The following is a 60,948-nucleotide window of genomic DNA, read 5'->3' as shown; positions in this document are numbered from 1 at the left end:
AAAGGGAACACTGAGCGGGGCGGTGGGTTTGAACCGTGGCAGCTGCCTCTGGAGAACTGATGGACGTTCCCTCGCGAGCAGCCGTGTCAGAAAGCAGCGGAGGAAGGAGCCTTGCAGCGCGGCCGAAGCTGCCGGGGCCGGGCCGGGCGTTGCGGGCACACAGACATGGAGCCGGGCAGGGCTGGGGAAGCGGGGGGCAGCCTGAAGAGGCTCAGGAGGGACCGTATCGCTCTCCACAGCTCCCCGACAGGAGCGTGTAGCCTGGTGGGGGTCGGGCTCTTCTCCCGAGTAGCCAGCGACAAGACAGGAAACAGCCTGAAGCTGCGCCAGACGAGGCTCAGGCGGAACATTCGGGGGAATTTCTTTAAAGAAAGGGTGACTGGAATGGGCCGCGCAGGGAGGTTGTGGAGACGCCCTCCCGGAAGATGTCTAGGAAAGACTGGACGCGGCACTTAGTGCCATGGTCTAGTTGATCGGGTGATGTTCGGTCAAAGGCTGGACTCGATGACCTCGGAAGCCTTTTCCAGCCCAGCTGACCCTGTGTTTCCCTGAGTTTTGAACACGATCCCCTGTCCCGAGCGGATTTCCTAGGAGGCCTTCCCTCACCCCGCCCTCAGCGGAGCCGCGCGCGGGAAAGGGCAGGGGCGGTGACCGAGCTCTCGCGAGACGAGACGGGTGTTCCGCGGCGCGCGCTCAACGTCGGCCGCGGGAGGATTCGAAAAGTGGCGGGTGAGGGAGGGACCGGACTGGCGCCGTCCCGGAGTGTCCCCGAGTGTCCTCAGGTACCCCGAGCTGTCCACCGGTGTCCCCTGCGAGAGGCTCCCGGGGCCGGTGCCTCCTCCGGTGGTGCTGCCGTGTGCCGTGGGCTCTTCTACGCGCGTGTCCACCGGCTTCGTTCCGCTCCGCTGAGGCGGCGCCGCGGCGTTGGAAGCGCGTCCCGCGGGTCCATGAGGCCCATGAGGATTCAGCCGTTCTGAGGGAGCCCGAGGTAAGCGGCCCGTCCGGCTCCCCGCTGCCTGCTCTGCCGAGGCCTGGCGGAGCCCCCGGGCGGCTCAGGACGGGGCCCAGGAGCGACCCACGCCCCGTTCTGTGATGTGGCTTCGCACACACTAAATGCCGTGTAAGTCGCTTTCCCACCTGGAAAAGCACGTCAGGAGACACCTAGGATGGAGGGAATATTTACGTAAGCAAATAAGGCTCTTGGTGGCCTTGCCCATTTCCCATGGTTTTCATTTGATAGCCGAGAAAATAGACCATTTTACTACCCTTCGGTGCTTCTGATACAAATAAATAGTCTTGTTGGGAATTCTGACTAGCTTAAAGAGTGGGTGTGTGCTGGAGAATGCATTGTGCTTTTTAAAAATCAAAGTATCCGTTAACAACTTATTCTGCTTTAAGGCTTCCGTACTAAATTAAAAAAAAACAAAAAAAAAAAACCAAACCAACAAACCCCCAAAAACGCAAACAAAAAACACCCCAAAAACAAACAAAAAACCAAACCAAACAAAACAACAACCGAAAAAGAAAGCAAGCCCTGCAGCCCAGTGATGTTGTGAATCTAAATGCTGAATCAGATAACTAAAATTTATTGGAGGGGAAAACTACTTCAACTACGTAGTACATGTATAACTACTGTAATATATAGCATATATATGTATATATAAATGCTAAGTATGTAACTGATATATGATTGCAACAGACCAAAATGACAAAATGATCTTGTTTTCCTCTCTAATGTTATGTCTTGCTTATAAAGTAGGGAAGACCAATTCCAGGATGAAACGGGAAGCATTTTTGCAAGTTGTGTCTAAAGAGTCAATTGAAGACTTCCTGCGTTACACTCAGAATCCTGTAAGTGAGCCAATGTATATATTTATCACTTTTGGAGTCCTAATTCTGTTACAGGTGCAGAAATCATGTGACAAAGAGGCAGAAACTATTTGTGGGAATAATTGCTGTAGAAAAGAAGTTCAAATGGCACTTAAAGGAATATAGGCTAAAAAAGTTGTGGAATCTGAACTATGAATGTTTATAAGCCAGTTAAATTTTGATATTTGGTTGTTCCACATGCCATTTTTAAAAAATAAATTATTAGTATTTGTGTAATTATAAACAAATGCTAATTTCATATTGCTTAAGTATTACATTGTTAAGTTTCAACCCATGAAAGAGTTCATTACGATATAATGAATAAGAGTTAATGTACAAACATAGCAGAATTGTGTTTCACTAGTATTTGTTCATTGATTTGATAGTTTGGACTGTCCACTTGTTCTTTAGTCCATTGTTAATTTTACTTGATTGTGCTTTCTATCACTGAATGCTCTAGAGAAGGGATAGATTGCTCTCTCTAAATGAAGTGTGGAGAGAACAAGGAGGAACAACAAAACAAATCCCCTGAAATCTACTGTTAAAAGCTCACTTTGTGTATATATTGCTTAATAATGAGAAATAGTAATTTGCATTGAGGTGTTTTCCACTCACCTTCAATCTATCTGGTGTTAAGATATATCTGAGCTTTTCTAAGCATCTTTTGCTTACTGCCATAAATGATATTGTGAAGTTTGTTTCTTAAGCTTTCTTTTGGGTATTTTCCTGGTAGTACCTGTGGCAGGGTAAAGTGGATCAGTTGACCTCCATGTGCACAGAGGCATGAAGTGATTTAATGTAGCAACTATATTAAACCCAGGATCATGTTCTGTATAATAAGTCTACAAAGTTTGTCTCCCAAACATCCTTGAATCTTTCCCCAAGGAATTTACTATTTCTTTCATTTGTGTGCCTGTATGTAGTTATGGATGATAAATTTATTACCAGATTGCCTTTGCCTAAAGTCTCCTTCCCATTTTTCTCTAAATCTAAACACTTTAGTGAAAAACTATTCACTTGCAGTGTTTCCTTTTCAATTGGTTTGGTTGTATTGATTCTACCATCTGCATTCAGTAATTTATTTTAATGAGCCATAGGCTATTTGGATTTAAAATGGTTTATTTTTTATCACCAATTCACAGGGGTTCTCTTGCATCAGTGTTCAGCTGTTGCCAATACCTCTGGAAACTTTATGTCACTAGCTGCAATGAGTATATTGATTGAAATTGTCTTCATGCCTTTGTAGCATAAGGGAACATGAATATCCACATGCCTTTTTGACTGTCCAAAGTACTCAAATTATTTTAATAATTTCCCTTTGAAACCTGCAGTAATGGAGGATGTGTGACCATGTCTTGTCTTAGTATGAGGATCCTCCTTTTTTGATCTCCCTTGAAAAGTTCTTGATTGCTTTTCTGGAGGAGGCTGTGGTTAAATAAATCATCACTAAAGCTTCACTTCTTTCCTTAGTTTTTGTATTATATTTGCTACTTAGTTGGTGCTCTAGCCTTAGAATTTGCCTTTTAAACCCTCTTCAAAGTTCAGTTTTTAGCATCACTTCTTCTTTCAGTGTCTGTTTTCTACACACACCCCAAACTCTCTTTCACTTCCCCCTTGAATTTTTATTTTCCACACTTTCAATGTTTAGACTCATCTGTGTCTTCTAAAATTCCAGGGCTTTGCTAGTTTTCCTTCAAGTTTTTTTGTGGGCTTTTCATTTTTTCTTTGTAATATTTTAAAAATGTCATATTGTGGTGCTGTTCATTGAGATCTTCAGCAGGTGCTGTTGGTTTTTTCCACTAAATCCCATTCCAATTCAAGAAAATACATAATTTCTTAGACAGAAACATAGGAATTACAGATAGGATTATCATTTACTGTCACCATTTCTCCTCATAGATTTTGGAATAATTCTGTCTCATATCATCCCAAAGAAAAATCTAAAAGCTTTGATCTTATTGTGAGTTTATTCTTTCTGTTCAAAACGGTACAATCTTAATATCCTGTCTTTTGGGTTTGTTTGAAGCACAGGGCTGCAGAACTCCCTATGAGGCCTTCGGTTTATTGTATTTGTTTTCAGTTGTAGAATAGAATAGAAATTCTCTTATAAATATGTAACAGGATCTTTCTTCTCATACCCTTCTGGGAACTTTGTAATACTTACTGCTGCTTCTTTCATTCTTTTCAGTTTTTACCTTCGACTTTCTCTTTTTGATGCCTTTCAGTGTATCTGCAAACTAAAAATAGATTTATTTCAAGATCATAGAAATTCTCCTTCTTTCCTCTGAAGCGTTTTTGATCCAGTAAACCTTCACTTCCGTATTGCCAATTACATCTCAGAAATTATCTGTTCTTTCTCTTGGCTGGGCCTGGTCTTCTTTCTTATCTTCTCTCTGAATATTGCCTTTCCTAGCAGGTTGCCTACCCTTCTTTGATGCCACGTTCCTTGTGTCTCTGAGGTAAATTCTTCTAGCAAATTTCTTTCTAGGAAACAGTTCAGATCAGCCTCATGATGCAGTCTCTACTGGAGACTGATGATGGCTTCCCTGTCAGCAGGGTTTCAGAAGGAGCTGTGGGCTCATTGGGCTCAGGAGCTGGGTTTGATGAGGGGCTTTAAAACAGTGCAGTGTGCAGAGCTCTGATGTGTGCAGATCATATCCCAAATCAGTGCTGTCCCTATGGCTCTACTGACTGCTATGTTTCCAGTCCTTGCCTAAAGATTTTCTTTAAACAGCCATCATCCATTGATATTTAAGAGAGCAAAGACATAATCAGGGACTTAAATTCTGTGCAGTTTTGAGCTTCTTAGCCAAGGGTATGGAATTGTCTTCATTGCGATTAAGGGCTAAAGACTTCTGTCTTAACGGCAGCACTCTTGCTTCATGATAAAGAGTTAACTATCAGGAGTTTCTTACACTGTTTTAAAAAATATAACTTCTAGAAAGTATTTTATCTCTAACTGCAGAGGAATATAAGTTAATCATTAATGTAAAAACCCAAATTAAATGTCGAAAATATGACGATGAAGTATAAGCCACTTTGCTGATGTGGGATTGTGTGGTATCTTCTGACCATTTATAGAAAAATACATGTGATCATTTTGACTTGAATGAGCTACTTCAAGAGTTGTCAAGAAAGCAAAAAGAAGTGCTATGGCAGAGACTGACACAGCTATTGACAGAGAGCTTGATGGAGAACCCTGTGGAAACATGGCACAGGACTGGAGATGATAAGAGTGATGATGACATGGAAGCTGAGATAGTTCCAGAAATGGTAAGAATCTTGTAAAATGAAAACATGTTGAATGTTTTGTGTTTTTTGGGAAATAAAATGGAATATTCCATAACATCTGAAAACATGCAAGGGTTATGAAATAAGACCAGTTCCAAATATAACCTTTCTGCCCATTTTTTAAATTACTTAATTTATGCTTGATTTAAGCTGAACTTATGATTGAAATTATGCTCTAAAAGACTAGCTCTGCTGAGAATTTTAATTATGAAAGATGTGACTTACTTTTCTCAGTAGAGTTGAATGGGCTTTTTCTGTGTTTTATATTAGTAAACAAATGTTATTGTTGCACACGTTAAGTTTAAGTAGCTGGCATATAATATAAGAAATTCACTACCTGATTTTTTTTCACTACCTCATTTTATTTGATGAACATCATGAAATCTAGATTTGACTGTGCCTTCCACAAGTTTAGAATGTATAGAATCTTTCTGACTCAGACCCTTATATACTGTCTTCTGTGCTGTAGTCTATATAGCCTTGATAATACTGGGGGAAAAGGTTATTTAATTTTGGGGGGAAGAAAAGAAATGCAGTGGGGAAATAATTAGAGAAACCTAGAGGCTTGTAGAAAAATCGGACATCTGTTCGGAGGCCTGTAGAATCACACACTTGGAGTTAAATTCACCAGATGTACACATCTCTGAGTTACACATGACCCTGCTAGTTAGGGGCTTCTCAGCTCTGAAATGGATGTGTGTTTGAGTGGGTGTGTTGCAGATGCGGAATGGGTACACATGCACAGTCACAAAGTTATCTACTAGCTGGAGCTGAAAACCCTTTTCAAACTTTTTGAAAAGATGTACTTTAAAATCTATTATTTTACTTCCTTTTTGAAAGGTTTTGGGTGCCCGTATGCTCGTTCTTCAGAAAGGAAACATAATAACAATTCAGCTTTGCTCTCTGTTGCTAAGGTTCATTTCTTGTTTGAGTTATTTTCTGAGTCCAAAACAAACTGCAGAAGTGTTTCCTCAGCATTGCTTTCTTTCAGAAACAAACTGTAGCAGTGATCCAAGGAGTGGCAGCTGTCGTTATTGCTTCCATACCTGCAGTGGATGAAAATGTAAACTACAAAGCTCTTGTAGAATGTGTGTTTATCCTAAACGGTGAGTGCTTCTCTGTGCAGAATGCAGCATTCTACAGAGGCTGTTTGATCTGAAATCCAGCTGGCCTGTGAAACAAAATTCACAGGAGAAAAGTTGGTACTGGTTTGAGTTCATATTTGAGACAAAATTAAGGGAATGTTTACCTAGAAATCAGCTGTGCAATTTAGAAGTTGGAATGTAGATAGTTTTCTTTCTCCCAGCTGTTCACCCAGTGGAAGGTAATTTTGATTATCCTGTGATTTTTGTTACTTCTTAGGGAAACGCAATATTCTGTTGTTACTGATCCAAAAACTTGGGCCAGACCTTAGAGTTGCCTAAATACTGCAGTGAGCATAAGCCATGAAAGTGTGTAAGTGTGGCAGGAGCTAGCTGACACTGTGAGGTGTAGTTAGTGTGCTAACAGACTGCTGTTTTACAGGAATGACTTGGTTCATTGCAGTAAATAATTATGCCTACTACTCTTGTAGGTATCCTTCCTGCATTATCTACATCTGAAAAAATCCTACAGGACGCTATCCAACGTGTGTGTGAAATGTGGTGGGAGAAGGGACTGGAGGGGAAGGAGCAGCTGGGGAAGACTCTGTTTGTCATTCTGCTGAGAAAAAGCCTGAATAAAGCTGCTATGGTAGGCTGAGACTATGTTGACTTTCAGGTTATTATTGAATATTTCAAGAAAGATAATCCCTCTGTAAAACACCGCCTTCTCTAGAACAAATGTTAAGGGTTTTTGGCATCAGTTTCACAAGTGAACTGGATTTTAAATTTTTTTTTGCACTCCTTTTAATCTTTTCACTCTTTTGTCCAGTCCAATGGCCAAGGCTTTTATTGTAATTAACTTTTTTTCAACTCAGATATTAAGTACTGTGTTCAGCTAAGCATAGAAACAGCTTTTGTGGGAAGCTTAATTTTCTCTTGCTTTTTATCTTTCTACAAATAATTTTTCTTTCATTTTTCAAAATGTTCAAGTTACTTTGGAATGTTGTGATACACATCTTTTGCATTAACCCAATGGATGTATCCTTATTTCTTTCTCCTGCTTTCCCCTGTTAACTACATATATTGTTTGAAGTTTAAAAAGTGCAATGATGTGGTTTTAACATAATTTGCATGGAATGGCAACTTTTTTTTCTTGAGCATTTCTTGAGCATATCTTCATTTGTTGGAAGTCAGAATTTCTGCAGTTACTTTTTTTTTCCCAATAATGTGATGAAATGAATATTCATAATTTCAGGATCTGTAACAATGCATTTCAAGTTCATTATTTAAAATCCTTTCAGTGCAGCTTTGCATTAAATCAAAGCTTTTTGCATTAAAGCAAAGCTTCTCCACTCTAATGTGGGCTTCTTCTTTCCTGTCAGGGTGCAGATATAGTTCGTTTATGGAATGTACATCAGACATTACTTTGTTTTGATTATGATTCAGATGAGAGTAATGAAGTCAAAGATTTGTTGCTTCAGTGTTTTATGAATGTAAAACACATTAAGAAAGAAGAGGTAAGCCAACTTTTATGTTACTGTGGTTTTGTGCCAGTGAGCTTTGGTTGCTTTTAATAGTTTTGCAGTTTGTCTTTTTTAACAGCACAGTAGGTAGCAACATGAGAGAAATCAGCTCTGACTGTGAGCTATAAATAGTTGATACTGTTTCATTTGGAAAACTTGTTTCTATTCCAGACTAAAGTGTGAGAGTTTATGTCTAAATCTTCAGTCCAGTTCTTTTATCCTGAGGCAATAAGAATCAAGTGCTTTGCTTCCAGTGCATTTCCCTCGATACTTAAAATCATTCCCTGGTGTAATTCTTTTCTTTTATAGCAGTTTTTCTCTTATTCAAGACAACTAACTGTAGCAAAATAATTTTCCTTCTAAATGACTTCATCTAGAAGATTGTGTTGCCATATTCTGTTTTAAAAGTAGCATTAAAAGAACCAAACTTTACAGAAAAATAAGAATTACTTTATTTAACTACATACATTTCTCCCAGTGAACAGTTGCTGTTTTGTTGTTTGGATTGTGCCTATGCACCAGAATTGTGGCATCCAAGCCTTTTTTCTGGTTAGGTGACCAGACCACATGACTTTGTCTCTGAAGTTCACACTCTTCCCTGTATATGTAAAATTGATATATTCCTTTTCCTGTGGAATACGTGAACTTCTGTCATAAAATGAGCTCTGAGATTGCTGCATGGTTGTGGTGTATGTCATATTAAAAATGGAGATAGCAAAGGAATTAGGTGAAATGTTTGAAAGAGCAGGGTTTGGATACCTGCCACAAAGTTGGTGGGGTTTTTGTTACTTATATATCATATTTTAAGCTGTTTTAGTTTTGACTAAAATTATGATGTACCAAGGCAATATGAGAGGTGGAAATGGAAGAAGAGAAAATGTGGGTCGAAGGAGGAAAAACAAGTAAGGCTTTATTGACAGGGTTTACAATTAATTGTGTATCCTTGGTGTCCTTAATTTTAAGCCATTTTTTGTCATCTGGAAAAAGTGTGTACTTGAGTGTGTTCTTTGCCACAGTACTTGAAATGCATTATCTATATTTGATTCTGTTTCTTTTTTCTTCTGTTATATTTGAATCCATTGTGTTATTTTAATATTTCATCTTCATATAAGCACAGTAGATGGTTGGTAATTATATATGTAAAATACATCTGCTATCTAGGCTTCAGAAGCAAATTCTTGTAGTTCTTTTTTTCTTCCACATTGTGAGAGACTTTTAGTATAATGTGTTAATTATTACACAGGTTTTCTGAAGGAAGTTTGCACCTTGAATCTTTGAGTGAAAGAGTATACAAGTTGAGGTTTTGTTGTTTTGTTTTTTTTTTTTTTTTTAATATGAGGGGAAAAAGCAGTGGTAATCAGACTCAGTCATGAATATTTTTCCTGGCAAATCAAAACACATCCACTTTGCTCCACAAGAATGTGCAAATTTGGCCACACTTTGCACATTTCGCTTCCCTGCACAAGATTTTTCTCTTTGCTCTCCCAGGGATTTCTGGTTCTGGATGTTTTGTCACCTTTGCATCTTCATAGGCCCGTCTCTTTCTAGGTAGATATAGAGATCACCTTACTGCACTCTCTGCTCTGTCTGATCATTAGTGGTTTAAATCCTTAATTCTGGATTCTTTACTTTCTGGCTGGAAGCATTGACTGAAAGCAAAGCAAAGGGCTCAGCCTTGGCCAGCGGCGGGTGTGCCTTGGAGCCTGCTGGCATTGCCTCTATCAGCATGGGGAAAGCTTCTGGCAGCTTCTCACAGAAACCACCAAAACCTTGCCATGCCAGCCCAGTTCAAGATAAAAGGAGAACCATAACCCATTCTGGAAAGATCCCAGAACAGGGTTCTGTTAAATTAAGTGTCTGAAATAAATTTAGACATCTGTGCAGGAGCATAATCAGTACAGGTCCTGGGAAGGATTTGATTGCTTAAGTGAATGACCCATGCTACATTAAATGACCTAAGTTGCCCCGTACATCTGTGTGGGGCTGGCATGTAAAACACTGTGATAGATCTCTGCCTTCTGGAAAACCATCTGGGCATGTAAAAATTGCTCTGTGTTTAGGGTGTGCCGTATTAACCCTAGTCAGCAGAGTCAACAGAACAACTCAGCTCCGTAAAACAGTAACTAAACAGCTGATCACATAAGACACTCTTCAGACAATTAACTTTTCAGGGACTTGAACATCCAAATTCACATGTCTCAGTTTGTGAGCAGAACTTCACTATCTGAACTTCCAGTACTTATCCAGAATGGTAACTGACTTGGAGTTTCCTACCTCTGCAGACAGGAGATTCAAAGCATTTTCCTGTTGCTATGAGGCCATTGTATGTCAGTTCCAAGTCCTTTTGTTTGGTATTTGTGTGCTGTGGGAGTTCAGTTGTAGTGGTAACACACCTCATGTATGTTCTCTATTTTCCCTTCCTGGTTCATTTCACCAATGTAAGATTTCTTGTAGCAACAAGAAACCAACCAACACTCCCCGCAGGATCTCTGCTGGACCTTTTTTTTTATATCCTGTATTGCTTCTAAAATGCTTGTAGTAATACTAAGTATCAACATGATGTATGAATTGCTTTGAGTTGAATGTGAGCTTTTGTATATCAGGCCTAATACTCCCTTCAATGCCTGCAGACTTGTTCTACAGTTCCTAAGAAAAGTAATCCTAGATTTTCAGAGTTCATATCCCAGACACAGCACCATAGTAGCTTAAGCTGCTATAACTCCAGGTTGCAATGATCCTGTGTTGCCATGGACTAGCATTCCTCTTTTTGTTTTCACAGTGTAATGTTCAAGCGGCAATATTGTGGGTTGATTGAAGGAGGTAGCTGTTTTCTTCTAGTAAGATCATTTTTCAGACAGATTAACTGTCTGGAATGGTTCATCATATGCAAGACTGAAGAAAGGGAAGGGTCAGGAATGCAGTGTATCTGTTCTAAATCAGATTAAACCAATAGAGAACTGCACATTTATTACACCTCATAGCAAGATCAGGGAGTTCAGTGTTTCTGCCCTCCCAGGCTGTGCTGTTCAACACACAGTAATATTTCTCAGAGGCTTATCATCAGGCTGCATTAGTGGAGTGATCCTCTGAATTTATCTCTGTGATTTATGAAAACATTCTTGTTCAGATGGGTTTTCCAGTCAAACAGCTGCAGAGCATGTTCCTGTGTTTTAGAGGTGGGTCCGTTGTGCTTTTTCCTTGCTCACCTTCTCTCTGTGTAGAACAAAGTCATGTGCTGCTCTGTGTCCACAAGCACAGCAGTACCAAACACCCAGCACTGATACTGCATTACTCCCAAAGATGACAAGTTCACAGTCTCATTCACCTGTCACCAGATTATCTCTCACAATAATGAGAATGTTGTTACCAATAATTATTGCAGATCCATTAATCACAAGCAGCAGATTAAGCTAGAGGCACTTATCATTTTCAGGAGCAGGCTGAAACCTAAGGCTAAAAAGAATTGGTGGAAAGCTATTTTTAGGCTTTTTATCATCTGTCTTGCTGCTGGAGTTGTAGAAGATGAGATGAGTTTGAGTTTGTCCTCATCCTTGCCTTGTTGAGGAAAGAACTGTAGGGCAAAACTCCCTTGACCTTTTGTTTTGTCAGGGTTGTTGATGTCTGACATGCCAAGTGGGATTCCTCTGTTTATATTAGGCCACCAAAGTTGGAGACAGAGACAACTCTTGTTGACAACAGGAAGGATTCCATCAGACCTGAAGCCAAAAATCTTGACATTGTATTAGCATTTAGGTCTTGATTTTTATGAGCTTCTGAGTTATTTCTTCACCCAAAGGCATTTCAGCTATCAATTCACTACAGTGCAGTTTCTGACTATGTGCTTCCATCTCCCTCCCCTACTCTGTGAGATTCCAGCTCCAGGTGTGTTTGTCATTGAATTTTCTGTGTTTGGTGTTAGTGTGAACACAACTCTTGTGTTGTGTTCACACTAACACCAAACACAGAAAATTCAATGCCAAACACACGTGGCATTGAATTTCCTCCTCCTTCCAGCCCTCAATGGAAGTGCCTCTGAACCTTTGCTGTTTATTCAGTGGCCCTTTTGCACGTCTGCCAATGTGCTCTTTACTATTACACTTCCTTTATTAATATTCCTAATTGATTTTTGGCTAGAAAGCTGAGAGATATAAAGGACCCTTACAAGTGGCTGACTCACCCTTATGTGTGATCAGACATTTTACCTTCACCTGTGAGCTAAGTTAGAGTGAAGCTGCCTGTACAGATGCTGAATAAGGCTTCAATTCCTTGGACAGATCTTGCTGATTCTGGGAGAGCATTGGCCTATTTCCTTCATCCACAGCCTTCCACTGCCTTCTGTTACAAAATTCTATTGCTCATCTGATTTATCATCATTGTTTCTGACTTGTTAAAATGGAAGAAAACTAATTTGGGAAAAATAGTTTCTGTTTTCATGAATGAAAGTGGCTTCAGGAAGTTCACATTACCGTTCATGGGGCAAGAGGAAAGGAATTGTCCTTGCTGATCAGGACATTTAATTTCCTCGGTGGCCCAGCTATTCTCTGTGGCTTTATTAAAAATGTTTCTGCATCTGCTGGTAGAGTTGTGGTGTTTTATTTATGCCTTCACCATCATTCCAGTGTCATCCTGGGGTGATACTGCACTTGGCAGAGCTCGGTGCTCCAGCCTCGATGAGGGTGCGGATTGCACAGTGTGCTGGCCTTTTGGGATGCTGCTTGAAGGCACACCAAAACAGAAAGGACATGGAAAGAGTGGAGGCAGATATGTGATCCACATGTTCATTTGTTCTGTTTTTTCTACAGTATGAATAAAAGTAGTGCTTGAATTCTGTTTAATAATTAAGAATCTTAAATAGTTTTTTCCATTTTGCCTATTCATTTTAAAATTAAATATGTTATTTCCTTTGTATTTGCTGATTTTTAAGGTAGCTCTTAAATTGGATATTCGTCTGACCTTTGAGTTCCCTTTGTTTTTTCCTCTTTTCCTCTCCCCACAGGGAAGAAGACTCTTGAGTTTTTTGTTCAGCTGGAATGTAAACTTCATTAAAATGATACATGGAACTGTTAAAAACCAATTACAGTTCTTTCCAAGGTATGCATCCCAGTAAGAGCACTTAATTAGTAAGAGCTTGTCTAAAATCTTGTTTGTCTCACTCTAAAAATACCTAGTGTATAGAAAAAATATATCAATATCCAGAAACCCACAAATCTTCTGAATATTACTGCTATATTGTTTCAGCAACTTCATTTAATAGTAGCTCTGACATGCCTGGGTGTACAGTTATAGGAGCAGTAAATGTTTATTTGCCATTAGCTAAGGCAAATGACTTTGGATAGAAATTGGACTGCATTGTTTGCAGTTCTTCTGTGAGGGTTGCAGGTCTGTTTCTCCTTTTGTAGGATGTTCCTATTTCTTCCTACAAGCAATCCCTAATTTAATTTTCTAGGTTTCTATATAAGGCATTCTAATAAGAAGTGACTTGCAGGATAAATCATAGCCTGAGAACTTAGCTGATGGATGAAAAATATGGAGATTTTTTTTCTTTGATTATTCAGTGAAGTATTGCTGAAGTAATTCTGTGTATTAAAATCAAAGGCTTTCTAATGCTTTCATGTAGAATGATATATTTCTGTACATGTCCATAAAGAATTTCAGGCATTCTTCATGACATAACTGTTAAAGTATCTTGCTGAATGTTTTGACTCTCCCACCATAGGAGATATTTCAAGTATCGTGTAATAGAGCTTGTGTTCATTAATTAAGAGTTAACTTGATAGTTATGGGTGTAGACTTGAAAAAGATAATTTCCTCTAAAAACCAATTTGGTGCACAGAATTAAAAACAATATTGATTATTATGCAAAACTTCATGTTTCACCTTGATGAATTGTAGATTGATATGGTTAGTATGCTTTCTTGACAGTGTTTCCTATATGTTAATACAGATCCTTGGTGGAATGCGTTTCAGAAATTTACTTCAGGGCCTGGAAGAAGGTGTCAGGAGAATTCGTAGAGGTAACACTATGCTTGAAATTTCATCTGGATAGTTTTGAATTTCAAGGTGGGAAAGACTCATGACTTTCCACCACAGAGGGGTTTTTTAACAAGTCTTAAAGAATTATTTCCCTAAGGAAAGGGCCTCTTCAGCATTGTAAGGAGTAACTATATGTCATGCTTTGAATGTTTTCCCTCTGAGATCAGCTTGGCTGCAGTTTAACACCTTTAATTCTGCTGCTGAAATACTGGTTCACACAAATATGCATATGCACAATGTTTTTCATAAACATACCCGTTAGCTGAATTACTGAAGCTTTCCTTCAGTATGAGCAAATCTATATAGTTGATAGCTTAGGTATTTATCTAGTTTTTTTGGATTTCCATGGAAATGATTACAGGCATAATTACAGATCACAACAATGCAAGAGCAAAATTTCAGATACCAAAATATTCTTATTTACCCTGCTTTTAGCTTCTGATAATTTGATTAATTGTAGATTCTGAAATTTTGAAAATCAGTTGAGGCAGACTGAGGCCCCCAGCATGGAAAAATTTTGGCAAGGTAGAAGCCAAGTAAGAAATAATAGCAGGTGCTATTTTCAGTTGCTTGTTTTAGGGAAAAAATATAGTTGCTGAACAGCTACAGTACTTATTATTGTTTTATTGTGTTAACAGGAGCGTATGTGTGTTTTACTGTAGGTACTTGAATATACATGCATTCAGGATTTCATGCATCATGGAATTCATCTTCCCAGAAGTTCTTCTGTTCATTCTAAAGTTAGAGAGGTAAGTTCCAGGAAAACATGACATGAACTAGTAGCTTCAAAATGAGATCATTTGGTATGAAGTAGAAAATTTCCATCTCATACTAAAATACCATGCCAGGTGTGGCTGGGATGGAAATACTTTCATTCATAGCAGGCTGTGTGGGGCTGTGTTCAGGGTGTGCTGGTGGCACAGCAATGTTCTGGCTGCTTCTGAGCAGTGCCAGAAGGTCTCAAGCAGAGCTGAGCAGGTCTCAAGGCTTTCTCCTCCCTATGTTTTCCCTTGGGAGTGGCCTGGGCATGAGCAAGAAGTTGGGAGGTCACAGCTGAGATAGCTGACCCAAATTGACCAGAATGATATTGCAGCCATACAACCAACATTCCCTCAGCAAACTGAGGGAAAGTCAGTTTTGGGGAGGCAGCCATTGCTGGGAGGCTGGCTTGAGTATTGGTCTGCTTGTGGCAGGTAATGAGTGTTTGCATCACTCCTTTGGGGATTTTTTTGGTCCTCTTTGCTTCATTTATTAAACTGTCCTTATTTTGACCCATGAACTTGCTTTTCTCTTCCAATTCTTTTTCTTCCACACTGAGCATGGAAGTGTGTGCATGGCAGTGGGTGCTTAGCTGGTGACTAGGGCCAACCCACCGCAAATATTTTAAAAATAGCATATTCTGAGAAATAATGTTAGAACAAATTTTAGGAGGAACCTGCTTATAGTTTTGCACCAGATTTGTCTTTGCTGCTCAAAAGTAGAAGGGGATTTTCCAGAGTGCCGGCAATAGTTTTTGCTGTCTGTTGTCTAAGCTTTCTTTACCTGTAGAATTGACCTTTCCATAGATGATCACAGGGATGAAAAGTCATAATGTTCTTGAGGCAAACTTAGTAGATGGGTCTGAAATGAAACTTGGCTTTTTTCTTTTTATTGTATGTAAGGGATTTATAAAGGTTTATAGGGACAAGCTTTGGCTCTGGTTGTCTGTCTGTGGTGTTCAGTCACGAGCAGAGCATTTGAAGCAGAATGAGAAGTGCACAAGGTTGGTTTTTTAGGTTGGTTTTGTTTTCTCATAGCTATAGGATTTCCTTGTCCTGTGATTCCTGATCGATGGAGCAGGCTTTTGACAGGGCATTTCATATTTTTTCGCCTCTGGGGCTTATGATCTTGAAAGAGGACAGTGAATAAATATGTCTTTGGGCTGCAGGAGGAGTAGGTCTTGCAATAAATTTGAACTGACCACCAGAGGGTCAGCTTCTTTTAAATTTTGTGTAATCTTGTATTCTGTTTTCCAAGATCTTCAGGGAGTTATCAGTGCTGTATTGATCAAGGCCAGAAATGTTCAGAGGATGATCTTGTCTCACTTTCTGATTAATTTCCAACCTTAGAACACAGCTCAAACTGCTCACTGTTTCAAAGTGGAGGAATTCTTCATATCAAGTTACATTATGTCCTTGCTTATATTCTGCTCTGGTCTTCCACTTTCTCCTTCTTTTCTGCATAATTCAGATACAGAAAATAACAGGATTTTTAACTAATTAAGCAGTTTTGAGTCCCAAAGTGTGCTGATACTTGCTTTTCATCAATGCATAAAAAATGTATTAGGTTTGTACATGTGTATTTGGGTAACTCCATATACCAGATGAGTTCCTTTGTTCTTAACAGAGAAAAAGCTTATTTATCTGTAGTTCATAATGTTATGGTTTCAAAGTATTTCTGTCAGTAACTTTAAAAATAATTTTATAGTAACAAAAATGAGGTGTTGCTGTGAAATTCTCTAGCCATGTCTTTTTCTTAGTTGTAGATCTTTATATAAACTTAATGACTCTATAAAGTTATAAAATATTATATTTATTAGATTGTTTTAATTTTACTATTTTTGAGACTTCCTAATAAGATATAGGGTCAATTAACATGTTTAGTTTTATCATTTTCATAGTATGAAAACTCTGGTTATACATAATTATGAAATGCAGCAACCCCTTACCACTTCCTGAATGTAGAATGTTAAAATGGCTTTGGGGCCTGTTTTATTTATTTTTTTCTTAGATGCTGAGTTATTTTCATAAACAAAGTAAAGTCCGTCAAGGAGTTGAAGAAATGCTCTATAGATTGTATCAGCCCATCCTCTGGAGAGCACTAAAGGTAATTAGCCTTTTCAGAAAATATAAATGTCTTCAGCTATTAAATTTTGGGTCCCTTCCACATGTTCTGTTTTTATTATTTGCTTTTAAAATGAATGGCCACAAAAACCAAAATTGAGTGTTTAGCATCACAGATGTAGCTGAGTAACTTTTTAAGTTGTAATTAGGCATAGCATGCACAATAATATTCTAATTTGTTAATATAACTTACTTGTAAAATTCACTTTTGTTTACAGGTACCTAGAGTGCTTTCCACGATTGCAGTTGGCATTCATATCTTCTCAATCTGAAAATTCTGTGTAATCTGGTATTATCTTTTCCAAGATCTTTAGGGATTTATCAGTGTTTTATTGATCATATCCAGAAGCGTTCACAGGATGGTTTAGTCTCACCTGTAGATTAATTACCAGCCTTAGAGTACATCTCAATGAATTTATTGGAGTATTAATTTAGGAAAGCTTTTGTTCTAGTTGGATTGTATGGACATACATTAATGGTACGGATGTGCACTCAGAATGAAATTTCTTATTTGTAGTTCTTTCATGGAGTGTGTATGTCCTTCTGTGGATTGCATGCATGGACTAAAGTTGATCCACTGCAGTTACACTCTGTGGTCCAGAGGAGCCAAGCTTGCTTCTTTGGTGACAGCCTTTATTTTGTCTGAAGTTCTGAAATCCTTGTTTGTGAGAGCGTACACATACAGCCAAGTTAATTTCTGGCAAACATTTACAATTTCATTTACTGGTTGGTCATAAGCATCTTCTTGAGAAGTGAGAAAGGCATTTGAAATTCTCAAAGTTGAGAGTATTTACTATTAACTTCAAAAGTTGTTTACAATGGATTTTATGAGTTACAGGAAAGTGTTGAGAGCTATTTGGTTTCTCAACAGACCCCTATGGTAGAGGTGGAAATATGAAAAGAGTCATTGCTAGCCTAGCATCGTGTTTGGTCTTATATTAAATGTTGGATCCCATCCTTTTAGCATTTATATAAACAAGGAGCCCTCTGGATGAAACATTTATGTTCTGATGCCAGAGAATGATAGCTACAAAGCATGGCTTCCTTTAATTTCTACATTTCTGTCTCTAAAAAGAATAAGGGTTTTACCTGATTTTTGGTAAGTTAACAAAACACAGTGTTCCATTCTTAAGGGAGTTGCTGCCTGTCAGTGGAGGGTCATAGCCACCCAGGACTTGCCAAAGCCCAGGACTCAAATGTGAGACTAGACTACTTTTTGGAGGAAGATTCTGTCAAACCTTATGAAATCTGCATACATTTATTTGGAGAAAGGTAACAGAAAGTGTGTGATCTGGAAAAATAAGGTTACTGATTGATTTGCAGCAAGACAATTGGAGAATTCCGGATTCCACAAGTAGTTGAAATTTTTAACAGCTACTATTCATAATTTTCACATCACTAATGGTTCCATAGCTAGAACAAATCATGTAGTACTTCATGAAGTGTTTGGTGTTTTGAACTGTTGCTGTGACTCAGAATCACCAGTAGTTTAAAATACAGAACTAAGACGGGAAGCTTATAACTGTTCTTATAAGTGTTATGGATTCTACTCCAAAGCTTGAAATGTCAGTTTAATTTTAGATAACTAGCTTGATTCTCCTATTTTAGCCAAATCCCTAATTTAATATAGTGAAGAACAAATTCTGTTCTAGAATACTGTTTATGAAACAGAAAGGACACACAAGGCCTGTTTACTCCTCCTCCTTACAGAGAGCAAAAATACTTCAGTTGTAAGAACACAATGAGTTCCAGAACTGTTGATGCTGAAACTACTTGATTTCATCTCTGAAATCTTTAAACTGAGAATGCACATTTTGTAATGCTGTTCTCTTTTTTTCTTCAATTGCTTGTTTTGCAAGTAATTAGATTGCACAAGCTTCTGTTGGGGCTTTTAACAGCACATCTTTTATAAGCCTTTATGCAATTCTAAGTTTTTATAATATAAACCCATATGTAACTTCTTCATCTTTTTTTCATGTTCTTATTATGAAAAGCAAGTATCATACAAACATAAAAGAGATGTGCAGTGATTGGTTGCGAGTATGAGAGGATATATGGATATAAATATGATTATTTAGTAAGTAGTGATTAAGCTATTTCTTATCAAGCTGAAAAAGTCAAGAACCACTCCTCCAGGAATTCAAGCTGTTGAAGGAAGTGACTCCTTTAAAGTGTTTGGTTGTCTTTTTTTACATTTTCTTTAACATCCCACATATTTAAACTAACATGTCCTGGGGAAGCAGTGTTTTAAATGCTTTGAAATTAATTTCAGAACCTGTAAGACCAGTTAAAATTTAAAAGAAAGCTGTGAAAATTAACAGAAGAAAAAAGTAAATTATGGTTTTAAAAGGTTCTGAAAGCTCCTCAGAATAGTACAAGCATAATGGTAAAAGAAATATTAGTTATTTAAATTACTGCAGGCTCTGGCATGGAAAAGTCAGTGTGGATTAAACTAGGCCATGAATTTAAACTCTTCGGTTCTACCTCTGTGAAGACATTGTATGAGCCTGAATATGCAAATACATTTGGGATAAATTCCAGTTAATTAAAGGCAGGCATTTGAACTGTGGGTACTTAGTTCAGAGTTAAAAGTGAGCTTAATGGAATTCAGTGTAATGCACTTAAAAAGTTTATGGAAATTAACTTTCTGGAATGGCTATGGTAGACAAGGTCTAGGTTATTGCACAAAACCACATTTGAATTAATTTTCACATGCAATGTTAGTGCAGAAGAGCTATTTCACCTTGAATTCATGTATTATCTTGTTATGTGTTAATTCTTAAATATAGACAAGCTCAGAGTTAAAGGATTTTCTAGAATTTTATAGGATAGAATTAAGAATACGATCATTTCACCTTTAAACTGTTTGCATTATCCATAATAAATAAAGGACAACACATTCCCTAACTAAAGAATGTATGTATGTGCTTTGTTTGCTTTTGTAGTATCCAATTTAAAATTCCTAGTAATTTTGTTGACTTGAAGAATTTGGCATGTCCTACTCTACCATATCAGGATTGATCAAGAAGAGAAACCTAAAACAGATTGTAAATGAAGTAATTGTTACTGTTGTGCTTTTTTGGTTTTATTTGTCATTAGTTTATTTAAGTCTAAATATTACATGGTTATTGCCATGTTTCTTTTCCCTGCTTTGATCTCAATGTGCTTTATGACAAGTGAAGAAGAAAATTAGATGATTAGCATAGTCAGGAATTTCCCTGAACTGTCTCATCTTGCTGTTAAAATTAGGCCTACTTTGCTTGTTATATTGAGAGCTTTTATTTTTTTATTGGACAAAAAAATCTGGACAAAATTCTTCCTTCCAAGTCTTCTTTCCAAGAGAAGCCGGTAGAGGCTCTTAATCACTGCACTGCTATCTTTGATAAATAAAATGTAGTTTGGTGGTTAGATTTCAGCTTTCTCCTTGAGATGCCTTGAATTTCTTTATGGTTTCATTGCCTGCTCTCTTTTTCTGTCCTTTAAGAGTCCACAGGGTCAATTATCTTTCACTGAATAAGTGGCTAAATATGCACCTTTTTCTTTTTTATTTTTTGTGTTTGTGGCTCTACAACAAATAAAATATATGGTGGAGTACACTGAAAATTGTTAAATATGGTAAGATGTTGTGAGGCTTCCCGTAGATTTTTGATGAGCTGCCTGGAGCTCAGAACTTGTCCTAATACTTATGTGTAGAGATGCAGAACTGAATATGTTTTTGCTGGATAAGTTACACTCCAAGCTTTCTGGTATTTAGTTACTAAATACTGTTTTCTTGAAGAAACAGGCTTGAGCTTTTCAATTAAATCACCTGTCTCTTGACAAGCAAGTTAATTAATCCAGTCTGATTGAATTCAAGAGTCTTCTGTCCTGAAGAGGAGCTTTAAGGCCACCAAGAGAAATCCCAGCTGCTTTTAATTTATTCAGCATTACAGAAAGCAGAAGGGCTCTCTGTCTGTGATTCCTCAGGGTCATTGTAGCTGATGTGCTTTGAAAGCTGATTGTAACAATAACTCAGGTTTTACTGAATGGGCGGAAAGTCACATTAAGACTCATATGTGACTTTAAGTTCGTCCATCCATTTGTAAATTCATCTTCCATCTACTCAATTAAAAACACTTGTTTAAATGTTTGGAGAACAGTATTCGACAGGATACACCTTTGGATATTAACAGTTGGTCCTTATTGAAAAAATATCTTTTCCTCCATTGTAACAGGCTAGAAACTCAGAAGTTCGAGCAAATGCAGCATTTTTGTTCGTTGATGCTTTTCCTGTTCGTGATCCCAGTTTTACTGCTGAAGAGATGGACAGTGAAATTCAGAAACAGTTTGAAGAACTTTTTGTAAGTTTAAATAAAACTAAAATGTTAAAAATGAAACTTTTGTCAGAACTAACTAAAAAAAAAATTTGTTGATGCAATTAAAATGTATGGAATTTCTGAATAATTGTGGGGAAATAGAGGTCTGTGGTGCAGAAAATACAAAAATATTTTAAATTTCTATAGTATATTTTCTGCAGTTGCTATACACCACTCTAAACTCTAAAAAGGAAATATTTTGATTTGTTATTCATTAATCTGTGAATGAGAGATGCCTTTGAAAGATTAAATGCATGAGTAATGATCTTGATCCATACTTAACCCAGGACTGTGGGGGAGAGCTTCACAGTTACTGTGGAAGCAGTCAATCAAAGTTCAGTACTGTATTACTAAATACTTCTGAAATTAAGTATAATGGAGAGAACCTAAAAGTCTCCTTACCAGTCCAGATGGGTGAGAATGAGCATAGTATTTTCATTAAGAAAATGTTGGGGGATTCCTGAGTTGATATCAGATAATTGAACGAATTTCAAAGTTATGTTGTTCCATAGGAACAGTGATCAGTGTAGACGCATATAAATAGAAGTCCAAATGTTCTTAATTAATTCACAAATGCAAGACTTGGTTTATTAAAAAAAAATAAATCAGAAGTCTAATGAAAAACGTTGGCCAATAGTTAGCTTAATTTTGCTTCTGATATAAATTTCCTTGTTTTTTTCATAGTAAAAAGCCTTGAGGGGATATTAATATTGCAGTTCTTTTATGGTATGACAGTTTTCATAATGATTAAAAGGTAATGGAATGCTTTTTGTTGATGATAGGCTCAGATCAAACAGCAGTAGAGTCACAATAATCCATATGCTCACGGTGTTATTCTTCTGTTTGTTTTAGAGTCTCTTAGAAGATCCTCATCCAGTTGTCCGCTCTACAGGGGTACTTGGAGTTACTCAGATCATATCCAAATACTGGGAAATGATTCCTCCAACAATTCTTGCTGATCTTTTAAAAAAGCTAACTGGAGATCTGGCATGTGATATGACATCTGCTGATGTTCGATGCTCTGTTTTTAAAGTAAATGTTTTTTATCATGTCATTTTTCTGTTTTACTTGATGTACAGGTTTCTAGTATAGGCCACTTTAAATCAAGGGAATTTCTTGTTCTTCAAAATGTCTTAGGCAATAGAATTCCTCCTGCATTGAGTTTTGCACATTTCATAAAAGCCATGTGTTTGGAAAACACAAATGTCTTTTGAAATAGTAACAGATTGGCTTTCTGACTCTAAAGTTTTTTCAATTCTGATTGTACACAAACTGTTTGGACCCAATAGCTAATTTTTTTTAGCTATTAGAAATTATGCTTAGACCTGAAAATAGATGTAGGCAGCTCCAGAATTTCTTACATCACTGACTTTAAAGCAACTCAAGACATGCCCAATTGGGATTTTGTATCCCACTTTGTGTGTCTGAGGTTTGGATGGATATAATTCCACAGCTGGTCTGGTGATGCCACCTCCCATGCATTGCAAACTATGTTAGAAATAGTTCATCTACATCTTTCTGGCATGTGAGAAATAACTGATAGCTTGGACAGAAAAATGAACTGCCTAATCAACATTTTCACTTGAAGATTTTGTCTGTGTCAGTTCATCCTTAAATTGAAGCTGTCATCCTATTAATCCTCACTTGCTCCACTACTGCTTCATGGGGAAGCTATCCTGGATAAGCAGAAAGTGCTGATTTAAAAATGAATTGGGAAAAAAAAAGTATTTCTAATTTGAAATCAGCATATTTTAGGGAGCTGTTGTGTCCTCAGGCAGAGGGCAAGAGCATGGTCTTAGTGTAGGTCTGAAGCTGAAGTGAGTTCACTGAATAGAGTTCACTGCAAATTTGAAGTAATCAAAGCAGTTTTTACCAAAGAATATGACAAGAAACACCACACATGCCCAGTGTCTGCCCCTGCTTTGTTTTACATGAGAAGTGTCACAGTCCTCTTCAACAATTTTTAGCTACAGATTTTTCAGCTCCATTCTCTCTGGATTTGATTTTTTTATTTTAGTGCCTACCAATAATTTTGGACAACAAACTAAGTCACCCACTCCTGGAACAGCTCCTGCCTGCAACCAAACACAGTCTACATGATAATTCTGAGAAGGTGCGAGTGGCTTTTGTGGAAATGCTGCTCAAAGTGAAGGCTACCAAGGCTGCCAAGGTAGGAGAATGACACTTTATACGTAGCAAGGAGAAAAAAATCATGGCATTTATTTAAAAAACAAAAAGTACATTTTGAGACTGCTGCACTGTTCTTAAAAAAGATATAACTTGCTTTGCTCTGGTAATATGATTAATATCTGTGGTATCCCAAGTGCTCTGTGGGCCCTTGTTCTCTCTGGCTGGGCAGGGGAGAGCAGTGGGTTACAGCCACTTCCCTCAGCTGCCCAACTCTTCTAAATGCCTAACACTTTAACCCAGTAGCTTTTTTTCTTTGATTCTCCTATTTTTATAATGTCTGGTTCTATTTTGTGGGCACATCCTTCAGCATTTAGGTGTCTTTTTACAGTGATTTTTACTGTATTTTGTGTTCTGCTGTGGGCTCTTATTTAGGGCGATACTGTCCAGCCACAGGCATTAGAGCATCTTTGAGCTTTATTCCACTCTCTAATGTTAATAGTTTCCTAATTTCAGTTTTATATTTTAATTTAACAATGGTTTTGTCTCTTGCTAAGCCTAATAAAGACATAAAACTATAAGAAAGCATCCAGAGGAGGGCTCTGGAGGTGGTGAAGGGTGTAAGAAGGGAAGCCATACAAGGAGTGGCTGAGGTCACTTTTTGAATTATTCTGAGTTTGCTGCAATTAAAGACAGAGAAAAAAGATAATTCTCAATGTCAGGGATTTTTTTAGGGGAAGGAAAGACCAAGTTTACATAAAGAAAAAAAATCCTAGTAAGTATTAGATGTTTTTCAATAACTCCCTATTGATTTAAAAACTAATGTGAATCTCTGGTGAGTCTTGGGATCACTTTAAACTTACTTTTTATGACCGTTTTAATAGGGACATCCATAGTTCAAATTCACAGGGTAATTATTTGGTACAAATATTTCTACTCAAGACTAAAACAGACTTCTTGGCATTGAAAAATAATTTTTTTGTTTGTTTGTTTTAATTTGAAATTGTCCAGCATAATTAATTCAGAATCTTCTTACAAAAACTACAAATGTAGTGTAACAGCTGGCAAACAGCTGTGTAGTCTTTCTCAATTTCATAGCATTTGATTCCTGTGTTACAAATAAACTAGAGCTCTGCTAAGAACGGGATGCATTCATTATTTAGTAATGTAGGATTTGGGATGGTTTTGTAAAAGGGTGTTGATCCATACAGGTTTTTAAGGTGTATACAGTTCTTGTAGGTAATTTGGTCCTATTTTGTCCTGTGAGGAGAATATGAAACATGGCACATAATGACAATAATTGTATTTTATGGTGATATCCTTGTAGAGTAAATAGTTCTTCCTTGTATCTATGGAATTGCATTAGTATTGCAGGTGTATTCAAGTGGAATTGCTTGAACCACAATTTTAGCAGAGAGTCGGAGATACCAGGAGATTTAAAACATCAGCACAGCAGAATTTGAATTCCAGTACACATTGGTGTAAAAATTAAAAATGCTCGTGTTTTCCACGTTGATGTTCTTTATATTTGATTAGACTATTGCCATGGAAATCACTTAATGAAGGTGATGGTTTTTTTCCTCTATTTTTGTTTCACTTCTTTGAATATCTTTTTCTCACTTGACAAAGTTCTGGAATATCTGTCCCATGGAGCATCTCCTGTCTCGCCTCGAAGTGGACTCTCAGCCGGTGTCACGGCGCATCGTGAACCTCCTGCTGAACTCCTTCTTCCCCAGTGCCCAGCCCAAGGATGTGTGGTGTGAGCGCTGTGTCACTCTGATCCAGATGAATCCTGCAGCAGCCAGGAAGTTCTATCAATATGCCTATGAATTCACTGCCCCCACCAATATAGGTAAAGCACAAAACCTTGTGAGCTTTTGGAATTACTGATATTATGATATCATACTGATATCATAATTTTTTTTTTCTTATTTCTGTAACAGTGGTACATTGTTGCTAGGTTTTTTTTGTGGGGGTTAGTATAAGATTAGTTTGTAGTTTTGGAAATTCTTGACACCAGCAATAAGCACAGCAGGCAAAGTCAGCTTTTTTAACAGTGAGGAAATCAAAGCTTTTCATCTTTGGTCTTATGATGCTGTACTGTACACTCCAGCCCTTGGTGGTACCTGGCCCTTCTGGTCCCCTTTCTCCTCACACGTACCTTAAAATTATCTCAGTTGATACCTATTTCTCATGTAGAAACAGGGTAGCAAATACCCTGATGCCTTAAGTGATTTGAGATCTTCATGTGGAAGATTATATAGAAACTGAAAAAATGTTTGCATCTGATAATCTTGGTATCTGTGATTTGTGGATCAGTATTTTCAAATTGCTTAGAGAATCTAAAAAGTCCTCCTTCAGAAAACTTCTGAAAGTTTCAGTGACGAAGGCATGTACTGCCTAGCATGTCACTGCTTTTTAGAAAACTCCTATTGAAACAAGTAAAATCAGGAAAATTTTGTTTCAGAGGAGTTCTGTTAAAACTCAAGTAATCAGCATGGAGTGACTTGGGTGAAATGCCCAAATTGCCTCTCATTGATCATCTTGATAAGGTTATGAAATCACAATTATGAAATCAACTTGTTGTACTTCCACCAAGGTGGCATAACCCTTTCACTTTTTCTAGAGCTGAGCTCCTCGTTCAGGAGTGCAATGGTTGGGCTACATCTTTGCAAAGAATGGAAATTGACATAGGAGGGAATGGGATTTGACACAGGAATGAGCATTGACATCAGAGGGAATGTGTTCTTGAACGTGGGTCATTAAGTTAACAGCTATGCCAGATTAGATGTTGGAGTTGTGGAGGCTTCTTCTGGTTCTGATATGATAAGGTGGTGGTTATTTGGGGTTTTTTTAGTATACTGTTTTAACAATAAAATTACAAAGCCTGATGATAATTTTGTCATTTCTTCTTCATACTTGAGGATATAAAACGTGTTCACATTTTTTCCATTTCCTTTACAAGGAGTTTTGTTCCATTTTTTCCTAGCTGTATCTGGCTCTGTTGCCTACTTTTTCATACTGGCTCTTCCAGCATCATAATTGGAAGCACTTACTACCAACATTCTTAGCAAATATTAAATGTCTCATTTATTCTTACTCCATTTAAATGTAGCTAATTTGATGCTCACTATTCGGCGCTGCTTGAATGCCTGCATCCAGAAAGCAAAGAAAGCCACTCTTCATGATAGTGGGGATGATGATGATGATGATGAAGAAGATGGAAGTGAAAAGGAGAACACCAGTGTAAGAAAGTCCACTCTATTCTAACTTCTGGTAACTTCTTTTCAGTGGTGCTGAATGTGAGACAGAATATGGCAGAAAGTCTAAAGGAATGCCATTGGGCATCTCTGGAGTTGGAAAGCGAGAGCTGCCATTACTGGATTTTGATGTCCTGCAGTAGCAGAAATCTGGTCAAGTACCTAGAAAAAGATAGAAGGAATATGAAACATGTTTTAAATTAATGGTTGCCTAATTCCAGTGTTGATTATAAAGGTTTTGCAGTTAAATTATTTTAAAAATTACTATTGCAAGATATGTGAAGTTCGAGAGATTAAGACTGAATTGTGGAGTTCCTGTTCTACAGCAACCAGAGTGTCTTTGTAAAGGGTCTGGAAAGATTTTTTCTAGTGTCTTTAAAGCCTTATTTTAATTTAAATTTCTATTTGAAAATATAATTGGTAATATCCTCTAAATGTTTGTATTTCAGGTGTTGGATAATGTGTTGTCAGTAAATGATGTGGCCAGCATGGCAAGTTTGTTGGAGATCACTGTAATACTCTGGAGAAGCATCCACAAAGCACTAGATCATAATGAAGATGCCAAAGAATATGCTGTCAGGAAATTTGCTTCTGTACTTCCCGAATATTTTAAAGTATTTCAGGTAAAGAAAGCCTAGATTTTCCTGTATTTTCTCAGTATTTTCTTCGTATGCTTGAATGTTTTATGTCTTTTATCTATTTTTATGGCATTAAGTATTCTTTTTCATTGTTGCTATAAACTATAAACAGCAGCAATTTTCTTGGAATCCCACAAATGGGCAGAAACTATTCTGCAACTGCAGTGTCTGACTGATGAACTGTTATCTAAATAGTCAGCTCAAAAATACTTATGCAAAAAAATTGCTCTCCTTGTAAAACCCTCTCCTAGGGTTTTATTCTTTTGAATGTTTTAGAACTTCTGGTAAACAGTAAATACAAAAGAGCCATTCCAGAATTAATTCTCAGCGTACATTGGAGTCCACATGTTTTTCGACCCACTGTCCCCCAGACTCTTCCACCAGCACCACTTCCTAGAATTCAGCTGCAGCTGAAGCAGCTGAGGCTCTTTTTGCACTTAATAGGAGCTGGTAGAGTGCAGTTGCAGCCCAGAAAGCCAAACATGTACTGCTGACCTGCTGGAGTGAGTCCAAAGGAGGCCACCCAGATGATGAAAGGGATGGAGTGCCTCTCCTAAATGGAAAGGCTTAAAGAATTTGAATTGTTAAGCCTGAAAAAGAGAAGGCTTTGGGATGACCTCATTGCAGCCTTCCAGTGCCTGAAGGGAGCTTGCAAGAAAGACAACTTTTTATAGGGGAGTGTAATGACAGGACAAGGGGAATGGATTCAAACTAAAAGAAAGTAGGTTTAGATTAAATATTAGGAAGAAATTATTTTTTGTGAGGGTGGTGAGACACTGGCACAGGTTTTCCAGAGAAGCTGTGGATGCCCCATCCCTGGCAGTGTTCAAGGCCAGGTTGGATAGGGCTTGGAACAACCTGGTCTAGTGGAAGGGGTCCCTGCCCATGTCAGGGTTGTTGGAACAAGGGCTTGGAACAACCTGGTCTAGTGGAAGGGGTCCCTGCCCATGTCAGGGTTGTTGGAACAAGGTGATCTCTAAGGTCCCTTCCAACCCAAACCACTCTGTAATTCTGAGGTTTCTGCTAATTTAAATTTACTCTCTGATGCATTTATTTATTGCTTGGATTCAATACAGGCATTTAATTAGAATCAGTCATTTTCAAAATGTCAGTCTCCTTGCTCTAATTGTTTTAGAGTTATTCTTCAGGAGGATGCCATCCTGAGAGAGGCCAATAGTGGCTGCTACACCCAGAGTAAATTTGGAAGGATTACATAGTGGATATTCTTTTCTTAGTTGGTTGCTTTTATTCTGAAGTATGGTGGCTGCTCCACTGCAATTCTGCTTTAGATAATCAGGGAGTAAAAAGCAGCTCATTGCTACATATTACTCTGCAGCACAGAGACACATGTGCTCTCTACCCTGAAAGCATTTGGAAGTTGTCAAAGACATTCCAAACTTTTTTCCTTTCTGAAAGGGTCTGGCGAACAGGCAAGATATCCAGCTTTAGCAAGCAACCTCTTTGACTTTGATATTCTTACATAGTGAGTATGCAGCTTGGATCTAAAAGGACCTGTCATCAGAGGCTTAGTTCCTAAAAGGCTACAAACATACCGAAGCTGCTTGTCTCTTTCCTGAGAAAGCTACAAATATATTTTAAAAGTTCTTTTAAATACATGAGCTTAAAAAAAAGGGTTTAGATCTTGGAGTGGCTAATTTCATTTGGCTGTTTCCATGAAGCTTGGACATAGAGATAAACCATTTTTGAAGAGTTCTTAACATAGATTGGTTTCTGTATAACCTGAGTAAGATGATGCTGTGGCCTAGACCATATATTATGACATGTTGTAATGAATAATAATGCATTAAACATTGCCATCCTTATGTAAGAACCTTTTTCTTTAGAGTCTTTTTGATAAGTTTGTCTTGTGAATGAATTTAAGGCACTTAAGGTTGAGAGGAGTTAGATGGTGTCATGGTTGTGCAATTAAACCTTAGTCTCTAGTGGGAAAAAAAGTGATGTGGAGCTGCTATTTCTTTTGCAATGAGTGTTAACCTAATGGACCCATGACTATTCATGGTAGTTATTCTGGCAGTCTGTCAGAAAGTGGAGGATACTATAATTGGTAATTGACCTCCAAAAACAGGAATCAGACATTTCAGATTGCAAGCCATATTTTTTTGAGCTCCTTTCAGCTCCATTTGTAGTGGAAAAGGGAAATCCTTAATATGAGGAAGTGTAATCACAGTTTTTCAGTACTGTCTTTAGTTTTGCTTGCATGTGTGTACCTTTATGTCATACAGTGTAATTCTTTTATCCTAGGATGAGCGGTGCATGGCTCCACTGATTATTCTGGCATCCTTTATGCCCCCTGCTGCTATTCCTACATTCAGGTACTGTTTGGAAATCCAAAATTCAAATGACAAGAAGTTTCTTGCTGGCTGTATTTGTTCATTTTTTGCAGTCTGATATATTAAATGCCCATTTGGGTAAATTAAGACACTGAAACTGTGCTAAGTCAATAAAATTTGTGATGTTCAAGTCTGTTGAAGTCGTTGGTGAATCCTTTGTTTGTATTATACTAATTGTTTTCTGCACTTATGGGTGTGAAAGTAATGTATCTCTTCTTCTGTTTTCTTTTAAGCTGTGGTGTGGTTTCCAGACTCAGAAATATTGACAGTGGAGCTGACCAAAACAAATATTCTATCCTGATCGACTGCCTGTGCCGCTGGGGTCAAGTGGGGCACATTATGGAATTAGCCTGTGATTGGCTGTCTGACTCACTTACCCCAACAAAGGTGTGGATATGCATATGACAGGGAGTATAGGAATTGCCAGACTACTTTAAGGCATCATGCTTTTTAAAATAGAATAAGAGTTTTTAAGTATTCTGCTTTGAAACCAGTTCTAAAGTCAGATACTAACAGAATTGTACTGGTTTTGTGCTTTCTTCCGATTCAGAATACTAAAACATCTGGGCGTCGAGTACGTATCCATGTAACACATGAATCAAAGCCAGACTTAGCAGTTGATTACATTGAGTATTTATTGACTCATCCTGTCAATTGTGGTTGCCTACTTTCTCTTCCCAAAAATAAACTGAAGAAGCTTTTGAAAATCCTCGGTGCTGCAAAGGTAGTTTTCTCCTTCTCATAGACAGTGCTTATAAAATCAGTGCTTAACATTATATATTGTCTGAATCAAACTAAAATGCCTGCAAGAACAAGTAAATGAGGTTCATGATGCTCTCTCCCTTTGTAAAAAGATTTTTTTGTAAAACGATTTTCCTTTTGACTCTTATTTCCGACAAATACTCTAAACTAGAAGTATAGTAGTTCCGAATTTTTTATAGATGCAGATTTTAACCAGCTTCTCTGTTTTAGGTGTCTCAAAATTTTTGTGATCTAGTGTTGAGTGTTTTTAAGGGACCTGACTTTTAGAATATGTGAATAAGGAATAGTCTGAAAATCAGTTACGGCATTGAAAAATACAAGTAATTAAAGTATGCTTGTTGCTTATTTGGGGTTGGTGCTTTGCTGTTTTTATGGGTTTGGGGTTTTTTTAAAGCTGTTGAGTAAAGGAACATTTGAAAGGTTTTTCTGAAAAATATATATGGAAACCTTGATATTTCAGAGGGCTCTCGGCTCAGTTCTGGAAGGAACAGATTCTGGTGGCTGGAATCAAGCAACCAGCCTAAGAGCCTTCAGCCTCTTTTGCAGATTGACTGTTCATCTTCAGCACAAGGTATGGTTTTAGCTTTCCAAAATAAGCTGGAGTTACAGTTGACAGTATAAGGAAGTTCCAAAACAACTGGAGAGACAATTGGTAAACTTCCCTTTGGGTTGGTTTTTTTTTTTTTTCAGTTTTCTGAAGAAGGAGAAGATCACCTTTCACTTCTGAAGAAGACAGGTGCTTGGATAGAAAGTCAAGTTGTACCTTTTATACTAGCAAGTGATCAAGAGGATGGTATTTCAAAGCACAGTGATGTTTCTGAATTAATTATCCAGGTTAGATGATTCTTAAAATATAAATCAAGTTGCTTTCAATTTGAAAAGTTGTAGGTGTAGCAATTTGTATGCAGACGAACTGCACTGGCATTTGTGCCATCACTTACAGTGTCCCTTACCCCTGATCTTGATTTGCCCTTCCAAGAAAACGTTTGATGATCTAATGTGGGTGAGGTTTTAGTTCTGAGTTGTTTTCTGTTGCATTCTTCTGACATTTCATTTAACCCAAGGTGGATTTTAACACTGAGCTTTTACCAGATTTTGGTGAAAGGAAAGATTTGGCTAACTTTGATCCCAGTCAGTGTCTTTGAACAACCCAGCTCATGTATACAGAGACTGATTGAAAGTTCTCACTCCGTCTATACTTCCATCTCATAATCTGTTTAGTATGTAACTGTGTCTCTGTAGGGAAAAGCTCTTTTTGTCTGCGGGTTTTAATTTTGCTATTAAAGCATATTTTGCCTCAGTAAATGATAAGTATCAATGCCTTTGATCTGAGCCTGAGTTAAAAAGAGAGGATTTACTGCCTTTTGAGAAACCATTTACTGTTGGGAAAGGGCTGTGGAAGTGTTGAAGGACTGGTTGGAATTTATGCTTTTCAACAGGTGTGAACTGAGTAACTCCATTTAGGTACACCAGCTCTCAGGGCACCTGGGCTAAAAGTTTGTGGCTTTATTATTTTTGAGTTTTACTGAATGATTACTTTACATAAAGTTTGGGTTTCCTATAATTTTGAACCTCTCTTCTAGGCCTACCTGACAGTGTGTAAGGATGTCATAATGGTGGGCCTGGGAAATGTCACGTTTCAAGCACACCTTTTAGAAATGGCTCTTCAGATCATGCAAACAGGTACCCTATTTTGCCCTATTTTGTACTAACAGCAACATCTGCATTTATACTTGGCTGACTTTTCTTGCATTAGCAAGTTAGTTAATCCCTAACTTTTAAGAGTTGGAGGGAGCACTGGATTCATACTTAAAATGTTAATTGGACTGTATGAAAATTTCATCTAAGTGTGCTCAGAAACTAAATGTATTGTCTACACTTGTAAACTATCACTATTTGTTGTATCTGAGTTTCATTCTAAGTTTGTACCTGATTAATATTACAACTTTTACATTATGGTATTTATCTCTTTCTCTAGAGAGAGGTGGCTTTTGTGCTCCAGTGTTGCTGTGTGCTCTAAAAGAAATGATTGAAGTTTCTTTAAATCAAAATACTGAGACAGAAGAAGTGACAAATCTTTTCCACACTCTACAGAACGTCTTTCAGAAAATTTTAGAATGTGTGGCACATAGACTTAAGAAAGAACAGGAAAAAGGAATTCAGGTATGATATTACAGTTCAAAATGCTACATAATTGCTAATGTGTAGATGAATTAATAATTTTTATGCAAAGGGGTATACTTAGACTCTTTGAGGTTGTTACCTTGCTATTACCAAATGTTTGGGTAGACACATGATTGAATTTTCAGTAAAATTTTCCAAGTTTTCTTGTTACCAATTTTTTTTTGGTCCATTTTGGTCTCATCGTGACAGAAGAACCAGTAAATTGCAGAACAAATGCATTCTGGAATGTGGTGGTAATTCTAGGCTGTTAATCTTATCTGCAATTAGATGAACTTCCTCAATCCAGAGCAAAAGATTTGTTTACATATATTATGATCTTGGAGGGAGGAGAAATTTTCTATATTATTTATTTCTTTTAGTCTGAATGATACCAACTTCAAAATATGTATGATGTTCTAACATTCTTGAAAAATCTCACATCTTCACAGAAAAGTAGACTTGTTGTATTTTAAAGCAGATACTAAATAGTAGTGAAATGGGTGGATCACTCTGGGAAATTGGCTGATCTACTTTTTAGGACTTCTGAAAAACATTCAGTTCTTTTTTGTAAGAGCAACTGCTTTGTTTGTTTCTCAAATGTATGAGTAGACTTCCCAGTTGTTGCTGATTCCCCCTCTGATCTCAAGTGACTAAAATACCTCAAACCTTTTAAGGTGTGGTCTGCACTTCACAGAGAGGCTTTCTGGTATATTTCATTTGTAGTCAAGCAGTCTGAAAAATCAGATGTGTTTTTCTTTTTGGTTTTAGTTGATTCACTCTATTCAGATGCCTCTTGGAGAATTCATCCACGCACTGCAGTGCTGGCGTTCCACATTCCCAGCAGTTCACCAGGGTGTACTCTCCACTCTCCTGGCTGCAATAGTAGCAGAGATAAATTGTGTGCTACAGAAGGTAAAGTTAATCCTGATTTTCTTTTTTCTATTTAACACCTTCTGCTTTTTAAATGTTATGTTGGAATGACAGAGCTTTATTCAGAAAGTTGATCTTTGTACTACAGATGAGGATTTTGTGTGTGTTGGCATGGAACAAACAGGAAATTTTATTTGCTATAATTTCATATTAGAGTTCATATCTCAGATTTCTCACTACAGCTGTGTAGGAACAGACTTGTCCTGATATCTATTTCAGTATCTGCCTCTGAGGAGAATTTAGCACTAAGACAGTGTTGGGGATTAATAACATGGGTTCTGGGATATTCCCTCTGTGCTTTCGTACGGGGTCTGGCTGGGAAGGAGTCAGCTTTCCTCCCTGCAGTCCCTGTGCTACTGTGGTTGGCATTTGTGGCCAAGACATTGTTCAGGACACACCAGTTTGTTTTGGCTGTTGCTGAGCAGTGCTTTACAGTGTCAATATTTCCCTGGTTCCTTCATTCTAAAAAAAAAGTGAGGCTGTAGGTGGGCAAGAGGCTGAGACCATGGACCCAAACTGATCAAAGGCTTATGCCACACCGTGCCATGTTGTGTTCAGCAGTTGGAGCTCAGGGAAAGGTGGAGGACAGGGGCTTGTTCTAAACCTACCTCACTTCATCCCACGCAGCATTAGGGAGTTTGGGAAGTGAACCACTGATGTGTGACTGATTCCCATTCCCTACTATTGGAATGGTCCCATAAGGTTCTGTAGTCCTGTTTCAAAGCAGGCCAATGCCCTGCTTGGTTCTGATCACTTGTGCATTCTCTGCTTCCATACAGAGACATTTCATATGCCATGTCTTTTTTTTGGTTCCTTTAGTTTTTGTGCAGAGGATTTCCAAATATCTGATCTGTGTTGCCTTGGAAAGTAAAGGAAAAGTCTCTAATACTGAAAAGAATGTGTTGACAGAGGTTATTTCATGTTCTCAAAGTCACAGGAACCACAACTGTCCTTGAAGGAGAAGGGCGACATTCCCACCCCATTTTTCTAATACAGGTAGTGTTAGGAACAAATATGATTAGTAAGATTGGAAGCTTTGAGAACTAAAAAGGAAGAGCAGAGGCTCTTTAGTAGAGGCTGTGCTTTTGCTGTGGGTTCTGGACATGTCAGAAACAGAGCAAGAGACAGTTGCCAGAAGGAACCACAGAGCAGCTTCCAAGGTTCTGTTACAGGAGGCACTGAAGCAGTACCAGCTGTTTTCCTGCAGATACTGATGTATCAGCTGAGAGGCTCTGGGGTGACAGGTGCTCTTTACAGATGATGCAGAGGAAATATTTCTGGGCTTGAATATACTGGAGATTCATACTCACAGATTGAGTGTTCATTCCAGTCACTCATCTGAGCTGGGCTTTTCCCTGCCCCCAGGCTGTTGTAAATCAAAATTCAGTTCTAACTATTTGTCATCTATTCAGAACTTGACACCAAAAAAGAGCAGGTATCCAGAAAATCACTGTCACTGGAGTGACATTTAGAAATCATGGATGCACACTTCAACTTGGAGGCACAGAGGGTACTCATTTGTGTTTAATAGGCTGTGCCTTTGTAAAGAGTGACCACCAGTGTAGTTTAATGAAACTTCTGGTGAAAGCAACTGCAGAGAATATCTGCCTTGGTACAAATACTGTTTATTTGGTTTAGTTTCAGTCTTTCTAATTTAAATTAGTTTTGTTTATGTGGACCCAACACAGTTGAATTAAAGTCACTCAAAAAATACTTGTGAATGTTCCAATTGTTTGAGGATAGATCCTGGTTAATGTAATTATTGAAATACAATATTCTGCATACATGTCTTTCTTGAGCTACAATGGTTGTTGACTTATTTCTATTTTAGGCTTCTAGTGAAAAAGACTTGACTATGCCAAAGACTATTTCAGACCTTCCCCCTCTTTCAAGCAGTTTAATGGCTGTAATTATGAAGTCAGCTAATGTTGTCAGGTAAATGTTTCTATATTAATTTTTCCAAGATTTTTTGCTAATATAGAACAGTTTATCTGTTGCCAATAAAATTTTAATTTCTAAATTCAAATAAATTTTGAAGAAATAGTTGCTTTCTAAATTTATCTGGACTATTTAATAATCCCTTTTTCTTGACATATTGCCTGTAGGTATTGATTGCTGGGGTTGAGTCCATTTTTTAACCAAGAGTGCTTTTTATTTACAAGACTTAATCATTATGAGTTTTTTAATCATACATCTTGGCTTGCTTCTTTCATAAGGTACTTATAAAGCTGAGTCCCCTCAACACAGAGATATTAAGATGAGATAAAATATTTGCCAGAAATAGAATTATTCCTTTGACAGAACATCTGCAACGAAGATGTACCTGTGACTGTATTAAAGTCACAACATTCAAAATAGAAAGTATCTGAGTGCTGAAAGCCTCCAAAAGTGAGCTTATGTTATTTATTTTCGAAGACTTAAAAGGGAGGGTATTTTCTCTATTTAGTTGGGGCCTAAATATCTTCTAAAATTGTCACAACTGAATTTCATTTTGCATAGTTTGTTCATATTCAATTTTTCTCAACATAACTCTCCACACTAGACTTGTTTTAAATTATAAAGGGGCTTAGAAGTCCTATTGCTGTCCCTGACTTGCCCCAATTAATTCCTCTTCTTTCCTTATCTGACAGGCACTGAATATCTCTGTCTCTGCTGGTTCTTTTTCTTCTCAATCTTTATCTAATTCTAGTTGAACTTGCAAAGCAAAAGACTCCAGAGACTCCAGCAATAGTCCAGCTAATGCAAATCTTGCCATGAGGCAGCAGCTCATGTGTTCTCTTCTAGTGAAACAATTATTTTACACATCTCTTTCCTAAAGAGATGCAGAAAATCAGTTAATTCTTCTGAAAGTTTTTCCTGTAGTAATCAAGGTGAATCTTGTCCATTCTGGGTGGAGAAAACTGCAAGTTTGGGCCAGATTGTTTCTGTGTACTTGGGAAAAAATGTATCTTCTAGTATTTATCTTTTTGGGGCAAAGATTTGGAGATAATTTCCATCTGGTTCTACTGGTGCCTCAGAATTGAGACTACTTTTAAGGCTCTTTTATCAATCTGTGTTGATAGGACACAGCTGGAGTCCAGTAGTGAATGGTTCAGTATTTCAGACATCTTTATGTCAACATGAAAGCCTTTGGCATTACGAAATCTAATGTGAGTTTCTGTTTTGTGAGCTCAGAATCATCTTGCTCTGAGTTCTGCAGAATCTGTTTTATTTTCAGTACTAACCAGTCTCTAGCGCTGAATTTCAATCTCCCTAGCAGTGATAATTCTGGGAGGCTTGGCAATATCTGTCCAGTTGTGTGAGTATCCTTCATTTTAGTTGGGAGCTATCTGTGTAGGAACCAATTACTTACCTCTGAACCTTATATGTATTTTTAAATAGCTTATTGTTCTGTTCTATTTTATCTTTGCCTGCAGGCTCATGTGACCCTTTCAGAGGTAGGTGGGGAAAGGCAGCTTCATGAGTCTTGTTACAGGTTAATGAAATTCCAGTGTTCCTTCATGGAGGTTAAGAGTGTGCTTAGTGACCCAAACAATGATAACAATGAAGTCAGGATTCTGATCCCAGTTTTGTCCATTAGCAATTTAAGAGCAAGGTGAAATAGAATCAATGCTTGGTCACATTAGTCCACAATGATACAATGAAACTGAAGCAATGCATGAGCAACTTCGTAATGCTTATTTCTGAAGCTAAAGATTTTTCATCTTTCTCAGCTCTTAGAAGCAATATTTGAATTTCTGCGAAACGTTTTTACTGAATTGGTTCTTAACTGCATATTTCATTTTGATATCTTAGCACAATAAAAGCCTGAAGAACAATTGAAGTCAGGACTGGCAATGTATTATGTTCAGTTTTCATAACAGATAATAATATTGCAAAAGGTTTTTGAAATATGTTAGGGAAAGTTTCTGTAACATTGCTGCTCTCTGTTTCCTCTTTAGTTCTTCAGAGAGCAGTTTGCTTTGTGCTCTGAGGAGTAACAGGATTATGGATCTCTTCCATCTTGTATTTTATCCCTCTTGTTCTTTTATTTTTCTCTGGTTTTGAGAATTGCTTCCGAGTTAAATTTGGGGTTTTTTCCCCAAACACTAATGACCAGTTCGTTTCCATTCTGTGGTATTGACTTATTCCCTACTGCAGTTTAGTTTGGTTGCTGGACCCCATCTGAGACTCTCGTTTCATTTTTCTTACCTTGACATATATCCCAAAACACCACTAGAATTTGCTGGTAATACTTTCATCTCTTGCTAGAAGTCACAAAATCTCTTCAGACACATCGTGGGTTAGTATTTTACAAGGAGCTGCTGTCTTGGTTATGTTATTCTATCCATAGTTTCGGGAACTAATATGTTGTTTGGACATGTTTCAGAGCATTGTTTAGTTATAAATGATCTTGACTGGTAATTGGAAAAAACATCTATTTTAATATTTATGAGAAACACATTTAAGATCAAAATGTTAATTAAGCCTGAGTAGGTACTAGCAAACCAATGGAGTCATGGAATATATTTTTTCAAACTTCTGTAGAAATTTGAGTTAGAAATTTCAGTAAATTCTGGGAATTAAATTCCAGTAGAACCACTAGTTTTTTCATGGATTGACTTTCCTAAAATGTACCACAAGCTCTTCACTTCTCTTAACAGCCACTTTTTCTGTTTGCATACTTTTTTATTTTCTTCCCAAGCAATTTACCATGCTTTGATATTCTCAGATCCAGAGGCAGCACTTAGTTTTCAGTTATCCAGTCACACTGCTTTGTCCTGCATGGTATCTTTGAAGCTGTGGTGGCAGACTAGTATAATTACAAACATGTTCTGTTCTATTTTGAAAGAAATGTGATTTATAACATATTTTTTCTTTGTTTTTTTCCTTAGGTCAGTTTTAAATGAATTAATGGAGTGCATTCTCTCTGAAGAAATTGAAGGGATTTTTAGTCTAACAGCTACTGTCAGCATTGTGCTTGTAATTAAAGGTCAGTTAGAACATTTTTGTCCTTTTTCCATCTTTCTTTTTGCTACTGCATTGAAATACACAGTATTTAATCCAGGACAGTAAAAACCCAATTTAATATCTAATCTTTCATTAAGCAATCTTTTATGTTTAAAGTTATTCTATGAAAATATGGAAGGGTGGGGTCTGTTTTTTGATAAATTATTTTTTTTGTCCAACATTTCAACTCATTTCAAATAGGTAAGCACAAAACTTCACTTCTAAAGGATATTGCACCTGCCATTCAAAGGAAGCTGATAATATGCAAGGATGCTGCCACAGGAGAATCCAGAGGCACTGAAAGGTGGGTGTGCTGTAGGAAAGGAGCACTGAGCTCTCCTATACCCTCTCTGTAATAATTGACTCTGTTCTGTACTTACATAACACTGTTAGAGTGTTCTGAGTGATTGATTGCAAGGTTTAAAATACTGCGGGGGGGTGAAGTGGGAAGTATTGAGCCCAGCACAGTATTAAATTTCCTGCCCTTATATCTGCTGTGATTGCAATCTTTACATATTTAGCTTCAGGCTAGTTTGATTTAATTTGAATGTGTTATCACTTGATCCTGTATATTGCAGGATTCACTTCTGAAATCCAGGTCTGTTTGCAGCTGGGGTAGAACAAAGCAAATAGTCCAGTTAGTAATTCTTATTACTAAGAGATTTTTCTCCCACTTTAGCATTAGGCATATGAATCCAAACCTATGCAGGCAGTTAAAATTTAACTGAATAGAACAATGACTTTGAGACCTTTCCACAGGTGATATTATTTTGCTCTTTTGGGGGGGGTGGGGGGTGGGTTTCAAGTTTCATATCTTGTGTATCTTTTGTGAAAAGTGTTTTGAAAGGGATTGGCTGCAGTGTATTTGCAATCAGTTACATTAGGCCTGTTGAGAAAATCATGATGAATGCTTTAGCCTTTAGTGTCTCAAACTTGCTTAAGTCTTAAAATTTGTGAACATTTCTGCCTAGTTATTGAACTGCCCATGGAATCAAAAAGTGTGCAAAGGAGACATTATAAGCACATATAAAGAATGTGAAGAAACCTGACTGGGGTTATGGACAATAATCCAAAATTTCTGAGAAAGTTTGCAATGCACCACAGAGGTCTGAACATGCAGAGACCCTTGTAGTCTTTAGTTTTTCAACTAGTGATGCTTACTATTGAGTCAAACAATGGCAGTAGAGTAGACAGACTTGAAAATAAAAGAAGCCAAACTGGAGACTCCCAAACAAACAAAAAAAGCCCATTGTATAGGAGCCTCATTGTATAGGAGCTTCATGTACTCAACAGTTTCTTGTACAGCTCTTCCCCAGTGTGCTCTTTTTGTGGATCCTTGGCCTGAGGCACTTTGTTCTCTGGCATTTAGTGACATGAGATAGGTATTGGTGGCTGAGCTGTGCCTCCATCCAGAGAATGGTGCTCTTGGTCCCTTCCAGTACCCAAAAGAGACCTGCAGGAAAACTGGAGAGTTGCTTGGCTGTGAACAAAATGTCCTTTGGTCAGGAGCTAGCTTAGAAACAAAATCAAACATAAATAAACAAAACCCCATTCTTTTCCCCTGAAATTATTTTACAATGGGTTGCCAAGTGCCCTACTAGACTATTTTTAACAATAATAATAATAATAATAATAATTATGTAGAAAAGAAGGAGAGCAGCAGGATATCGTGTTTCAGTTTGCACTTTTTCTAATCAAGACAGTAAAAAAAGCTGTGAAATGAAAGTGAATCTTAACATGATTAAATAAATAGGCACATTAAAGTGAATAATTGCTGCCACTTGAGAGCACTAGTGACTATAAATTTCAGTGAGAACACAGATAATTGCTTTATGAATCTATATGATTGTCTCTGCCCAATGAACTGGGACAAATCAACCTGCATGTTGGGGCAGATGAAGAGTATAGGATGCTACACAGTGTTTTAATTTTGTGATATATGAGTGGCTACCTTTGCATATTACCAACCCAGGGAGGCAGTTGCAGACAAAATTCAAGGGTTAGGGATATGAATGTGATAATGGGAAGACTTTTTTCTATGAATCGGAATTGCTCACCATGATAAAATTCAGAAGCTATCACACAGCTTTGCAGAATTTGGGGGGGTTTCATATTTGTGCAGTAATGTTGGGGAATTTTTCTATCCAGAAGGGTAAAATAATTGATGCTGGAAAGAGGTTTGGAAGAAGTTCTGCAGTGATCAGGTTTTGCACAATGAATTGAAGTGTGTTTGCAGTCTCACAGCTAAGACAGAACGTCAGACTGGGCTGGGCCTCTGGTGGCTTCTGATGTGCCATTTGTGGTGCTCTGCTGCTTGTGTGCTAATGTAGCTAAAATGTGATTATACATGATCTAAAGCATGCCCTATTGTTTGTAAACTATTTTGTCATCCTACTCTTCTTACCAAACACCAAATGTTGTTATGGTATGCTGCAAGCTAGATCTCTGGTCATTAATTTGAAGACAGTCCTCTAACACACACATTACTGTGCTGCTGCTGGCTAAAATATGTTACTGGGTTTTAACTCATTCTTAATAAGATTACTATTTCTTGCTTCTGAATGCATTATCTCCTAATAACTCCTTGAGGGATTATTTTATTCAATACCCAGGTATACCAGGAAATGGTGACATTCTTTAATTTCCCAAGAGAACTGGCATTCTGTGCCAGCATCTTAACTTCAGACTTAGGAGTAATCTCTTACATATTAGCAATGAAAGTAAAAAGAAAAGTAAAAAAGCTGTCTGGTGTGGTAATTAAGGTGCTGCCCTTATACAAGGAATTGGTGCACTAATTCAGAAGCAAAACTTTTCACTGCAATTTACTCTTTCCTTTTCAGCTGAGCTAGTGGTTTCAGATGGTCCTGTGGGTCCATATTTTAAAAATGTTGTTCAGTGCATTTAAAAATTCTGGACAACATACTGTGTATTGAGAGAATTTCCTCAAGAGTAATGGCACACACATCAGTTTATAAAATACAAATATTGATGCTTAACAAAAAAATGCAGATAAAGCTGTCAGTGCAGTTGTTTAGAGGCTAGAGAAAAATATCTCACATTCTGTAAAACCTAATGTGCTATGGGATAATAACTTTTACTTAATACTGTGTATTTACTTTATTTAGCATTTTGATATATGAATATTAGAATTTAAATTTAGCTAATGGCTGTGCTGAAATATTTTTTTTTTAGTATTATCATTTAGCTAGCTCTCAGATTCTTAATTGCACTCTCATTGCATCTGTAAATTATTGGTCTTGAATTGTTTTGGTGTATAACTCTGGGTATGATTTCTCTGCCTCCCATCTTTAAGCTCCCTAGGAAGGTACTTGGTAAAACTGACTTCAGCTTGTCTGTTTGGGAGGAGCAGAGTTAGCCCAAATGATGGCTTTTGTCCAATGTGCCAATGGTGCCACATCATAAATCCATTGGTTTTTTAGCCTTAAACTGTAAGGAAATAAAATTTGTACAAAGCAGCATTGTGCCTAAACTCACAGAACATAACTAATTCTCCTAATCCTGTAGAACCTTGTAACACTAGCTTTAGTTGACACTGGAGTTTCATCCTGGCTTAAGGGCTGTGGCACTGCAGAGAGGAGTGTGAGATCAGAGTCAGAGCGGGGCTGAGAGGAGTGTGAGGGCAGCTGCTAATAAGGATAAGATTGAAAGCTCAGGCTTGGAAAAAATGTTGCCACAGGTGAGAAGAAAAATTATAAAGATTGAAGAGTGAGGGAGAAATGAAGAAAGTGAATGAATGAAAAGTGGTCTTAGAATGAATTACTTGTAAAGGATTTCACTGTTTTGTTTGAACAAAGAGTAACAAGGCTGTGCAGAAAATGAGTGGCTTCTTTAACTAGATGATGAAATATTAGAAAATATGCTTGAATTGACATAATAATTTAAACTGGTTTGCTGTTGGTTATTCTACAGACAGAGATGATCAGGAGAAAAATGGAAAAGTTGAAAGAAAAAGAATCCAGCTATTTCAAAAGTAATTTGTAAAGACATTTTAATAACCTAATATGGACTAACTGGTCAAAGAAATCATGTGCTAGCTGTACTCTGAGAATCAAATAGTTGAGGATTGATTTGGCATTTAGCATTTCTAATTCTGTTATGCATTGTTTTATGGCATTTCAGATTCCTCTGTGAGTCATCTCTGAAAATTTTGGATGAGATTTTGAATCCTTGACCACGCAGAAGCTTTTGTCATGAATTTTTGTTATGAAAATTGAGGGGAGGTGTATTGCTTTGTAAAAAAACTTGCATTGTAAACTTGTGAATTGCTTAAAACTATTTTCTTTTATTCTGTACATTTAAAGCAAGCAAAATGTATAAAAGTGTGTATAGAAATTATGTAATAGTAAAGATTTTTCAACAGCTGCAAGGGGGTTGTTCTGTATAACAATGTCTTCTCGGGGGGGAGTATAAAATCAGTATTTTTTTATCTGTGTTTTTGTAAAACAAATAATAATTGTATCATAGATACTCTTGAGACTGAGGCTGCATGTAGCCTCAGTTCTTGGAAGGACTGCAGCATATTCCTAGGTGTTATGGAAATGAGTCTTACTTTGAGATGTGTGTCAAAATGGTGATTGGGAGAAGTCATCATGGCTTTATCAGGGCAAACTCTGCCTAACCAGCCTGACTTCCCTCCCTTTTGTAGAAGAAGAGAGAGCAGAGCATGTCCTGTTTCCTATCCTTGGCAAAGACTTTTACACAGTCTTACACAGTATTCTTACAGCCAAACTGGAGAGAGATGGGATGGATGGGTAGACTTGGAAGATGAGTGGAAAACTGGCAGGACCATCAGAGTGGAGGAATAATCTGCTAAAGGGTGACATTGACAGCTGTGGCTGTGGCACTGCTGAGGGCAGGCCCTGCTGCCAGGGCTGGTTGCTGACAGGGTGAGCAGCAACCTCGGACTGATGGCAGATGACAGCAGCTGGGGCATCTGACACTGAGGGGCATCTCCTGATGTTCAGCAAAGACCTGGAGCTGATGGACAAATCCTGCACCACCCACACAGGCACCTGCACGAGGGCAGCTTCTTGTTGCCTGCACCTGCCTGCAGAAGGGTAAAGGAAAGACTTTCCCCAGAGATGACAGAATATGGAGAATATGAGGCTACAGAAACAACTTGAGCAAGAGAATTTCTTGTTGGACGTGAAAAACAATCATTATTAGAGGGAAATGGAGCTGGAAGAGGTTGCTCAGAAAGCCTGTGGAATACCCATCCTTGGTGATGTGCAGAACTTGGCTGATAAGGGCGGAGGGCTCTGACCTTCCATGGTGTCATAGCTTTGGAGTTAGCCCTGCTGAGCTGGGGATTGGACCAGATTCTCCCCTGAGCTTCCTCATGACTTGAATATTCAGGTGATTCAGTACCCAGTACACTGGGGGGAAATGTCTTAACTATTAAACATAGGCTTGAGTAATATATAAATTGTTTTATATTTAACTATTTTTTAAAATTATAGCTAATTTGATCAGTTAGTACTAAGGATACAGATAATGCAGGCATCTAAGCCACTTACTTAATTTTCTTCTTGTAACCAGATGCCCTCCCAATGATGCCTTGTGAAGGCTGACCTAGAATAGAGGCTAGACAGTGTTAAAGCAATAAAGTAAGTATTTACTAAAAGGTGTACTATACCTTGGGTAGTACAAGAGCCCAGCTAGGGCTATACCCAGGATGAACCCAAAATGGTCACAAAATGGATGACCCATCACGGGGTCTCACACTTTTATAAGTTCTGCTCCATTTGCACATTAGAGTTAATTGTCCAATTATAGCTTTAGCCCATGCATTCCCATCCTTCTTGTTTTTCTCTCTTCAGTCCACATTGTTTATCAGGCTCCTGGGCTTGAGATTTGGATTGGTTGTCCTTGGTCCCCAGCTAGAGAAGAAATTATTTCGTTTCCCTAGTCTGTGAAGAGAGCTCACCATCCCCTAATGTGAAGCTCAGATCTACAAACTAAAGTGTGGTATTTTCCACAAGGGTCTCAGGATGAGGGAAGAGACGAGAAAGTTGACTCCATGTTTCAGAAGGCTTGATTTATTATTATATGATAGATAATATATTAAAACTATACTAAAAGGATAGAGGAAAGGATTTCACTAGAAGGCTAAGCTAAGAATAGAAAAAGGAATCAAAACAAAGTCTTGTCTCTCACCGAGACAGTCCGGCCAGGTGAACTGTGATTGGCCCATAATTGGAAACAGCCTGATGAGGCCAGTCACAGATTCCCCCTGTTGCATTCCACAGCAGCAGATAAGAATTGTTTACAGTTTGTTCCTGAGGCCTCTCAGCGTCTCAGGAGGGGAAAAATCTTAAGGAAAGGATTTTTCATAAAACATGTCGGTGACACTAAAGCAGTACAGAATCTGAAAAATAGAAAAGCTAAAACCTGAGGCATCACCAAGATTAAAAGAATGCTCATTGCCTGACGTTATTTTGCCTTAACGGAGATACCTGTAAATTACCTGGCTCAGCTCATGGGGTGGTTCAAGCCCAGGCAGCAGCCAGGCACCACCCAGCTGCTCCCTCACTGCCTCCCCCCCTTTATACATGGGGGCAGGACTGAAAGGACACAAGTCAAAAAGAAACAGTTGAATTATTAAGAGAAAGTAATAGTACTTCTTCAAATCGTGAGGAAAAGAGACAGAAAGAGAAATAAACCATCCAGACACTCCTTGGACAGTGCCCTTTGTGCAACGTCCCCCCCCAGTTTGTTGCTGAGCATGGTGCCAGATGGTGTGGGACATCCCTTTGGTCACTTGGGGTCCCCTGTCTCAGCTCTGTCCCCTCTACACTCCTGGTGCACTCCCAGCCTCCCTAGGGGTGGGGTGAGAAGCAGAGAGGCCATGATGCTGTGTAAGGCCTGCTCAGCAATAGCTGAAACATCCCTGTGTTATCAGTACTGTCTCCAGCACCAATCTGAAATACAGCCCTATACCAACTACTGTGAAGGAATTTATCTCAGCCAGAACCACAGCTCCTGATGCTTTAGTTTTGTCTGGTTTAAGAGATTTAATAGGAATCTCCAGAAAACAATTCAGCCATAGACCAACGTCACATCCTCCAGCTTAGACCTGGACACAAAGCTCATGGTTATGTAAGGTAAGTGAAGTGCTTCTCAGGGTGGGCCTGTGCAAATGGTTATTGAGTCTCCAGTGTTACTGAGGGGCACTGACACTGAAGTTATCCAATCTGGCCAAATTAAGACAGGCTCTTCATTCTTGATTAAGATTTGTGCAAAGCTGTACCTCCCATCTGTCTAAACAAGCATCTACTCTGCTGGTTTTCTTTCCGTGGTAAGAGACTGTAAGGTTTTTTCAATGTCTGCTGTCAGTGCAAACATGAGACCTATACTTGACCTTGGTACATAAAACTTCCCTACTGGATAAAAGCTGTTTTAGCTGGAATGTTGATATTTAAAGGCAGTGCAGTTGTTAATAAACAACTGGCAAGCTTTGCAACAGGATAGTCAGCGTGTGCATGGATTCATGAGTTCCAGATGCACCTCATCCACAACAGTGGCCTGACCAAAGGAACTAATGCTGCCCCAGCAGGTAGCTGCAAATCTGCCAACTGTTTATCTATCAACATCTTTATAAAAACTGTGTTCTTTGGCCTTCATTCTTCTACATCTGTTAACAGGCAGGTGTTCTGATAATGACCTTTTAAATCTTCTGATTATACAAATCACTCAATGAATATGTAAATAAGTTTCTTTTTTCTGCTTTTCAGTCTCTCAGTATTTACTCATATCATTAGATTAGAAAAGAATCCAAATTTACTGCCTTGTTTTTCCTTGGTGCATAATTTTGTTTTATTCATGGAATTCATGGTACAGTTGCAATAGCCCTGTCAGCTAGGAAGGAAATAAAGGTCATTCCATCAACATTAGAAATATGTGGATTTCCTTTGAAGGACTCAGAGGTGATACTGCTAGGAAGGGTAAAACATTTAAAGATAAACCTTTGTTTTCCTGGTGGCTGGTACTCAAGTGGTTCTTAAGAGGGTTGAAATAATCTTCTGTTAGTCCTGCAGCTGGTGAACATATTTCAGCTCAATTTCTAGTCCGGCTCTACTAAACTGCTCTGCCATGAAAAAACATTGGCTTTCTACAAGACAAATAATGGTGTTGGCATTCCTTGAGTCAAGGTCTGTCAGGGCTTTCTCCTTAGGCCTTTGTGGCAAATTTCACAAGAATATCAGAGTTCTGTGTTTCACTTGCTGTACTCATTGCAAACTTTATTTTTGCAAAAATTTAAATCTATATTTTCCTTCTGTTTGGAAGAGACAAATAAATACGACATTTCTTAAGCTGTTATCTTTTGTAAACCTGTAAAACAGATTTGTTTCATCTTATTAATCAAAAGTGTTGTTGGGGAAGAGGTGGTGTTCTTTGGGTATGTTTGAAAACTTCCCTTAATCTTGAGACAGACTTTGAGATCTGTTCAGCTGTTTGAAGAAGTTGAACCTGACTTTGATGAATAAAATTTCTTGAAAAATGAGCAAGAAAACACCAGTCTGTGACACTCCTTTGGGCAACTGGCACTGGCAGATGCTGGTGATGAAGAGCTGCCCACAGAAGAAACGTTCTGGACACATTTGTACCTGTGAGTGCCATATCTGGAGCTCTTCCCTTTGTGCATAGGCATTCAGGATCAATGAGCCTGAAGAAAGCAATAACTTTAAACTACTTTCAGTAATCAACATTGTTTATAAGGACTTGGGCCCTTTTTGTAATGACAATGTTCATTTGATTTGTTGTCTGGATGGGAAGCAAAGCCCTGCATCTGCCACCTATCACAGCTTCAACTTGTGATCTAGGAAAAACCAGGATAAATTCTCAAGCTTCTTCCTTAGCAAATAAATGTCTTGAGCTACAGCTCCAAGCACACAAACCTTCAGAATAGCTAAGGAAGTTTAAAAAAAAATCCATCTTGCACCTGTTGTTTACTCCATGAGAGCTGAAACTCACTTTATATTAAAACTCCCATGGGCTGCTCTCAAGTGTTCTGAGGTCATTTGACTTTAAGAAGGAAATTGGACTAATTTTGACAAAATCTTTCACCTTACCCAAGGGATGCTTAGTGAAGGACACTCCTGATGACTGTGATGTGAAACCATGACACACAACAGTGAACTTCCCATATTCCTTCCTGATCTGCTCCAGTGTCTTGCAAACCAAGACCATTGCAGAGTCCAGCTGTGCCTGTGCCAGCAGCCCCAGTTGTGGCCGCTGCCCGTGTCTGAGAGAAGAGCATGGCTTAGTGCTGGAACCTGAATGAGCAGCTGGCCAAGGGCAGCTTTCAGGAGCAGCTGCAGAACTTTCCACAGGAGGCCAGCAGTTCTTCAGGTTCATTAAACCCTTGCAAATAGGCCCAGACCTTGCCTAATTTGCTCTGGATAGTTCTTCGTCCTGGGCTCTGTGTGGCTGCTTGTCTGAGCATGACCTGAGGCACAGCCCCAGGCTTCCAGCAATGCTGTAACTTTGGCTTTCATTTACTCAGCAGTCACTGGGGGGTTTTCACTTGGTTAGGGTGTTGAGCATAGATGTGTTCTGGGTCTTTTCTAATTAGAGTCCTTTGTCTCTCCAGTTCCTCATCATGGTTCTAGCAAAGTTCAAAAATGATATGCTGTGGCACTGAGGAAATTTCATTCTCCGTTGTATCTGTCACCACTGTTTGAAAACAGTGTGGCAGTCAGAGTTCTGTTACTTTTATATTGTTACTGCTCATGACTCTAGTAAGCAGAAGCTGTTACCAATCTTTTTCTCTTGTGTCATTCTTTTTAACCAGAGGACCACCTTTTTCTTAGCAAAATAACTTGGTTCTCAAACACATGATGTGATAATTGTTTATTTCATTGCTTAAGACATCACTTTGTTAGATTCTTCCTATGTAAAATTCTAGTATTTTGTTTTATACTCTGTCAGCTTGTCCCAGTTTCAAATATATGTTCAAACTTCACTAGTTTATGCTTATTTTTTGTGCTGTCATTAATGAAAATATTAAATAAGATGCTTTTCCAAAACATCATTAGTAATTACTTTTCAGCCTAATCTAGTTCCCTCTTCCATTCAGTTGGTTCCTTACCCATCTTACTACACCTACAATAAGTCCTTGTCTCGGGTTAATGCATTTTTATTATGCTGCAGTAGCAGATGCTCTGCTGTGAAGCTTTACATTGTAAGCAGGTACATTTTAGCAGTTCTTGCTGGAGAGGTACCTGAATCCTGTGTGACCCCATGCCCACATCGAAGGACAAAGAGGGTAGAGCCAGCCCAGCCTCCTTCAGAGTTCTCTGCAATGTGCAATGATGTGTGCTTCCTTCCTTTTGGGTAATTATTAAACATTTAGATAAACTGTTGTGTTAACTCAGCTTCCATCTAAATAAAGGGTATTGATTTGGTTTTTTTTTTTTTTTTTGGTGTTGTTTCCTACTTGTTGGCATTCTTACTTACTCACTGCCTAAAATAGTACCTGAGCACAAGCTTCTTACCAAGAAATTCAGGCTTTGTACACAGACCTTTCTGAAATCTTGCATTGGTTATTAAAAATAGGTGTTTGCAACTTTATTTTCTTAGAACAGCCTCTAAAGGAAAAATACAGCATCTGTAAGAGTCTACAAATTCAATTAGACAGTAGGACAGTGCTTAGAAACAAAGCAAAACAAAAACCCAAAGTAACTCTACTTCCTGCTCTAGTTCTCGCTATTTAAGGACAGTGTGACTGTTCTGCATTGAAGGAAAAGCTCCTTTTGACTGGATAGGCTCATTTTGCTGATCACACTGCCAAAAACTGTGTCCTTTCTTACACCATCCTCTATGGTGGACATACCAATACACTACCAATACTTTTACTCTCAGTATTTTCCCAGTTCTGCACAGAGAATTTCTAAGGCTTGTTCTATATTTAAAAGTTGTCCTTTATTAAAGGGGATCGTCCTTCCTGACAAAACTCATTACCTTTCTCTTCTGTCCCCAGTTTCCCTCTCGTGGGCTGCTCTCTTGGTCTGCAGGACAGTGGTTTTCATGGGTCTGTCCCCCCACGGTGTGTGAAACACTTGTTTGCCAGTGCCTGAGCTGCTCACTGGGCACAGCAGATGAGTTTGCCTTGTGTACAAGAGCTGCTGGGAAATGTGTAATGATCACAACACCCTATATTCAAACTCAAGGACAGTAGCAAAAATCTCTGAGATGGACACTGCATGGTGCTCTCTCTGTCCCAAGAATCTGATTTTTAAATGAAAGAAGTTAAAGCGGGTTTACCATCTTTCAGATCAGATTTTTTTCTCCTTTTGTAGGTGTCTCCTATTGTCAGAATTTTAAAAGTCAATGTTATGCTTGGGCTCAAAAAGGATATAAAACCAGTCTACCTGCCATGAAATTGAGAAGTGTTTAATGCAAGAAAGAGCTCGAGGGATCTGATTACAGACTCCTGGTTCCCTGATTTGATCTACACTGGAATTGACAGCAAACTTTGGTTCCTAAGCTATCCATCACAGGTCAGCCAGCCTCTGGTGGATTCTTATCTTCCCAGTTGAGATCACAGAGCCTTAAACTGCCTGAGTAGCACATAGAGCTCAGGGAACCTGGCCTGCAGTTTTTAATTTATCAGTGGATCATGATGCATTGATTGAATGCTTAAAAGCAGGCCTGTTTCAGTGTGATCTAATATTAGAAAGCACTCTATCTGTGCTATCTGATAAAACTCTCCTGGGCAATTAGCACATCTGAAAAGGTGTGATGCTTTTGACTCTGGAAATAAACTGACTGTGGAAAAAAATACATGGAACATTTTTTTTTGTTGGTTGTGGGGCTTTTTTGCTGGTTTGTTTGTTTGTTTGTTTTAATTATAGTGAGAGGGAAGCAAAGGATTTTTTTTTTCATAAACCTATTTGTGAAGACCATCTTCATCCTTTTGACTCTCAAGATTCCTGTTGCAGTTCCAGTTTAGGGCAGCTCTTTTATCTCTAATTTTATTCATCTGCTAATGAAAGAAAATACCAGTTACAAGTTTATTTTTGTCTTGGTATTTTTTCTAATTGTGTTTAATGTAATTCTTGCTGGTAGAATTTTGTGCCTTTACCATTTCTTCACTGTGATTTTCCTTTCTTCATTGGCAATCTAGGAGGTGAAATGATAGAATATTAAGTACCCATCTCACACCTCAGAGCAAGAACCTTGTTCATCTGTTTGTGTATCTCTTCGTCATGCACAGTAGAAGCTCTCTTATAGGGAGCAGAAAACTTCATGAGAAATTCCCAGCCTAGGAGGGAGATTCCCTTGAGAAGCAAAGTAGGTATTTTTGTTTGGTTTTTGATGCTCAGTTGGAACACTCTGAACTACAACAGGGAGCAACAGCAAAGTTTTTAAAGTGGTGATTCAGAACAGAAAAAGAGCATTGTTTTTTCTATAATTCAACTTTTAATACCTTCTCCAAAACCCATGATTGTTCTCAACATAATCTTGTACTTGCAGAGACACATAATGTAATTTCTGTGTAGCCTAAACAATGTTCCTCTCCCCAGCTGTCATTACCATGAACTTTCTCTATCTTTTTTTTTCCTGATCACAGCATACCCTCAAAAAGTGACCTTCCTTTAAAAGAAATGCATCATAGGCCCAAGTAGTCTCATACTCTGAGATATCAGAATGCTTTCAGCAAGACTTGCTAATACTTTAAACTGGAAATTATGTGCTTAATTTTATTTTTTATTCCTTTTCAGCTATTCAAAATAACCCATGTCAAGAATCAATGTTATAAAACTGCAATGAAAAGGATCTGAGCTCAGTTGCTCCTGCTCCATTCTGAGTTGCTATCAAACATATTGGTCAATTCTATATTTCCTTTATGGTGTACCAGGAAGAAAATATCCTCAAGGATACTCCAAGCTTATAGACACACAGCAGCTATAGCAAATATTCTAACCTCTGGGTAACCACCAGGTTTGCTTCTGTGTTTTACAGTAAGTAGGACAATAGAACATTGAGAACTGGATAGAACATTGAGGATGAGCTTACCCCCAAGGCAGATTGTCTCCAGGAACAGGCAGCCAAAGCGAGAGAAATGGAGAAAATAATGGAGGAGAGCACAGGTAACTTCTTGACAGTTTGCTGTCCCACACTTCCTCTCACCAGCACAGCAAGGGGCTGAAAAATGCAAGAATCTGCACTTTGTGCTTTGTGAAACCAGAGCTTTCCTCGTATGTTTTCAGGATGAGAGAAACTGCCTCAAGCAGTGCCAGGTGAGGTTTAGACTGGATATTAGGATGAATTTCTTCACTGAAAAAGTGGTTAAGCATTAGAATAGGCTGCCCAGGGAAGGGATGAAATCACCATCCCTGAAAGTGTTCAAAAGATCTGTGGATGTGTCACTTGGGGGTATGGTTTTGTGGCAAACACCGGGTTGCAGCGTTAACAGTTGGATTCAATGATCTTGGAGGTCTTTACCAACCTTAAAGATTCCATGATTCTTTCAAACACATAAAGACATGGTTTAAGAGGGTTATTACAGCTGAAAAGTCAGGCACTCAAAAGTCAAGTGATATCAAAATAAAGACATGCACAGCTTAAATATCTTCTGTGATTATGTGTCAAGTGACACATCTTCAATCACATTAAGAGAAGTTACTCATTCCACACTAACTGTTCCTGTACCTGCTCTATGGATCATGCAGACCCCTTGCTGTTGATGGCACAGCAAATGGTCAGTGCTTTTATCCCCTCATGGTTCAGCACACAGCTCCACACTGAGCCTGCTGCCTGCTGTGCATACCCAGCTCTTTCTGCAATGACATTACTGTGGAACTACTGCAGTCTCAGAATTTCACAGTGATTCATGTCTCTTTTCAGCTCCCTGTAGGTTTACTTATCCCTATCTTAAAAATGCTCAGTGACACTAAGGTAAAAAAATTCCATGGATTTTTTCCATGTTTGTCAGATTATAACACTTGTTGCCTTGAGGCACCCATCTCCAGCTGTAGGTGCTCAGCACTGGGACCAGGCTGCAGGTTCTGAGTCAGGTACAGCAAGTGGGGGACACATAACCAGAGCCTCCCAGCAGCTTCAATCAGCTACAGGCCAATTCTTTCAGAATGACAAAGTGCAGTAATCTCATTCATCCTTTAATTGAGTACAAGAGGAGTGGGTATCCCAGGGGATTAGTTACTTCTTGTAAAATCCATTCACCAAGTATCAAGTCTCACAGATTAACAAAGCCGGATGAAAACAGAATTTTTAAACTGTTTTTGAACTCCCTCCCATTAAAAGAACCTAATTAATTTTAAAAATTGGCTCCCTATTGACATTTCAAATCAATTTTGATCAATGGCACCCAAATCTAATTATTCATTGCACACCTAAGGGTTTCAAGATGGTTTGGAAGAACAAGAACCTATTATCAAAAACATTACAGTTGTCTAATCCTTTCACTTGGATATCCCATCATGGTGTGCTCAGACAGCAATTTTTGAAGCTGTGCTGAGGCCTCTAAATGCCCATGAAAATAAGAAGAAATTAATGTGGTTTTGTTTTAAAATCTGTCTCCAGAGACTACAAAACAGGCAAGTCCCAGTTCAGCCTGTGCTGGACTGAGGTGACAGTGGGTATTAGCAGGAAATTCAGCCTTTCTCAGTCAAAAGGGACCAGCTCCAGAGCACCTCAGTCCCCTGTGCTTGTTCTCACAGAGCCCATCCCTCTCCCAGGGAAGCCCAGATTCCCTTTTATAGCTTGACACCGGATATAAAGATGTCACAATGGCCTCAGAGTTGGATTCACCAGTTACTGTAGCCCTGCCTTGAGACACCAGGGGTTCTTCACAGGTTCTCGACATCCACACGTTGTTACTTGCTTCACTCCACCTTTGCCTTCTTTTCCAACTTCACACCAAACACAGCTTCAGCAACCTGTTTCCTGTAGGTATCACCAGCAGTGGTATTTGAACAAGTCAGCTAGAATTTTAGATGAGTCTTAAATGAATTTGGGTTCAATCCAGACCTGCAAATGCCTACATTAACAGAAGCTGCTCTCTCTAGCATCCCTAGCAAACCAGCAGGAGAGATTATGGAAATTTTCCTCACACATGCACACTGAAGTGGCTGGTCTGTTACCAAGGCTTCTTACAGCCTTGGAAGTCAGCCCTGAGCACTCATATGCAAAGATGTTTAGGTCTTCACTTATTGTAAGTCACATCTCCTGCTATTCTCACTGGTAATTTTCTCTAGCTGCATTTCATCTCTTAGGCCTTGAACATTCCACTTTAGGCTCCTTTCCAGAAACACATAAAAACCATTATCATTCAGTTACAGCACAGGGAATAAAAGACAGGCTCACATCTTAGCAGTCATAACTAAAATCAACCTACAATTTTTTTTCTTTTAAAACTTCATCAGTCATGCACTTGCACAGTTCTCTAGGATTTTTCCTTCTGGCTCTGTATTGAACTCCTGTTCCTCAGTGATGCTGAAATATCTAGAGTAAAACTTTTAGTGTGCACCAGAGCAAAGCCTTTTTCTATCAAAATTTTGGAAACAAGAAAAAAAGCTTTAAAATAGCTGAGAACAGCCAGAAAACATCATTCTTAGATATAACAGAATTGCTATGATATTCATAAAGTTAATCATACCACTGTCTTCCATCAAACAGTCTGATATCTTCTACACTCTGCAAATACTTATTTTCATGCTAAACTGTATTCTGTATGAATTCATTAAAAAATTTCTAAGGCTCTGCTAGTTTTATAGATATTAAATAAAAAATACTGAAAATTGGTAATTTCTGTATCAAATGCTAAAATCCTCTCAAATAATTTTAATTACACTATGAATTATTCAACAATTGAAAAAGACCACAATCACTGGTGATATGGTCTTGGACTATATATTTTCACACCAGTTAAAGACTTTTCCCTTTAGGAACTTTCTATTCCTTTGTCCTATAACTTTGTCCCCAAATTCAGAATACAACCACCAAACTGAAATTTAAGTGAGTATTTGTACTGCTATGGAGAGAGTGGTATGACTTTTGATCTCAGTAATCCAGGCTTCTGTAGAGCTTCTCATGCTTTAAACACTCTTCTTGTCTCAGGCACTGGGTGACTTTTTAGACATATTGTTTGTAACTATTGCAGAATAAAGTCTCTCCTTCCTAATTCTATAAAAATATTAACTATATTTTAAAAAATGTTTACAAGGAGTAAGTTATAAATTTTCTCTTACTGAAAGGATCAAATACACAAAGCTACCACACCTGTACTTTTCAACATATATGAGGAAAAGAAGTTATGGTTAAGTGCATAGGTCAAAATTTCTATTAAACTTTCTTGATATTTTTAATACCAAGAGCTATTACAGCCTCTGCAATACAGTTGCAATACCCCCCTCACATAATTTGAATATAAATCTTGTGACTTTAAACTTTTCATCAACAATAGTGAACAAATGTAATTAAAATATGCCAGGATATGAATGTGTGAACAGTTCTGCAGTCACTGTTTGAGTGTCTGCACAATCACCCTGAAGAGTGCCCAGTGCATGTCAGCTGCCAGAGCAGAGTTTATGACTGCTCCCACCAAAAACCTGCAAAGTGGCAATTGGTGCTGCTCTTCTTGTAACCATGGCACCCCAAGATGTGGCTCTAGAGAGTTTTGTGGGGTTTGTGGCCTCATTTTTCACAGTCTTGTGCAAGAAATCCTCAAATCACACACAAGGTGCAGGAGGATCACTGCTGCTCAAGCAGCTTTTTCTGCCCTCAGAAAGGTGTGGTGAATGCTACATGTGCAGCAGAGCCTTCAAAACTCTCTCAGTGTCTGTGGATACATCTACAGGCTTTGAATATTTTACCTACATCCTCTCAAGCCAGAAATGGAATTAATAAAACAATATAAATTCTGTCTTTTCTGGGCACAGATACACCAGAAGCCTTTCTATCTCTTTCTCTCTTCTTTCACCCTTAACCCCCCAATACATCTTAAAGCTCTGCCAAGATATCTAGGTTACTGAATCTGAGATAAACTGCCTGATAGTTATTGTTCCCTGTGGACTTTGGGCCCATTAGCAGGACAAATGATCTGCAATTAATGTGCTCAGAAGTTTTGATTTGGGGAGGGGGGAGTGGAGGGGACAAGAGGATGAGAGGGAGAAAGAAAATGAAGAAGGTAATTTTAATGCTTTTTTTTTTCCTCTAAGGGCTTGTTTGTCTGTGCAGGTAGAGTGTATTTAGCATGGCTGGAACTGACCTTTTGTTCAGGTTCTTCTTTATACTTGGATAAACTGACAAATAGCTCCATGATCCTTGGATGAAAAATGCAGTTCTATCCAGTAAAAATATACAATTTCTACAGTCACACAGGTGTACCTATGCTTATAAATACCATTCCTATTTGAAATTAGAAAACAGACCTGCAAAGGCTTTCAAACATGACCTCAGTAACTAAGTACACAGTAAAACCCAGATTTTAGCTTTGTGTTGTAAGTTCTAATACTTAGCCTCTAACTATCCTGTATTATTTAAATTCTGTTTATAACATTTTATTAATATCACAGTTATTTACAAATTGATAAGTATTAAGAGTATTTTCCCTTTGTGTATCTTTATGCCTAACTTATTTTTTGGCAATTTTCTACTTTGACTCAAGCCTGTGTTTCTTGTTTACACCCAATCAACGTCTGGTTTGTGTAATTTTGGCACTTTTTGTTCTTACATGTCTAAAAAGTTCTACAATTAACTCAATTCCCAGCTGACTAATTCACTACTCCTAATATGTAATTCTAAACAGTAATAAATCAACAAAATAAATCCTATAATGATCTTCTTGCCTCTCCCATGCTAAACTACTACCTACCAGGTCTTTTCTAGCAGGCCATTTTAATATAATCTTGAATGGCTCAGTGAAATTGAGAGAGGCTGACCTAAATATCCAGTGGTTAGTTCATGTCTTTGAATCAACCAGAGCAAAAATTTGAACCTTTAAATTACCACCAGGCCACACAGCTGTCCTGGCTACTGGACTAATTAGCCATCCTGGGATCATTTCTGGCCCCCTCTGGATCATTTTTCCTAGCCCTTACTAGTGAATTTTTGATTAAAACATGTCTATTTCTCACGAAAAGCCTTAGTCAGACAACACAGCATTTTCAAATAGAAAAGTGTTCCCTTGAAAAACTGCTGTTCAGCTGTGGTTGCCATGGATAAGGATGTAAATCTTTCACATGCATAAAATCATATAGATTATCCAGCTCTCCTTTTACTTTGCCTAGCATGTTTTTCACATCTAAATGGGCATCATAAAAAGACTTAGCTCCAGCAATTAAGGACATGCTAAACCTCAGTGTGCTGGGCTGGATTTGCACTGGGCTGAATTTTTTGGTCCTGTAATTCCCAATGATATTCTTTCATGAAGCCTCACCCTCACCTCCAAACACACTAGCAAGGAGAGCTGATATTCTGCCCTACCTTTCAATATCTTTAGAATCCCTTACCAAAAAGATTTAAATATGCCCTTAGAGAAATAATTTGCTGATACTGTTTTTTCAAAACTATCAAGTCCCAGAGTTTTGTTTGAGCCTCACAACATCCCTGACTTCAGGAATGGAGTAATTTCTCTAGCCTTTCTAGACATTTTCACAAATGACTTGCACACTTTAGGATTTCTTTTTCCACAGTTCAGAAACTTATTGAAAACATGATAAGAAAAACCACAATCAAAACAACCTCACAAGGTTGGAAGACCTAAACATGGATGCTTAATTTATTATATGAACTATTGAAAACCTTGGCACTGATAATTGTCTGATAAAATGACTGTGAACCAGCAAGGAAGATGCATGTGACCCATTATTTACACTGTGATACTGTTTTTCATTTAATTTGCACACAGACTCAAGCCTTGCAGTTTTTACACTTCATTAACAAAATTCATTATACCTAATACACATTACTTCAATCTGTCTGCTCCTGGGGCTTTAAGACAGATCTGTGTATCTTTGTTAGGTGAAGCCTACTACAAAACTGTAAAATTCAGCCAGACAGGGAATGCCTTGCACTTCCCAGTCCTGAGAATTGCTACTTGAGTTATCTCCAAATGCCTAATTCACCTACTGATTGACTCTTTACTCTTTCCTTGACACATGACTCCTGTTTTTACTGGATTTGGATATTCAAGGATTTCTTCCTGTCCTGGATGAATGCCCTTTCTTGTCCTGATTTTTCACATTGCTTCAAACGCTTTTGAACAAATGTCATTATTTTGCTAATCCTCTGCACGGAGTGGCTATGAGAATTTTAATTTCTTTTTAAAATCTGCATAGTATTTGATCATAAATTCACAGGAACTATGCAAATCATTCCTTGCAGAGCTGCACTGATTCCCAGTAATATCACTGCTATTTTGTATTTTGACATACAACTTGTTCTCTCACTGTGCCTGCCATTTGCTGCTTTCTTACCTTCAGTTGTTTTGCAGTTCTCTGCTAATTCTGATGACCTTTTTCCTTGTTCCCACTACTAGCTTTTAAAGCCAGATGGTTTGCATAACCCATGAGAATATACTAATTTATGTTTCAGCACTTTCATTTCTCATCTTGTCCTTTCCACAGAATGCTTTTCCCTCCTTTTTTGTTGCTCCTCTTATAGTGCTCAGATTTCTCTCAGTGTTGTCAAAATTGATTTTTCTCAGGTAAAGAGACCTTTTGGCTTAGTGAAGCCACTCTCCTGCAAGACATAAACAGTCATGTAAGAGACCTCAAGAGCAGAAGTGTTCAAAAAGACCATCCAGTATCAATACATTTTTTTAAAATTTCTGTTTTCTGAATCAAGTATTGCCCTTTTTTGCATCTGAGTCACTAACCTTAACCACAAAGGAGGTGACTTTGCACCAGTTCTAGAAGCAGTGATTTTTTTTTTTCCCAGCACAGAGGTTCATGGTTTTCCCACAGAGCAAAACTGAGAGGACAAGAGCTGTCTGCAGCTTTCTGTAAGTGCCCCTTGTTCTCCCCATGAGCTCCCACCCAGTCCCCCTGCCCCAAGTCTTGGAAGTGAGCAAGGAGGAAGGTCTCTGCTCTTCCAGGGTTAGTCTGTTCTGTGGACTTTTGTTATTTGCTTTTCTGCTCTATGGCAAAGTCCCTTCATGTACTAAAATTGTTACTCTTTTTAAATACCTCGAGCATGTCTCAGTCTGGTTAAAGGCAGAGATGAAGCATGTCAGGTGTAGTTAGAGCTGTTTACCTGAAGGTAATGGGGATCTGAAACTTCTGGGAGGAAAAAAGTAGATGTTTAGGCGACAGAGGGGGCTGGGACCAACATCATATGATGTGGCATGAAGCTGGCTGTCCTGGCCAAAATCACATTCCCCTGTATGGAGACATGGCACCTTGGTGGCTGTGATTAAAGGCTGAGTATTGCTACAGTGAATTTCTGAGAAAAGGAGAGCCTGTGAACCAAGAGGGATTCCATGAACTTGAGACTCCTGATCCCTCCTGGCAGCCTGGACTGATGCTTCCACCTGCACAGAGTGATTTGAGGACAGGAGGGGGAGGATGAACACGTCGCACACGTGGATGTCTCCCAGGAAAACTCACTCAGGTGTTTACCTGAAGGCTCTTTAAATCTTTTGGAATAGCCAGTAATTTTCTGTGGAGAAAGCATTGGTACACAACCAGCTGCTGAGGAGACCACAAGGAGGATCCACTCACCTGGCACATGTTTCAGGACAAAACTTTGATAGGGTGGACTGGTTTCACAGAACCCCAGAATTTTTAGGGTTGGATGTCCCTTTCAACATCTGGAGGGACATCTGGAGATCACCTTGTCCAACCTCCCTGCCAAATCAGGGTCACCTGGAGCAGGTGACACAGGAACGTGTCCTGGAGAGTTTGGAATGTCTCCAGAGAGGGAGACTCAGTGACCTCCGTGAGCAGCCTTTTCCAGTGCTCTGACACCCTCAACGTAAAGAAGTTCTCCCTCTTGTTGAGGTGAAACTTCTGTATTTCAGTTTATGGCCATTGCCCCTGAACGGCTCCATTGTCTCCCCGTACAGGTGTGTGAAACAAGCACATTAACTCCCTTCCCATGCCCAGCCATCTTTACGGGTGCTGCCGGCGGAGGTAGGCAGGTTCCCGGTCTCCGCCAGGGCCGGGGAGGACCAGGGAAGCCCCAGCCCTGCCCTTGCCCGGGGGAGCCTCTTCCCCGCGGTCCCGGCGGGCGGGCAGGGCGGAGCGGGCGGCGGGGAGCGCTCTCCCGTCACGGCTGCCGGGCGGGCCGGGGCGGGGCCGGGGGCGGGCGGCGCTGGTCGCTGTCCTGGGTGTTGAATCTGCTGCGGCTGCCGGAGCCGGGGAGCGGCCGCGGGAGGCACAGGGCGGGCGGGCGGCATGGAGTGAGGGCTGGCGGCGGCGGGCAGGGGAGCGGGGCATGCGATGGGCCAGGCATGATGGACAGGCTCGGCTCCGTCCTTCCGCTGCTGCTGCTGCTGCTGCCTCCGCCGCCGCTGCCGCAGGTGCTCGCCGCCGCCCCGCGCATCCAGCCGCCCTCCGCGGGGGCCGCCGCCGAGGCGCGGATCGGTGAGTGGGGCCGGGGGCGGGGGGCGCGGGGCTGGCGGGGAGCGCACCCCGCGCTGCTGCCCGGGAGCTTCCCCGCTGGCAGCTCGGCAGGGCCCCGGCGGCCGCGCCCGCACGGCGGACGCCGAGGGGCCCGTCCGCCCGTCCCTCTCCACCGGCTCCGGATAAGCGGCCCCGTCCGCTCGTCCCTCACCGTCGGCTCCGGAGCTCCGTCCTCTGGTCCCTCACCGCCGGCTCCGGATAAGCGGCTCCGTCCGCCGGTGCCTCCGCACCGCCTCCCGCTGCCCGAACCCGTCCCCGGGTCTGTCACGACCCGCTCCCGGCCCCTCGCACCTCCTGCTCCCGCGCTCCGCCCCTGCCCCAGCGACGTGTCCCGTCTCGGGGGACCCCTCTGTCCCCGCATGCTGAAAACTTCCGCCAGGGCTCACGAGGCCCCTAAAATCGAGGGGCGGCAGTGGCGAGTCCCCGAAAATGCTTCCAGCCTCTACATATTTAACCCTTCTCCCGGTTTGCTGGAGCCTACCGAATTGCCCTTCTGTTTGAGTGAGACAGGAAATCTCCGGGCCACAATCCCCCAGATGCAGCCTCTGGTGGAGTTCCCCCTCCAACTCGTGCTGCTGGAGGTGGAAGTCAGCGCTGGCTTCGGGTTAAAGCTCTTTCAGAGCTGTCAGAAAATCCCTAGTGCTGCCCAGTGCGGACCATTAAACAGCCGCTTTGGGTTGAGACATTCTTGACCAACCCCTTCTTCATATAGAAGGTACCATCAGCATCCCCACCTGGGAAGTGACCCACATGGGCATGAAGGGATCCTTCATTGCATCGAAACAAACTCTGTCTGTTTCAAATCGATGCAATTCTCCTGTGACACTCTCCCTGGCAGTTCTTTCCTTGCATTGAGACATTCAGCACTGTATGCTCACCTGAATTGTCTATTAATATTAATATCTATTTATAGAGTCAGTCTCATTTCACTTACAGTATCTTCCCAAAGCTCACTTTAAGTCAAGAAGGTCATGACTAGGAGAATTTTGTATTTTTTTGCATTTTAAAATCTACCTAGGGTGGTTATGGAGATCAGAGTGAAAGCTAAACAAACTATCCCTAAGAAATCTTTTTCTAAGACA

The 60,948-nt window shown here is 39.1% G+C and overlaps 1 protein-coding gene across 2 annotated transcripts; it reads left to right on the top strand.

Moving 5' to 3' along the window:
* The first annotated feature begins 648 nt into the window (after positions 1 to 648).
* Positions 649 to 46,785, top strand: NCAPG2 (non-SMC condensin II complex subunit G2). 2 transcript variants are annotated; one of them, XM_018909193.3, is made up of 28 exons: positions 649 to 988; positions 1,760 to 1,851; positions 4,951 to 5,142; positions 6,152 to 6,266; positions 6,734 to 6,891; positions 7,625 to 7,759; positions 12,762 to 12,856; positions 13,710 to 13,779; positions 14,461 to 14,547; positions 16,568 to 16,663; positions 20,895 to 21,020; positions 21,888 to 22,067; positions 23,053 to 23,205; positions 24,792 to 25,014; positions 26,278 to 26,408; positions 26,872 to 27,045; positions 29,323 to 29,393; positions 29,645 to 29,798; positions 29,962 to 30,135; positions 30,634 to 30,744; positions 30,864 to 31,007; positions 31,757 to 31,856; positions 32,152 to 32,336; positions 33,105 to 33,248; positions 35,098 to 35,201; positions 38,141 to 38,238; positions 38,457 to 38,559; positions 42,396 to 46,785. In XM_018909193.3, the coding sequence occupies exons 2-28, from the start codon at positions 1,777 to 1,779 to the stop codon at positions 42,445 to 42,447; spliced, it is 3,450 nt and encodes a 1,149-aa protein (XP_018764738.1). In that variant the 5' UTR covers positions 649 to 988; positions 1,760 to 1,776; the 3' UTR covers positions 42,448 to 46,785. The 2 variants fall into 2 exon arrangements, with proteins under 2 accessions (XP_018764738.1, XP_018764737.1); XM_018909192.3 differs by having other exon boundaries at positions 1,757 to 1,851.
* The last annotated feature ends 14,163 nt before the right edge of the window (positions 46,786 to 60,948 follow it).

The sequence above is a fragment of the Serinus canaria genome, chromosome 2, assembly GCF_022539315.1.
Source record: "Serinus canaria isolate serCan28SL12 chromosome 2, serCan2020, whole genome shotgun sequence".
Classification (NCBI taxonomy): domain Eukaryota; kingdom Metazoa; phylum Chordata; class Aves; order Passeriformes; family Fringillidae; genus Serinus; species Serinus canaria.
Note: the sequence above shows the minus strand (reverse complement) of the source record. Positions and strands in the feature narration are given on the sequence as shown.

Coding starts and splice junctions, on each gene's coding strand:
- NCAPG2 (XM_018909193.3), top strand. CDS start 1,777: ATGAAACGGGAAGCATTTTTGCAAGTTGTGTCTAAAGAGTCAATTGAA. Junction 27,046..29,322: donor AATATTTTAAAGTATTTCAG/GTAAAGAAAGCC, acceptor CTTTTATCCTAG/GATGAGCGGTGCATGGCTCC. Junction 38,239..38,456: donor CATTGTGCTTGTAATTAAAG/GTCAGTTAGAAC, acceptor CATTTCAAATAG/GTAAGCACAAAACTTCACTT.